Genomic DNA, 72,089 nt, shown 5'->3' on the forward strand with positions numbered 1-72,089 from the left:
TGTCTTTAGCCAACCGACCCAGTGCAACACTCTCTGGAAATATTACTCTGGTGAGATGATCTTCAGAGCACGGGATATTCCAGTGAGGTCACTACATTCTCCTATTTTTCAATAATGCTCCGATGCTTGTCTTTGGTTTGTTTAAATCAATCACCGGACTATTCGATGGGGTCTTCTGCTTCTTCTTCCTCTTTGCACTATTCATTTTCCAATGTGTGCCCTTCTATAGCATCAGACCATCCGACGTAGCACTTGTGTCCATTTTGCACACGTGTCACTAAGAAATACTCCGGTGTTTAGCAAACACTTAGCACCGGACCTTCCGGAGGTCAAATGCCTCTAGACACAATACTCCTGTGTGTTCATCTATGTGAACATCGGACCATCCGATGATTTCATTTCTCTTGGGACTTTTTCCAATTCAACCAAACTTTGTCCTGCCTTCGGTGGCTTCTTCATGTATTGCATCCATGAGACCTACTAACATATATTCTTGAAAAACATGTTAGTCCCATTGTCTATATTGTCACTAATCACCAACATCACAAATATGGCCTAATAGGATCATTTTCCCTACAACACATAGGGGTTTTTAGACAGGTTCGGACCTCCCTAAGGATAATAACACTAGTCATGTTTGCCTTGTATTGATCTAAGCCTATTACAAGGGAGTGTAGCTAGCCTAGATGGATCTAAACATAGTCGGTGACTTCCTCTTGGCTTATGTTGGCTTGTCTTGCTTGTGGAGCTCTCTAATCACTTGTATTGCTCCCCCTTCCACATGGCCCTAGCTCCGTATTATATGGGGGTGTCGTACATCCTTTGGAGCCCTCCTTTCCGTTCTTGAAGATAAACCTTTCTTTTTACGGGATGCCTTGGGTACCTACAGGTGGTTTCCTTTCAACTAAGGATCCCCTTCTCGAAGATAGAGATATGCCTCGAGAATTATGAAAAACCCTGAGATGTCCGGATATGGTAATTATCCAGTATTTATTGTTAATTATGATGAGGAGTCATCATCTCATTGTCAGAGGATGACGACCCATCATTAAAGAAGTGGAAGCTAGCATATATTGGCGTCATAGCTAAGGTATATATAACTAGGTTTATTATTTAGTCTTTTAGTGCAATTCGGATGTACATGTTGGTTTTTGTGTAATCTGGACCTTCTTTTGTAATCTACTTATATATTAAAATAAGATCTTACACTTCCAAACTTAATTATTCTAAAATTTGAAATTCAAAGTTTGGCCAACACGTCCTCTCTAAAGGCATGTATCATGTCATTGTCGGTTTGTCTAATCAACCGGCAATGATAAAGGATGTATTATTGCTGGTTCATACCACCAACCAGCATTGATACATCACTCTGGTTAGTTGTAACAACACAAATCCTAAATATAAAACAAATGCAAATGTTTTATAAAAAAAATAAAAGTTTTTGCAATTTTTTATGGACATAAGTGTATATATATCATATGTATGTGTATATGCAATATGAGTATATACGTATGGACATGTATATGTATATATGGAAAGGGCTATTTTCTTTAAACAACTATATATACATATGGTTGGTTGTTTGAATTATTGCTTGTATAAGTATGCACCACGTGAAAAAAGGTCATAAGTGAAGGGTGATAATCGTCATGGGTGATGGGTTCTGCACCCGTCACCCCGAATACGTCACTGATGACTAGTCATAAGTGATGGGTAAGAATACGTCACTAATGAAGGTTATAAGTGACGGGTCATTCCTGTGACCCATGACTTATAAAAATTCATAGTTGACGGGTTACAGTTATAACCCGTTACTTATGCCTGATGAACGTTTTTCATGTTTTTCGGACACAAAAAAGTCAAAAAATATTTTTTTCACTGAGCTATCCCAATAGGGATCATCATCACTTGCCAAGTGTCACTTGTTATTTTTCACATTGTTTTTATACTCTGCGTTCCATAGGAATCGAACTTGTGACCTCCTCTTGCGTGTGTTGCCCCTTACCACCTCACCTCACGTGTGTTCTGAAGGAAGCCAGATATTTTATCCTTTTAACATTTTTTTGCCGAATGTCATAAGTGACGGGTATGACCCATCACTTATGACTTATCAGTTATGGTCTATCACTTATGTTGGTTTTTTGCCAAATTGTAATTTGATAGGTGATGCATAGTGATCTTCGATAAAATAGATATAACTTTTGCATACATACTCCAATTTCGATGTTTTTTTTTTACTCTATGGGCATCAACAAAAAAAGTTACATTCATTTCTCCCCCACTTTGTCAAGTTCAGCGAATTTTTTGAGGCCAAAAACAGCTTGGAAGATAGAGTTCTCACCCCCTAAAGTTTCTACACCGTTTTCGAAACGTGCGTATGTGTCCTTAGCCACCACTCCTTACATCAAAATTGAGAAAAAATATACAATGATTCCTATTCTAGTGGTGCTGAGGTGAGAAAAAAATAAGAGAAAAATAAAATAAAAATAATTTTTTTTAGCATCATATACATATATTACCAAGATTGTTTTGTATATATATACCCCTGATAATTAGAGAAAAATAACATAGAATAACTGGAGTATATGGATATACCACTATATATGTGTATATGCATATATATATATATATATAAGTATATGTTTGTACTACTATACATATATACACACACATGGTGTTAACCAGAGTACATGCACTTCTGCACCACATGAAATGATAGCTTTATGTATCGATCATGTACATATATAAAAACAACCATAAATGTTGTGTATATATATCTACATAAACCTAAGTATATCAATACCTAGGGGTATATATATATAATACAGCCTCGGGAAAATGTATATGTGTATATGTTTAATTATAGCATCATATACTGAGCCATGTATTTGTGAATACCGTCATTAGTAACGTGTCATAAGCTTGACACATCACTAATGACTACTTAGGATGACCCGTCATTGATGAGTAAGTCATTAGTGACGAATCACAACTTGACCCGTCACTAATGACTGGCTAGGATGACTCGTCACTGATAAGTTAGTCATAGGTGACGTATCATAACTACGACCCGTCATGTTATGACCCATCACTCATTTTGTGTCTTCTTTGTCTGTTTTTCACGTAGTGATCTGAGCAGTATAAATATAAATATACAATAGGGGTACATGTCATATAAGTACATGTATGTATGCATAGAAATATAAATATAATAGAAAGGAAATGGAAAAGTAAAATGGAGAAAGGAACTCAGGCTGACACCTCGGACTAGCCCACCTCCTCACCTCTCCCCTCAGCCCGCTTGGAGAAACCGGACCGGCCATCTCCTCCTTTCCCCTCTATCTCTTTTCTTCTTTGGGTCATGCGTCGATTTCCTCTTCCAGCCCATGTGTGCTCGAGGAGCAGCCCATTCTAGCCGATGTTGACCTCCTACCGATCCCCTCCCTCCTTCCTGTTCATCATCTGAAATCAAGGAGAGACCGATTCAAATTCAAGAAGAATCGTGTGATGTAAAGCATCTAAAAGCTCAGGTATGGATTGGAGACCAAACACGTGACCAAACTAAACTCTATCTCTATTCCAACCGAATTCAAACGAAGGAAATCAAAGATGTGTAATTGTCGGACTCCATCCAAACCCTAACCGAATCGAACCAACCTTTATCCTCCCTCTGGGTATAAATATGCGACCCTACATGTTCGTTAGAGCTTCCGCAACTTTTTCCCCAACTTGCCAGGGTGAATCTGACCCCAGGGATACCCATTGTTGAGCCCCGACCAGCACCGCCGCCAACCCACTCTGCTCATTGCTGTCGCAAACCTATAGATAAAATGGGTTCGTGGTGATCTGTAGATCATGTTCCACTACTCGTCGTTGAGAATCTCACAGCGGAGCTCAATTCTGGCCATGCTTTGACAACATAGCACCGTAGGAAGAAGGGCACCACTGTCCTTGTCCGTCAGAGAAGAGGCTGAGAGAAGCCAACGAAGGTGAGTCGTTCGATCTAAAGCAAACAACCACGATTAGATTAGTCATACCCCTTCTGGATAGATTGATCTTAGCCACCGGATTTGAAACGGACGAGTGGATTTAATGAATCCCTAATGCCATCAGTTGTTGCGTTAGTGGGCCACGTGTGCATGCCACATCACAGTTTATCGACGTGTCGCGCCACGCCAGCACTAGATGCTAAGTCAACAACCTATTCAGTGTTTCCTTTGCCTTTTGATTTGTTTTGGCTATGCTAACGTCATAAAGGTCGATGATGATGCAATATATTTTTCTTACTAATCGGTATAATTATGGTAATGCTTTAAATATTTTTTTGGTTTAGTAAAATAATTTTGGAAAATAGGGATACATTATAAAATAATTTCAATAATGTTTAATAATGTCATTTAATTATGTATAATGTTTTATTTAGTCTTCTAGTTCAAATAAATGCTAATAAATTCTTCAAAAATCCTAAAAAATCATAGATGACTTCCGAAAATTCTAGAAAAATTCCTAATAACATAATTTTATCTATAGTTAATCTTTTTGTCCTGTTTTAATCTTTAGTAAGTTGTAACTTGTTAACCTTAGCTCTGATTTGACCCGTTCTTTATCGGAATATCCAAAAAAGTGTGATCTTGTGTATGATGATGTTTGTTGTGTGATATTTGGTTCTTTTTGAATCTCGGTGCTATATGTTGCTTGTTATCTTATGTTTGTGAGTAGACGCCAACATTCTAGAGGAAGTAAAAGGACTTCAAGACCAAGACTTTGAAGATCCAACTGAGTATCGTGAAGTCAAGCTATATTTTTGAACATATTTATAGCAGTTTTTAAAATGTTTTGTTTTACAAACTTGCATTCTAATAATTTTGTTAGAAATCCTAAGAGTTATGCTTTACCCTAGTTTCCCTTATCATCCTTGTTGTGGTTATGATTTTGGTTATGGAATGGTAGATGATGCTTAGCCTTGCTTTGTAATGGTGATCATGATAATGCCTCTATGAAATATGATAATTGTCAGACCCATCCAAATCACACTCAACTAATCGACAAGGCCGACTGTCTATAAAAGATAAGAGTTAACACACATCTATCATTTGACATGTCGAGTGCTAACACTTATCTAAAAACATCCATCGTAGCCACTATTCGATTAAAATGAGAGTAATTCTGGCGGTCCCGAATATGCTCAACAAAGCTCAAGATCACGACATATATCATTTACAACATGGTTTCATCACAAGATATGAAAAGAGTACAAATATTTAACTTATATTACATACGTTGTTCACCATACCAGTTTCTACTTAATATCAGAGTTTTCATGCACAGCGAAAATATATTACTAAAACAAAAGGCCAGTGGCGCCATTGCCCATAAGACACCACCAGGATTAGCACATACATTCCTTCTCTACTCCTGCCCATCACCGGCATCAATAGTGTAGAAATATCCATACATTAGTTTGTCGTTACCTGGATCAACTTAAAGGCAGCACCCTGAGTACGAAGGTACTCGCAAGACTTATATAATATGAATATATATATATATATATATATATATATATATATATATATATATATATTCGCGACTCTAATGATAATGCATTTGGATAAATATCAAGAAATGGGCGCAAGGTGAAGTTGATTCAGTGAAAAGAACTTTGATCAATACAATGACATGAACAACTAATATTATCAACAATAATCAAAACCTCCAAAAAGTGTATTTTCTCAACTCAAATAAGCATCAGCAGATGCTTCTCCCAAAATCGCACATACTTTCCTTTTTCCCCAACTAAACGAAACTCTACAATGATGTCCAACGAACATTAAGCATGCTCCTTGACCACGAGCATGGCAATTCAAATTGATTTTACACCCTACAGGCGAGTACTTCTTTACCCACATGACAAGAGACCATTTGGCTTGTGCAACCTGCTGGCTTCACAAGGGGGTAACCATGATAACCTTTCCCAAATAGACTCTAACCGTATGGAGCATGCGTCTCTCGGTGCAGAGGTCAACTAGGTCCACTCCCAGAACAACGTAGATACCTCTACAAGCCCCCTAGCCCACAACACCATAGATGTTCAAGTCAAAGGGTCACAACTACATAAGGTATTCAACTCATCTTTACCATATTCGGATATGTGGTAGTACGAAAAAGTTCTTAAGCCAAATGACATTACATACGATGCTTAAACGATGCAAGCGGTCTATGACATCTACGTATCCTTTGCCGAATTGCCCCTAACACCACACACATCTCGTCTCAATCTCACCAACTCATAATCATGTAAGCTGTCCATGCTACCCAGGTCTCCTCTCCAGAACTGCCCTTGAAATTGCCCACATCTCCTCTCAAACTCATCAACTTATCATCCTAACTTGTCATTCTTTTTGAAATAGTAATTGGGAGTCATGTAGCTCGCGAACGACGATGACATCCATCGCTTGACTTCTACCGAGAACCTATGCAAAGGCTAAGCAAGAACCGCATCACTTTTAAATTAGACCATGACACATTATACCTAGACTACAAGAATCAGGATTAACAACTTTGTTAAGGTAGGTACTATGCAACAAATAGGATCTACCCATATTCCTAACATCAACTAGCTAAACATGCATATACGACATATAGCAATATCAAACAGATTGACCAACAATTCACCAAAACATAGCAGAAATATGATAGATGCTTGTTTGCTGCTTCCCGTTCTTCACTAACGAATTCCACTGGTTCGTCTTCAGGTTCAAGCAATTCCACTGGTTCGTCTTCAGGTTCAAGCATGCGACTCTCCGAAGCATCGGTTTCTAAGTAGTCGAACGATGCGTCGTTCGTAATGAGTATAGATGATATGCGATAAAAGATGCTTCACAAAGGATGACAAATGTGAAGATGCAAGGCATCATGTCATGAGCCTATAGCACCAATGATTTTTCTTAATTTGGATTATTGTTAATTGTTTAACAATTTTCAGGATTAATTAAGCTTAAACTAACGCTTAATCCTAAACATAACATTTATTAAGTACAACATGAGGATGAGTATTTTTAATGAACATGGCATAATAAAAAAATATTAAAAAATTGGTTTCACTGATTTTGGACTTAGCTACAATTAAATATGAATTATTTAAGCTTAAATCCATTTCATTAACTAAACAAATTCCAGTACATTTTTCATGGATGCTAGCATATTTAACATGTAGAGCATGATCATACAAAGCTAACAAAATTGGTTTCACTATTTTTGGATATATATTTAATTTCCTATGCATTTCCAAGCTTTTAGCCAATTTATTAGTGCAACAACAATCTATTTTGCAATTTCCGAACTAATTGGAATAAAAAAAACTAAAAGCCCAAAAACCTTTTTACACCTGGGGGCGGGCTAGCCACAGTCATAACTGGTGGGGCCAAGGGCTCGGCTTGTTCTGATCCCGGTCAAATGGCCTTGAGGCCATGGCCAGCACCTCACTGGCGGCACACCATTTCATCGGCGAACGGTGGACCGGCTTGACTGACCGAAGGCACCAGGAGCAAGGGCATGATGAGGTAAACCTATCAGAGGCACTCGTGGCCGACGGTGATGACGAAAGGGGGCCGGCGATGGCACATGGTGGTGACCATATCACGACAGCTCAAGCCTGACATGCTGGCAGCGAATGATGGTTCAATAGGCCCGTCCGAGGGCACCTAAAGCATCTATGCGGGCGTGCGAACTTGAAGGCATGCCTCTTGGCTGCTGGGCCCAATCAGAAGATAGCCGACGACAAGCACGGACAGGCAGCGACACTCGGCTCCGGTCGAGAATTGCACCGGAGTCGGGCTAAAGAAGAACCAACACGTGCATAAGGAAGAGATGGGCTCAAGGAAGCTGTAGAGGATCCATGATGTCCTAAGAGAGGATGAATTAGGATACTTAAAACTAACCAGCTCTAAAAATTCACAAGATAAACCTATATTAATTTATATATAAATATACTCTAGCTTTATCTAGTATGTCTACTCTATTATTCAAAAAGTTTGCAACCTATAGCCAATCATAACAAACTACTCTAGAAATGTAAATACACAAAGGTAAGTTACAAGTATGTAAATGAGGAAAAAGAAATATAGTAGAGAGAGCAAAATCGACAAAAAGGATTTTTATCCCATAGTATCAATGGCATAAACACAACCTCTAGTCCACATTGGAGTAGCCACATAAGCTATTGCTCCCGGACGGCACCCGGTCATGACCCTTGAGCCACTTAGGCATCAAGTAAGTTGAGCCACCAAGGCAAGGTCTCACCACAAGCCTCTCTTCCGGTCACTTGCTGATGTCTTCACTTTGAAGCTTAAGCTACCAAGGCAAGGGTCTCCGCATCCCCGTACAAGAGTCTTGTTGCCACTCCACACCAAGTCGGAGGATCAATAAGTATGAGCCACCAAGGCTCATGGTGCCGACGAGTCAACAAGATTCCATGGTGTCAACGTACCACTTGGTATAACGTAGGATCACTTCTTGATCCGCTCTCTAGGCAGCAACACATAGCAACAACTCTCTCTAGGCCTAATAACACTAATCACTCTCTAATATTATGCTTAATTGACTTGGATGATCACTTTAAGAACTTTGGTGGTTTGGATATTTTCTTAAGTGTCTATGAGATTCTCTGATCTCCAGCACACTCAGATGACCGAGTGGGGGGTATTTATAGTCTTAACCCCGTGAACTAGCCATTGCTCCGATGGCTAAAATTTTCTGTATACACCGGATAATCAGGTGTAAATAGATTATACTCATCGGACCATCTGACGTGTACATCATCCACGAACTAGCCGTTGGAACCCCATTCAAACTCATTGTGAACATTGGATGTTCCGGTGTAACCTTAAATTTCATCACTGGACTATTCAATGTGTAGATTCCTTCTACCACCGAAAAACCACTCTTGGAAAATGCTCAGGTGTAGTCAATCTTCATCACCGGACCATTCGGTGTGTACAGTCTCTAAACCTCTATCTGAGAATACTCTGACGTGTACAAGCCTCTGAGTGCTAGACTATCTTGCAATCAAACTTCTTCTGCCACCGAGAAACAGCTCCTGAAAAATGCTCTAGTGTGCACATCTTGCTGAACACCAGACCATCCGATGTAATCTTCATTTTCTCCTCTTAGCTGAAAAACACTCCAGTGCGTATAACTCTCTGAGCGTAGGACCATCCGGCATTAACAATTTTTCTAGGACTTGTCCAATTAAATCCAACTTTGTCCTACTTCGGTGGCTTCTTTATGTATTACAACCATTGGACCTATTAAAGCATATACTTGACAAACATATTAGTTCCATTGACTATATTGTCATTAATCATCAAAATCACGTACATGCCTTAAAATGGTCGTTACAATCTCCCCAAGGGCATGCTTTCTATAGAAGCTCACCATGGTGCATATTTGGGAGATGGATCAGTGACACGGCGGTTCGACGGCAATGTGACAGAGACTTGGCTAGAGTTAGGGAAGAACATGCCCGGACACTTAAATTAGCGAGGATTCGATGGGGGTTCAACCTTGGGGAGCTCATACGACCTTCCTAAGGGTTCCTTGGTGGTTGGTGGGGGTGGTTCAGAGTTTTGGCACATCAGAGCTGAGGGCAGTGGTGGCTGTGCGGTGGCGCTTTGCTTTGCTCTCTGTGCAGTCCGGTAGGGAAGGAGAGAGAAAGAAGAAGGTGAGAGAGAGAAAGAGAGAGAGCCATGAGGGGGGGGGGTAAGTGGCGTCCGAACTCTCTGGAAGTGGCTTGATGGCCGGAGACGTGGCTCGGTGGCTGGCTCGCTCGTCAACAAAGACAACGGCCAACATTGAGGCAGAGAGAGGGAGAGGATGATAGTGAGCCTGATGAACAGCGACCGACCAAATGAAAATATCCCCTTTTCTTCTCTAATTCAAAAGAAAGCCTTCCAAAGCTCCAAAGATTCTAGGACAAATTTTGTTGGATACTATAATTCATGTGCAACTCATTTTATTTGGTTTGACCAAAAAGCTCGAGCCAAATTTAAATTAAAATTATTCAAGGTTGCATCCTTTTCTAAATTACTTCAATTTTTAAGGCTTAAAATTCAATCCCAAAATTTGAAAAATTCCCTAATATGCTTCATATACCAAGGATTAATTTTTAAAATTATTTCGAGCCCTTGGTTGCATAGCAAATTTGTGAGTTCCTCCACAAATCATCAATTCTCATTAAACTTAACAATTTAAATTTAATTTCAATTGTATTAATTACTTGCTCAAAACTTCAATTATGATGCTAATGATGCTCATGAATGATGAATGATATGTTTAAGAATTTTAGGATGTTACAATGATGATCCTATATAACAACGATAAAGATGATGTCATAATTTTAGTAGAAATATGGTATAAGAGTTCGAGAAATGGTATGATGAGACTAGGTTGAGTTGTGGTAGTCTTGCTCAAATCTAAGAATTGGTTTGTGAACTGATCTTTCTGAGTAAATAGTAGAACCATAGGCTTGGAATAGGATGGGTATAGCCAATTAATTTGCATACTCTTAATATTGTGTAGATCATTCGGTTGTGTAGAATAGAAGGGTGTATTTCCACAGTTCCATTGGCGCAAGAGGAGGCTTCAGTTGATGAGGTGTATTCACGCGGTGATAAAATCTTAGCGGGTATGCACGTGCTGAGAGTAACACTGCAAAGGTTGTGTAGTGGTCAACTCGACGCACGCCTCAAAAATGTATAAGGTACTGGCAAGTGCCAACAATAGAGTATGATCATAACTTATGGGTAAAGTGTACACTCTCTGTATAGCCGTACTCACCGTTACGAGTAGCAAGAAAAACCTCAATGATTAGAACTTCATAGTGGTGGAAACAATGATTAAGGTGTTCTTCAACCTTAGTGGTGGGAACCTTGGTTGATGTATTGAAAAGTTCGTTAAGTCAAGATAGTTGGAATCTTGATGTTGTTGTTTATTTATAGTTATTCATATAATTATTACTGTTTTTCAAATATTTTATTTAAATGTTGTTTTATGCAACATATTCATATTGCCATATTATCGTCAAACATTCATATACATATTATTTTCCTCACAACTTACTGAATATGATATGTGCTCACTCTTGCTTTCACCAAATACTCAATTGGAGAAGCTATTGAAGAGGTAACCGAAGATGGATCATTCTAAGATACTTTTTACATCGATTTAGCCTGTAGAGTTGTCATGAAGGATTAGAGTCTACGTAGTTTTGCTGCAGTTTTATTTGGATCTTAGCCCTCAAATGTCATTTTGTAAGATGTTTAATGACGATTAAGTGTGATATTGTAATGATATTCATCTGTGAAGTTACTATATATTGGATTGATTTCTATGCATAGCACATAGATAATATTGGTCTTTTTCTGGAATCGGTCTCGACAGAGATGGTTGCAACCGGTAGTAATACATCACTTATCATTGCTAGTTGATGATATGAGCTGACAATAACAAGTGATATCACTACTGGTTCCAATGGATTCATCCTTTTTTTGCCCTGTGTGGTTAGAAACCGGCAGTGATACTTTATCACTGTCGATGTGCCAAACTGGTATTGATAGGCGGTTGTGGATTTAGGTTTTTGTACTAGTGACATAGATAAAAAAATATAATGTGGATATTCTTATAGGATAGCTAGCATAAATTATTAGAGGCGCCTAAAAATGAGTTATTAAATCGATGCACCACATCAATTTATACTTAGATTGGAAAAAAATTAACAAAATAGAAGGAATATCCTTTGGATTCTATTATAATCTCCTACTTGTTATAGGGGGGCTAATTACTATCAGGTTTCGTAGTTACAATATAGATATATACAAAATATTTGAATCTTAATTTAATTGCACGCATTAACCAGTGCCACGTAACGAAGACAAATATAATTGAATTTTACCCCTGCGATTGCGCGTGCTATTCGGCTTGTGTAATAGTAACGGTATCCCTGCCATCATGTATAAAAAATGCATTGGTGGAAATGCCAATATGGTGCCCACCGGTCATGAATAACTGAATTTAGGAAGGAGAATGCCCACCTTTGGAAGGTTAGGGTTCAGATTAGAGATCGAGGGTAGGTTAATAGAGTCCAATAGACTTAGAGGAAGCTCGTGGTGGCAGACCGACTCAGCAGTGATGGTGATGGGACATTAATCGTGGTGAGTGGCAGATTTTGAATAAAAATGATTGTCCTAATTATTAGGTTAGAGGTCCAGATGTCACATTTATTAAGTTAGAAGGTGTCGTATGGACCTGACGAATATAATAGATCAATAGAAAATGAAAAATTACTTAGTGTCCTGTGCACCTCTGAATTTTAACGTAAGTTCGTTCTTAACTGTGATGGCACATGACCGATGATAGGTAAAATTAGAATATGGGTGTTGTTAATCAGAGTAGAAGTCATTGAAAATGAGGAAGAGAGGGTTAAGGTAGGGTGAGTGTGGAGAAGCCAGCTAAAGTTGTGAAAAGAGAAGGCGACAATACACATGAGGGCTTGGGTTTGTTAGAGACTAGCAGCTGACTTTTAATGTATAAAAAACTAAAATTTATTATAAAAATTAACAATCAAAATTTAATAGATATAACTGATTTTTAAACTTAAACAGAAACTCTAAAGCCACAATTTATCTAAATTTTAGCTATTACAACGAGAAGCGCATCCTATTCAAACGAGACTTAAGACCATGTCCAACTGTTTTCCTTCGGGAACAAAAATCCCGTTGTGAAGGAATTTTCGTTCCTTTCAATACTCTAACGGTTTTTCTTCACGGTTTCCGTCACGAAGGGATTTCTAAAGTCATTCCCTCTAGAACGAAATTTTTTCTTCTTTTTCTTTCCGATTTCTCTCGAAAAATTGTTGAAGATAAAAGAAAATAAAATGAATCGGAACGAGAAAAGAAATAAAAAAAATGGAATGATAAGAATATGGTTGAAGATGTTCTAAGACTGTGTTCAACGGTTTCCCTTTAGGGGCCAAAATCCCTTCACGACAGAATTTTCGTTCCCTTCAGCGCTCCAACGGATTCCCTTCATGGTTCCGTCGCGAAAGGATTTTCTGGGTCATTTTCTCCAGTCCGGGATTCTCTCTCCTTTCTCTTTGTGATTCCTTTTGAAGGGAAACTATTGGATATGAGAGGAAATAAAAGGAATGAAAATGAGGAAGAAAATCGAGAAAGGAACAAAATGAAGGGAATATGATTGGGTAGACTAGTCTAAGAACGGACGCCGCAGCCTCTCCTCCCCGTTCTCCGCCTCCGCGTCTTGCTATCCCCTCCCCATGTTCGCCCACCCGTCCTCCAAACCCTAGCCCTAGTTCTTTTGCCCCAACGCATTGAGAACCCTCGGCGCCGGCCGATGGGGAGGAGGAAGGAGCGCCGCCTGGCTGCCAAGGCCGCGGCGGGCCGCAGGGTGAAGCTCGACCTCTTCATTGACCCCTCCCCCGGTACGTTCCGTCTCCGCCCTGTTTGGTTCGATCTGGTTGTGGTCGATCGCAGTGTGTTCCAGCTAGCTTCGACATGGTTTGAGAGTTGAGATCGATCGATGGAGGTATCTCGGATTGCTTGCCCTAATTGTCTACCATCTTATGGTCTGGTCATAGTGTCGTACGATTAGGGTTCGTTTGGTCGTCTGGACCTGCCGATCCTAAACCAGTGGATGCAGCTCGAATCACGAACTCATCCGGTACAGCTGGATTTTGGCTAAGTTGTTTGATTCACTGTATGGTGGGTTAGGACGTGATGATGCGTCTTTTGGTTGGTCTTATCAGTAGAAGCTTCAGGCGACGAGCATCAATGTGAATGTAAAACAAACAAAAAAAAGATGGCAATATGGCCGACCTAACGCATCAGTTCTGTTGTTCACTGGGCATGGTGGTGGCCTTGTCACTTTTGTGTGTCCCTGTAGTGTCTTAATGCCACTTTTACCTCCGATATGTCAACATGCACCAAGCCAGTTGCCATTTCACTATTTCAGAGATATAGCGAGAAATACTGTAGTCACAGTATCGGCCTGTTTTACTGTGAATCTGTTACAAATCATAATTAAATTGCCTACTATACGAGGAAGCAGAGTTGTCAGGTGAATGATTATAGAAAGATACAGACTCGAGCACATATCAAACTGGAGTACTCGAATATTCCACCTTGAAGCACTCTTGTTCTCATCTCTTACAAAAGATCGAAACATTGAAACCATAGATTTAATGCAAGAAGTAACTTGTCTCAAACAAGAAAAGATAGATTAGTTTGTTGCTCATGTGACTAGGATGATGGATATGATCCAGCATGCATGCCGAGGCGTTCCTCCCTATTCCCGAATGCTAGAGTAGAAGAGGGCCATGGTTCTGTTTAGAATGATGGCATCGATCCTTGTAGGCTCAGCAACACACTACAACATTGACGGATAGATGAAAGCTGAGATGTCGAGAATATTGCTGGATAATGAAATATAGTGAGTGAGAGGAATTAGTGGTGAGGGAGGTGACTTGGGGGGGGGGGGGGGTTAGGGGCCAGAAGGCAGGAGTTGGGGGCAGTGGCGGCGGCTAGGTAGATCTAATGGTGCACAATAGGTTACTGATTAGGTTCCTCAATGAACAAAAGAATAAAAATGGAAGCAAATTAATCCCAGATACCAGTTAGGGTAACCAAAAATCGAGGTTGGATTTTGTTAAAGGATGGCCATTGCGATTATTTGCACCAATTGTTTATAATACTAGAGATCTAATGGTTGGATATATTTTCTTCGTATTGGCTGATTTCATGGGTGACAAGAATAATAAACATTCTTGTAATAGTATAGATACTGAGCATTGGTAAGATTCGGTAAATAAGGCATACCATGGCACAGAACTGTTAGCATTCCAATAGATTGTGATATATCTTTACACATAAGCTGACTCCTAATTCTGTAACTTGCAGTGGAGGCATCGCTGAAAGAGGGAATAGGAGGTGAAAACCGTGACCAACAGACCGTGGTTCCCACTTCACCATCTTCTTCAGGTGGGTTTCATCAATTTCCTTCCAAGGGATATGTAAAGAAGGCATGCCTATGGAACATAAATATGGTGGAAATTTGGATTTGTTGTGCAAGCATGTATATGCCCCGCATATCTGCTTCTGAGGTACATGTAGGGTTGCCAGCCTGCAAGGAACATTGAGTAAATTCTTCAGACCGAGCTGCCACTATCAAAATTGCCTACGGGTAATTTCTCATTTGGCAGCATTTAAGCGTGGGGATTGCAGGATGTGATTGTTGCCTCGGTTCGTATGTCTCTTTCTTTATATATAGCTCCTAGCCTGGTCTTTTTATTTACAGCCAGGCTTCTATACTTCACATTAAAGATTTTAACCAACTTCCAGAACATGTTTTAATTTTGCACCACTGTTGATACTGTCATGTATACTTCAGAAAAGAGTTCAAATGTATATTGCCACATAAAACCTTTTTATTTTCTAATTTACACATGCATTTGTATTTTTCAGATAAGAAGGAGAATCCTATAGCATTGCTTGGGCAGTATAGTGATGATGAAGAAGAGGATGAGGAAGCAGCAGATCTACCCACTGGTGAAACTAAGGGGAGTCCAAGAGATGCAAGTGCTCAGGTAATTCACCTTTCCATTCTGTCTTGTCTTGTACCCTTCTATTCAAGCTGAAGGTTGGTCAAACAGGTTGAACGTTTTTGGTTTAACATAGAAACCTAGTCTAGGTTTGTACTGTAGGTCCCAAATAAGCCGAAACCAGTGAAAAAGGCTTATAGAAGGAAGCCTCCAATAAGCTGGCCTTAGATGCCCTGAGCTTATTCTTGTTATTTTATTTTCTTCTGATTGCAATGGTGCTTCATGCCATGCTTTTTGTCTAGCTTCTTGGTCGACTTCATCTCTTTTTTCTTAGAGAGGAGATTTTTGTAGCTAAGATAAGAAGTATAAACTTACTTCTTTGCTAATCTTGTAATAATACATGTTTGCTTGTTTCAGGTAACCCACAAGCATGGTGACACAACTGCTGGTAAAGGTGATGCAAATGCTGAACTGTCAGTTTCTGTTGATCAGCAAGAAGCACCTCAAGCTGGTGACATTAAGAACTACACCCAAAGTGTTGCTGAAGAAAATATTATTGCTCCTGAGACAACTCTGGAAAACGAGAGTGCAAGAGCAGCTGAACCTATTCCTGATTCATCCAGCATGCAAATTGTTGGTGACATTGGCGGGAATTGGAAAGCAGTAATGCATGAACAGAGTAATCAGTGTTATTACTGGAACACAGTTACTGGAGAAACTTCTTGGGAGATACCTATTGGATTTACTTCGGGAGTTGCATCTGGAGTCGCATCTACATCTGTTACTACACATATGGACTATTCAATAGAATCTCAAGCACATGTCCTTCCCCACAACACTTTAGAAGCATATCCAATTGATGCATCTATTGGGAATGGCACAACAACTTATGCTCATTTTGGAATGGAATGTGGAAGTGCACAGATTACTCAAGATGCTTATGCGTATACAGAACCTGTCGCGAGTCATGAGTCTATGGACATCGATCCCTTGCTTCTTGCAAAATATGGTGAGGATTTGCTGCAGAGATTGAAGCTGCTGGAAAGGTGCTTTTTATTTTTCTTTATCCATATCTTTTGTTTCTTTGCAAGCATTTTTGTTCTAGAGTCTAGAAAACTAATTGAGTTATTGTCATTGTAGGCCCCATGGCTCCAATGAAGGTCTTGAATTGATAAGGAGAGAAATTGGGATACGAATCTCAGACTGCAATGCACTCTCGTCATATGGATCTTCTTTGCTCCCGTTGTGGTTACATGCTGAAGTTCACCTTAAGCAACTAGACTCTTCCATTTCCAAGTTGGAAACTAGCTATTGTACAGATACAGAACCTAGACATTCGAAGACAGAGGTTGTTGAAGACAAGACACCTAATGAAGCTGACATGATTGCACCCTCCAATGGTGAGGATTTGAACTCTGAGGTTAGCGCTGGGGTTACTATTGATGAAAATGTTAAGATTGAGGAGCCAGCTTCAACATCATCTGCTCAAAATTCACAAGATAGGGATACTGCAGCAGTTCCTTCAAAAGTTGAATCTGACAATGAAGATATGGATGTCGAAATGCAAGTTGATGATGACAATGTTGAAGAGCAGGTGCATTCAAATTCCGTACCTATTAAGGAACATCCTCCATCAGAACAAGTAAATTCACCAAATTTGCCATCATTGGAAGGTCCAGCTCCTCCTGAGGATAATGATGTTCCTCCGCCACCACCAGAAGAAGAATGGATTCCACCTCCACCACCAGATAATGAACCAGCTCCTCCACCTCCTCCAGAAGAGCCAGTTGCATCATATGTTCTAGCTGATACAATTCCTCAGCCATATATAGGTCAAGCAAATGTGGGCTATACACTTTCAGGAATGGAATACTGTTCTGCTGGAGGTACAGAGGATACAAATGCCAATTACTATATGCAAATGAGTGAGCCTCATGTCCTTCAAGTGCAGCAGCATTCTTATTATGCACCAGTATCTGTAAGCAGCATATCTGTTCCTGTTGATGGAACATCTATTGCCCCACAATCTTACTATACCTATCCATCAATCACTATGGCTGCTAGTGGAGTAGCACCTGAACATTCTGGATATTGTGCTTCATCATTCTCTGCCATTTCTAGCAGTGCAGTAGATATCAAAACAAGCTCAGCCTCGCTTGTTTCAGCAAATAGTAATTCAGATCCCACCGGGTCTGATAAAGTTATATCCAAGGATGCAAGTGTTACGCCTTTGAGCCAAGCTGTAGTAGCAACATCAGCTGTAGGAACATCATCCATGCCCGGAAGCTCTACACAGGCTTCTACTAGTACCACAAATCAGACCAAAGGTAATTTTTATAATTTTTTTATTGCAACAATTCATCTTGCTCTATTGGCTATGATTACTACATGGGCAAACATTGATTGACCTTTTGCACTGTATCGTAGTTATTTGTAGCAAGAAGCGACCTGTTGCTGTTACATCATCTCTGAGGTCTAATAAGAAGGTTTCAAGTCTGGTGGATAAGGTAGCTCTCTACAACAAACCACCCAATGCTGTTATCACACATGGGTGCAAATAATGACTATTTATGCCCCTAACTTAACTACACTAGCACTGCCACGTGTATGCAGACACGCACACACCATGGTTCCCAAAATTTGGTGCCTGAAATTTACAACGAAATTTTAAATGTCTTCCTGTCTGTTCACGGAACCAATAAGTGCTACTTGTATATACTTGGCTGATTTAGATAGATATGTTCTCAGCTATCTCTTTTGATTTATAAGTAGAGAGCATCTCTTAAACTAGTTTCTTTTCTTGTTTGTTATATATACAATGTCAGGCAGAAAGAAACATTTCTTGGAAGCTGTATTTTAACCTTATGTTTCCTGATTTTTTGGTTTCGTGGTTACCTCTTTTAGTCGAAAGGCAGACCAATCTGCTTTCATGGTAAGGCTTAAACTGAGGTGAGTAGTGATGTACAGATAATTGATGCTTTGTTGACTTCACTTAGCTAAAGTAGCTTCTTTTGGTTTTTGTTATAACAGTGGAAAGCAGCAAAAGAGGAGCTTCGTGATGAAGAGGAAGAACCTGAAAGTGCTTTGGAGGCACTAGAAAGGAAGCGTCAGAAGGAAATAAAGGTAACTTCCTCTTTATCTATTTCTCTTTGAAGTGCACATGCACAGAATGTCTGCAAAGTTTCTACAATTTAAATTATGTTCCATTTGATCCAGGAATGGCGGAAACAACAGATAGCTAGTGGAGAAGCTCAAGAAAATGCCAATTTTGTTCCCATCCGTGGTGACTGGTACTGTTTCTTTACCATATGATGGTTGACTCTAATAGCTTGATACTTTTAATTAATTTACCACATGGTTCTTCTGTTCGTTGTTACGGTCATTATTTAGTTTACTGCTTTCACCATTTTACCGTTTTTATGCCCTATTTGTTTAAAATATACAATTCATTTTTTAGGACAATATAAAATTCAGTATTATACTTCAGTGCCCAAAAGAACATTTTTAGAATCTGAGATCACCTTTCTGCATCTTATTGTGTTCAAAGAAATGTTCATACTATTCCTTTTTCCTACCATTTTCTTCAATGTAGGTTGTTGGTCCGATCTCTGCCTAGTGCCTACCAATTTCTTGATTGTTGGATTTTCCATTGCATGAGTGATTTGCATTTGTCTGTGAGCATAAAAAACTGAAGCAACATTTTAGTTCTTTATGTCTAGCATAGTTATTAAGGCATCGCTGTATCGCCGTCGTGTCATGATGGTGAACTGGAGGTCGTCACGGCTCGGTGTGGCAAGCTGTTACCTGGGATGTCTACCTTCATGTGCTCATAGACGGGGGTGTAGATCTCTATCCACCGCCGAGCCACCCGCCTGCCTCCCTGCGCTGCCCGCAGCCAAGCCTCCTCATGCCCTCCCTGCAGATCCGATGGTTGAGAGTGGCAGATCTGGCGGCTGTCCGCTGTCGTGCGTAGGGTATCTTCCATGAGGTGGAGGCCGAATCACACTGTTGCCCATCGTGCTGTTCACCCTGGCTGGCAGACAGATCTGGGTGCACTTGCCCAAGGATGGCTGCAGAAGGGCGAAGGTGGAGCACAAACCAGTGTTGTCGGAGCTTCTCTAAGGCCACACCCTTTTCCTTTGGTCCGGATTTGGGGAGACAAGCAACAGTGAGAGTAGAGGACGACATAAAAGAGTGAGGAGAGGAAAAAACTTGTCGACCATGACGGAAAGAACAACACACTGTATGCAGTATGCCTGGTAGGCTTATGTTCTTTGTGGGCCACTTGAAAAGAAATTGGACTGCAGCAGACATGATATTTCAGGCCCCCCAAGTGCCACCACACGATATTGCCAATATAATTTTCTAATAACCTAGACTATGATTTGTGTATGGCGTTGCCACATCGCATGCAAAGCGATATAAAGGTGTGAAGGTGGATAGTCGCTGCGCCTCGCTGCACTACTGTAATAACTATGATGTCCAGTTTCTCTGCCTGGTACTGGTGGTAACTGGTTTGAGTCCAGCCAAAGCACATTGGTGATAACTTTTAGGTTGCCGACACTACCAGAAACCACATGAAAGACCGATCAGTTTAGGCCCTGCCTGGTTTTTGAAACTTGATGGAATATGTTAATCTAGAATTTTCCTCCTATGGTACACCCCTAAGGGCTTGTTTGGATTGTAGGCATTTTCATTTGAATGTTTTGGGATTAGTTCAAATTTAACTAGAACCCAAAACTTCCCAAAGAAATATCCCTCATCCAAACACCCCCAGTGTTCTGATTTCATGAGAGAATATTGTCAACACAGGGATTAGTGTATGTTTTTCAGGTTACATGCAAGAATCTCCCTTCATCGCTCCTGTTTAATAATAGACTCTGGGGACCCATAACGGCCGGTTATCACAGGGTGGTTGCTATTGTCTTGACTCTTGAATCATTTTTGCAGGCGTGACCGCGTGAAACGCAGAAGAGCAGAAGCAAATAAAGAGTCAAAAAATGAGTTTATTGCTGCATCACGAAGTAGTGCCGAACAGCATAAAGGGCCGCCTGATCTTGCAGAGCTCTCCAAGGGTCTTCCTTCTGGTTGGCAGGTTAGTAATTTACATTGTGCCATCAATATATTACTGAGGCTGTGTTTAATGTTGACGCATCCCATGAAATAGTAACTTGCACTGCAGCTTGCAAGAATTGTTTCTCTTGCAACTGTTCCAAATAAGCGAACATCAAGAAACATTGGTCATTAGTGTATTCTGTGCTCCAGCGTACTGTAAACCCCCTGTTAATATACCACTTGTGTTACTAAGAAGGTGCTGAGTGTCGACTTTCCTTATTTTTGCTGTGCAGGCATACTTGGATGAGTCTACCAAGCAGGTCTACTACGGGAACAGCCTCACGTCGGAGACAGCCTGGGAGCGGCCAACCAAATGAAGATAGGACTGGTTGGATCATGTGGCGGCTGCTGTTCGATTGACCACCCAGTTTTTATTGTAGATATCCTTTTGTTGAATGAATCTTCAAAGAGGAACAAAAGCGCCAAGCATGTTCCGAGAAGCATTATGGAAAGTAGAGTTTTAGTTATGATGCACACTCCCCTTTCTCTTTCATTGGGAGATAGCACCAATGCTTGCCTGGAGAACCTGTTTGGATGCGTCGTTTTTTAGTCTACATACATTTCTGTTCGAGTTGGTCAGAGCTGCTAGTGTCGCCGAGTGCAACCACAATTAATATGTTAAAAAATAAGCACGTTGGAACTCTTGGCCTGTGCCAAATACACACTTAGAATTCACCAAATAAAATAGACAATTTTCACTGACGATAATATTTCACGGTTGGCTGTCACAACAGAAGAGAAAATAATGCCCAAGAGGAAGCAAAAGGTTCATCAATGGCAAGATGTGAAAAAGTCGACCTTCAGAGACTTTATTCAGATACATCCCCCAAAACTACTCAAGCCACCTAGAGCATAAAAATTCTGACCAATAGTGAAGCTGAAACAAGCTAGCTGGATGTTTCCGGGATTTGCCTACATGAACAAATCAATGGTAAACAACAACGCCGACCTACATCATGCAATTTAAGCAAGAGTTCCTTGTGTAATACAGAGCTCACTTATGGTAATTTACAAGTTTCAAAGTCATGTCCGTATCTGCGGGATAACACGGATTGCTGTCCAGGAAAAAGCTTAGCTGCTCGCGTTGACAACCACACAAGCTTTTCTTGATCACAGCAGAGCAAAATGTTGCCGCCCGCCAGCACGTGCAAGCAAAAGAAAGCATGGTTCTTCACCTCAAGAAGCTCCACAACACATTCACGTTCGAGGCACAAAGAACAAATTGTTATAATAACACGAGATAAGCATACTAAGCTACGGTATGCGAGCAAGAACCCAAATACATTTAAGAAACATGAAAAACAAATAACATTCCTATCATATGATCTGACTATCCTCTTCACTTTTCACTGCTCAAGGACTGGAGAAGGTTATCCCTCTATCAACAATTAATATTTGGCCGTACATATTCCACAACTTGCACATGTAAAGTTCATATCCACCAGTTGCTAACATATAATACTACAAGAGCACTCAAATAATGCATTGCCATATACTAGAACAATTTTAGTAAGCACGGGTTATTATCTACAAGCTACCATATTTAAGACATTACAGCACATGTAAATCACAACAATCAGATTCCCCAAGGAAAGGTTATCAATTAAAGAACACAGCATAATAAGACTAACAGTTCAGTCATGGAACCAGGGCTGGAAGCATCAAACCTTTTATAGCGTTTCTTCGAACTGCAAGGGCAGGAGCATTCCTAGTTATCTGACCACTCTTTGCCAGATTAGATTTGCTAATATCCAGTGGTGTAGAACCCATTAGATTCTGCACCTATAAACAAGGTATGATTCAAAAATCAAATTATTCAGCATAATTGCAAGAAATGAACTCTAAATGGCAAATTTATGTCATGCAAGACAAAATGATTACAAGGAGACTGAAATTTAATGCTAATAGAGAAAACGAGCATCTTATATCATGAAATTGGACACTTTTCCCAACCCGAATGAGTTACATAGACTGCTATACAAAATTTGTTAAATATTATCCAAAAGTGTTTACAATGAAGAAAACACTAATGGTAGCATTTGCTAAGAGGAGCATGTCAGGAGTCAGATATATCAAACATGGCCACACAAAAAAGAAAAAAATAAAAATGAGAAAGAATACCAAATGCGTAACCAATCTGTAGTGACCGAATTATTATTTTGACACCTTGAAATACCAGCTGATCAAGATGTTCAATGATTCACATCAAAATGGAACAACTAGGCTATAGCATTTCCTTTCCTATATATCCACAATGCCACATCTCACTTTCCTTTTGATGCAATGTTCTTTATCCAGTTGAATGCGTGTTTACAATTTTACGTTACTCAAAACATGCTATGCGCTTCATTGGTGTCTTTTGTTTTTGCTCCTCTCCCTTTATAGGAGTATGTCTTTATTTGTTCCTTCATTATACACAATGTGCATCCCCCCTCTTCAATGCATAGTAATATATAGTAGTAATATAGACTACAAATCAAATCAAAAGGATTAACACTCTCCAATACCCGTCAAAAACGTGTTTTGCCTCATCCCACTAGCTTGATAACACAAGGCTCGGTATCCTTGTCAGTCTTCCTAGAATTACCTCATTTAATGACTTAGGCAAGGGCTTTCCTTCTTCCTTGAGCTTTTCAATCTTCTTCTGAGCCTCTTTAGCCCATGTGTACTTGGCAAGTATGTGCTCCACATCAGCAATCCTGCAGTTTGCAGTGCTTGGTCGCGTTAATCTTGTCGCTGTTTTGGAGTTTCTGCAGAACAAAAGCCACCACACACAATCAAATAGCCTCTAAACCTCAATGCCAAGCACCCTAGTCAAGTAAAGAAACATCGAAGCGACCACTTCAAGATCAGCCGGTACCTCGCCAGTGGGTCGATGGAGCCGAGATAGCGGAGCACGGCGGAGTGCTTCTCGAAGGCGTTGACGACGGTGGCCTCGCTGGACCGCCCGGCCACGAAGTTCTTGAACGTCCCCACCTTCCACGCCTTCTCCATCGTGTCCGCGAACTCTGCGAAAACCAATCACCGACACAGGTCTGGCCGCCTCGCCGCCACTAACCTACCGAGAGAGGAACCGGGGCGGTCGGGCACATCGGGGACTTACGGATGAGGGTGAAGGAGGCGGCCTCGGAGGCCACGTCGGGCTTCTTGCCGGTAAATCTTGTCGAACCAGCCGAGGGAGGCAAGGTGCGGGGTGGAAGAGATGCCGCGGGAGGGCGTGAGGAGTTGGAGCGCCCGGCGGGAGGCCATGGGTGCGGTCTCCGGTGAGCCGCCGACAGCGCGGCGTGGTGGGGTTTCTTGCTGGCGTTTATTTGGCGGCGACGAGGAGGAGGAATGGAAGATGCGTAAGATGGGCTATCAAGAGACCGTAAACAGAGTTTTTTTTAAATATTTTTTCGATTAAAAAATTAAATAAATAGATTTCTGATAAAAAATTGCTAAAAATAATTGTAGAAATTATCTCATCACATAAGAAGAATATTAGTGAATTTTACTAGTTTTTTAGAAATTTATTTGAGGTACTAACAATTGTTAGAAGTTATAAAAGTAGTCTTTTTTTGAAAAATTTTATTTTAAATTCTACACAGGATGTTTTGGTGAATTCAATTAAAATGAGTTACACATGAATTATGAAACACGTCAGAGTACGGTTCATCGCGGATTACTGTTCACGTACTGCGCTAGACTGTTATAGAGACCGTGGGATTGCTTACCGTCCTCTTAAGAGGTGGTAAGATCTTTACCGCTCTCGGAGGGTGGTAGGTGTTTAGTTTTGTAATTTAATTTATTTATTTAATTTTTTAATAAAAAAATAAAAAAATAAAAAACGTATACGCGGGCCTTCTGATGGGTGATGGCCCATCTGACGGTTAAGATGAGTTGTCGAGAGAAACAGTGGCAACTTACTCGTGTTAGTGTATTTTCACGCCGACGTGCGAGTGATTCCGCGTCGGCTGATTCCTGCACCAAAGAATTGGAAAGTCCACGGATTGGTGAGGTACGCTGGAGCTCAATCCAAACAGGCCTGCCAGCTTCAGTTACTTCCCGGTGTCTTGCCTGGCCTTTGCCCAGCGAGGACAGGTGTTTGAGAAAATCTAACTGTATACCATTTAAGTCTCAAATTTAGTAGTATCACTGCATTCCATAAGAATTTGAAATCTTCCACTACATGGGCATTTTCGAAGAAATTAAAAAAAAAAACCTGCATGGCCTGACGGCTGATAAGCTTCAGGCTTTGGAACTCATCACTCTTGTCGTCGTAGTACCCAGAGCTGTAGGATCGTAGGGACTGCAGGCCATTGATGTCGATAGATCCAAATCAGATTGAAGTATCAGTATCGGTTTCAGTCAAGAACCGATATTGATAGCGCCTATCAATATGGGTTCTTGGTACCTTAATCATAGTTCGTGTATAAGAGTTTAAGAACTATCACTGATACGTCAGCAGTACCGGTTACACTCGAACCGACACAGATAAGATGCTACTTATGACCTGTTCTGTAATAGTGCGATGCCGACATGATTGATGTTGATGTCTTGAACTCGACGCTTTGGATGGTGTCGAGTTCGACGGTGAAGATGTGGTTGCTCGCGTTGCCATTGTTCTGGACGTTGGTGAGGGCCAGATACTTGGCCGGCAGAGCTGCAGAGAAGTCCTTGCCTGGGGGCAATGAAGAAGGCCATGCGTATGCGCTGAAGTCGGGGTATACGGAGATAATGCTGAACATGAAGGTGACTGAGAAGGATCGGACCGTGCCGTTAGTTGAATGGCGGAGGCGCAATGGAGTCGGGTGGAAAGCATGGCCTTTGAGGTAGGCCGTGCCGTTGGTTAGCCGGAGGAGGCCATCCGACGTGACGGTGACGGTGCTGTCCACGGTGAGGTTCGACCCAGAGAAGCCGGAGTAGATGAATTGGTCGGCGTCGGCAATGGCGATCGACGCTTCATGGTTTAGGCCAAGGGAGAGGATTAGGAGGAAGGCGTACAAGGAAACACATTTGTTTTTTTGCGAATTCGAAGCTGGTCTTCGAAAAGAAAAAGATCATGGTATGTTAAGGTTTGTCAGTTGCTCTCCGGCTCTCTGCAATTTATGCTCCATAGTATAATTGCAGGAATGGAGGATCACTGAATCACGTAAGGCACGCGTCTTGGTCGCCTTTCTTTGTTTTCTGGTGTCCTTATCAGTTCAAAATGTTGAAAAAATAGTTGGCGCGTTTCAGTCGTCATTTTTGAAGGGAATTTTCTAAATCTCACCTGAGTGTATTAAAGCGCCATAACACCTCAATTTTGGTTAAAATAGATTTGTGCTTAGGACGGCGGGAATATGAGGTAAGAGAAATTCATGTGTTTTAAGACCCTCTAACACCTAAATTTTTGTTTATACCTTGGTTACCCTTACAGTACTCACTTTTTGGTGCATTTTTGAATAATAATGGTGTAAGAAATTTTTGTGAAGGGAAGGTATTTAGGGTTTGTTTGTTTCAACTAGGGATTTTAAAAAATAGTTTGTATATTGTGGATTGTAAAAAGTTAAATTTTAAAAAATTAGATTTTGAAAAGTTTTTAGACTGTGAATTTAAAAAGCTTTGATGAACAGTTCAGTAAATTTGATTTTCATAATCTGTGAAAAGCTGAAAGAAATCAACCTCTTAATTCTCACAATTCAAAAAACAGATTGTAAAAAGTTATAAAAAACAATCTATCTATTTTAACTTTAAATTATAAAAGCTGAAAAAGTACACTCTAGAACTGAAACTACGCAGACTCTAACAACATTGTGAAATAGAGGAAACATCGCGATGAGACACAGGAAAGGCGCAAGTCGTCAAAGTTGTGCGCCGTCAATTTGAGAATGCGACCAAAAGATAAGGACTTCACTGGAGACTAGTCAACGCAAGCAGGTCAAGCACGGCGTTTCCTTACATTAATTCGTACAGGACATGTTCAGATCACAATTGAGTGTAAGTCACGCGTCACAGAAGAAAAGATTATTGGCTGTGCCTGGTGTCCGGTGATGAAGGTTTATCTGTTGATGTTGGTTGGTTCACATCTCTTTCTATTAGATAAGATAACAATGAACGATTTACGAGTACGTATATCAGAAATGAACGGAAGATAATCTTCTATAACATTTTTTGTCCCTCTAGAAATTTGATTGGTTAGTGTTGGAACAAGAGTTCATCTTGCTTGAGCAAGTACGACGAGAGTTTTTTATAAGGAGAAAACTTAAGTTTAGAGACAAAGTTTAAGAGAAAGAAACATCACGAATGTATTGATGGTAGTTAAATTGATCGATTTGGGGGAGTATCACATGTTCGCTGTGATACATGTTCTGTGTCCGCCCCCTACCTAGTGGAACATAGCCTCCTATTTATAGGGTCATACGTAGCTTGACGTACAAGTTATCATAATGTACAAATATCCGAGATCCGGCTAAATTATCGAGTCTTATCCCGGATGACTACTTTCTATCATGTCAGGAGATAAATATCCATCATGGTAATTATTATGGTGCATGCCCCCTGAAGGGGGCGAGCCGGTCGCCAATTGCGGCCCGGCGCCGCATTGCCAGAGGTGTCAGGATAGATACAATCGTGCTGGAGTATTAGAGCGGCGTCCACTAGCCTAGACATTTAATACCGGTCACTTCCTTCAGGCGAAGTACGACTGGTTTTTCCCTTCTGACAGATTTTTTCTGAGGCCTGATGACTCGCCCAGTAACCTCCGGGAAGCCGACCCGGGCAGCGGGAGGCCGAAGCCTTGGGGATCGGGCCTTCAGGAGGCTGAGTTTCGGAAGACCGGGGTTTCGGAAGGGGAGGCTTCGGTGAAGCCTTGGAGACCAAACCTTCAGGAGGCGGGGTTCCGGAAGGCCGAGGCTTCGGAAGGCGGAAACAGGCTCAGCCTTTGGGAGGCTGAGCTAACTTAGCCAAGGGGCCGTTGGAGGTCCTTTATAACGACCCCCAACAGTAGCCCCTTGTGAGGGCGGCCAGCGGAGTGGTCGGGTCCGTGGTTCCTTTGGAGTAGGGCCCCCAACGGTCCCTGGCTTGTGGCTGATGGCTCATGTTTCTAGAATCGCTTGGCTTACCCGGGATGATTTGACCTGGGTGACGGAACGACATGTTGGATGGCGTTGGCGACAGGGGGCATTGAATGTGTCTTGGGGGGAGGTGTAGTCCTTCCCTATCTGGCGGAGCGTGCGACGCGTGTCATCTTGTCATTGGGGGGGGGGGGGGGCAAGGGAGTCGGTTTCGCTCCCCCATGATTTCGGCCTGGCAGGCGAAAGGACGGTGTGTGCGCCTGCCACCTGGAGGGGGCAAGTTGCTCCCTATTTGTAGCAGGAGGGGGATTGCCCAGAGCAACCCTTTTGTCGTCTCCTCATTTTCATCTGCCTTTGTCTTCGGCGCCTCTTGCCTTGCGTGAGTTGTTTCTTGATCTCTACTCCCCTCTGTCTCGTAGTTCAGCGCCTTTCGCCATCCTCTTGCGGTTCATATGGCTGACCTGAGTACCCCGAGTGAAGCTGAAACTCGGGTGGTGGGGGAGATGGATGGAGTAGCAGTGACAGGGGACCCTCAAGTGTCATCGGCTTCCCTGTTGCTGATGGGGTCGCCGCCGTGAGTGGAGCTCTGGCGTGCCAGCAAAAGCCACTCCTGGCAAACCACCGCGCTGGGATTGTCTATCATCGGTGATGAGGACCTCAACTAGATGGTTAGGGAGGGTAAGATCCCCTCCCGAGCCGTCGCTCGGCCTTCGCTTGGTGAGGAGGTACCGAAGCCTCTGGCCCATGAGGTCGTGGTGTTTGATGCCTTCTTCGAGGCGGTCCTGGGTTTTCCTTCGGTGTCGTTGCTTCAAGAGGTGCTCCGCCACTTCTACGTGGAGCTCCCGCAACTCCACGCCAACGTCATTGCCTGCCTGGCCACCTTTGAGTGGGCCATGCGGGCGGAGGGGTGTGAAGGGAGGGTGGATTTCTTCGTGGCCCTCGACTTTGCCAGGTGCCAGCCGAAGTTGATCAAGGTCGAGGGGACAAAGTTGCCCCTCAGTTTTAGGAGTATCAACTTCCAGATACGGCCGTAGTATCACGATGCCTTCCCGGCGAAGGCCATCAACGACCGGTGGTATACCGGCTGGTTGCAGTGGTGGTTTTACTACAATGTCGGCCCGACATCGCCCCTCCGCTCCATGAACTGGGATATCGCGTATGTTCCGGAGCTGGAGACGGGGATTACGGACGACCAGTTCGCCTCACGGCTAGCCCTTCTCCGGAGGGTGGCCGAGAAGATGAGCATGCGTGACCTCGTGGAGGAGTTCACCATGTTGCGTGTCCGGCCCCTCCAAATGGGCTGGAACTGCGTTTTTGAGCAAGGTGCGGAAGAGTGGCCAAAGGTGTATTTCGGTCCGCCCGTCAGTGGTGGTGAGTTCCGTTTGTAGTTGGGTTCTCGATATGCCGATGTGAGCTGTCTTTTTTCTTTCAGAGAGCTGCCTCCCGCTGGAGCGCGCGGCAGAGATCGTGGAGGTGATCCTGGGCCCACCTACTATTACAGAGCGGGAGCGGTACAATCGTGTCTGCTTTTACCTTGGCATGGGGCTCTGGCATGGCGGGATCCTCCAGAGCCTAGGGCTGCTGATAAACGAACGTGTGCGGGCCCCCCATCTGTACGAGGACACTCCAGGCCCGGCGGCCTTTAGCATCCAGAGGCTGGCATACTGGTTCGATGTCCGAGTCATCGGAGGCGCCCCTAGTTCACAAGAAGCGCCTGTGGCGGGTTGGGAGTGTGACCGATCAGTCTGGAGGCGAGGGCCAGGGTGGCGGCGATGACCGGGGGAAGGACCGGGCCTCCCCGGATATTGTGGGTCATGTCCAGAGCCAATGGCGAGGCATGACCTCCGTGGATTTTGACTTCCGTCTTGTTGACTCAGATGCTGAGGATGCTACGGTCCTCTTGTAAGAGGTTCGGGGGAACCATGTGTGTTTTGCTTTGTTAGTCATACCCTTTTGATCGTGCGCTGGGATCTTAATTTGTATTTCCTTTTTTGTAGCGACCTTTGAGGTGGATGCGACCTTGACAACACCCCTCGGGGCCTCGGAGGCCCAGCGGAGATCACAGACTCCTCCAGAGGGTTCTCTGAGGGCCGTCTTGGGGGACTGGCTTCGTTCTTGCAGGGCCTGGAGTCAGCTGGTGTTCCACCCACTGCGGCTGGTGCCCAAGGCGCCGTGCCCTCCGTCGAGAGTCCCTTCGAAGCGGTTGAGGGGGGCCTTGGCCTTGGGATCCTGACCCTAGAGGACTTCGTGTTGCGCCCGAAGGCGTCAAGGGCTTTCGCTGTGGCCTCCTCTCTGCTTCGAAGTGGGGAGGTCAAGCGAGCGTTAGCCCAGCGTCCCCTGGAGAAGTTGGAGGCACGATTGGCGGCGGTAGCCCTTCAGGTTGGTAGTGTTAGTTATGATCACTGGGTCCGGTGTTGGGTCCTGGGTAGCTTTTCTTGTCTTTATCCATCTTTTTGTGGTGCTTTGTAGCAAGTAATTTTGATGAGGGCACTGGGAGATGGCGGACGCCAGGCTTTGGAAGAGGCCTGAAAACGGGCGGTGTCCACGGAGGGCCGTCTTCATGAGAAGATGGTGCTTTGTGAGCGTGCGGAGGATGAGGTGCGAAAGGCTGCCGAAGACCTCCGAGAGGCGAAGGGGGTTGCCGATGCGGTCAACGCAACCCATGTGTCCGTCGAGAGTGACGTTGACACCCTTCGAGAGGTGGTGGTAAATATGCGGCGAGAGCTGGAGGAGGTTCGGCATCGGAGGGGGCACTGCATTCGGAGTGCCAGCAGTTAACGGCCCTAGCGTCGGAGGTGTCCAGGATTACCTCTCATTCCTTGAGCGGCCTAGGGGTTCCGTGCCCACCACTACCCTTTGACTCGGAGGCGTCGGTCATGCCGCTCTTTTGGCTTCGGTTTGCCGCGAAGGTTATGGTTAGGGCCGCAGAGGCCTATGCGAGGTCCAATGCTCGTGTGGCTGCTGCACTTTAGCTGACCCTGCTGCACCAGACGGGGGTTGGTCCTTTCGAAGCACTTGAGCGGCAGGTGCCGAACTCCATGGTTGAGGCCTTCCAGCCAGAGGCACCTCCGGTGGAGATTGGCGCAGCCTTGGAGAGCTTCCATTGTAGCGTATGGGTGAAGCATGGCCGGAGCGTGACGTTGCGCTTTATGGCCGGTCAGGGGACTCCGGGTGCCTCGGGGGGCCTTCGCCCGAGTTCTTCGTTGGGAGGCCTGGTGCTTCACTCGGAGTCTACGAGCGCTTCGCGGCCCTTTGGGGGAGCTTTGTCTGGCGTTGTTGCCCCTCCGGTGGCAAGCGTGGATGCCCCAGAGGTGTAGCTCTATTGCGGCTATCTTTGTTTTCCTTTCTTTCCCAGGGAGGGGGGCTGAGTTCTAGTATGTTGACCGCCTCCTTCTGCTTTATGTATATAATCTCTCCTTTGTTTGATGGAAACCGCGCCTGTCTTCCTGTGTTTTACCTGTGTTGTTTCTAGGACGTTTGAGCCTTTGAGTTTTAACCGGAGTCTGCTCTGTGTGTATAGGTACGGCGGCCCGAGGCTGCAGGAGGCCTCATCTGTACCTTGGATAGTGCCTCTAGGGAGGGATCAAGTGCGTCTGGTGCGTTGGGGGCTACTCCGTTCGTTCATCAATGGAGTTGCTTTGTTATGCCCCGTGATTCTGATGGGCGTGTTGACCCACAGGTGGCTGCCAACGTTTTGGTTAAGGTCGAGCCAGAGGATCCCCCAGTGTCCTCTCCAGATGTATGCTTTACCGCAAGAGATGACTGGTGTGTGGCCCGAACAGCCCGGAAGGTTGCCGACTCACCCTTCTTATGGCACTTCGTCCTTCCCTGGGGTTCTGACGGAAGGGTGCCTTCGGAAATTCTCGAGTCTATCTTGGGTGAGGTGAAGGTGGAGGAGGCACAGGCCGCAAAGGCCTCGTCGGCGGGGCAGGGGGGAAGAGCTGGACTTCTCAGCCTTTGACTCGTGTCCGGGAGGCGTGACGGTTGGTCACCCTCGTCTTCCCGTAGTGGTACAAGGGGGCGTAGTAGGCTAGCTAGTTTGCTGGGCATAGATTTGATGTACAACGGTTAACTGTATGAAAAGACTTTTGTATGTTCTTTTGCCTCTCCCTTTTTTTATGATTGATCGCGCCGACGTTTCACCTGTACCCCTTGTCCCAGCCCCTTTGCATCATGTGGTTGTCTGGCAGCCATGGGGTGAGAGACTTCGAGGGGCATCAGAAGGGTCGGGTGAGAGACTGAGCTTTCTTGGGGTTTTATCCCCTCGCCATGCCTAGGGCGACCTGGCCTTAGAAATGACCGGGGGGGGGGGGGGGTGTTATGCCTGTCCTGTATGAAGGCACTTTGCTGGAGCGGTCTTTGCCTTTCTGACATTTTAGGTTTGCTAGGCCCAAATGATGACAGACGGAATGCCTGCCCAGCATGGAGACTTTTGTCTTCAAGATGCTGGAGCAGTCTTTGCCTATCCGTCACGTAGGTTAGCTACACCTTAAAATGGCGGATGGAATGCCTGTCCAGCATGGAGGCTTATGTCTTCAAGGTGTTGGAGCGGTCTTTGCCTATCTGCCATATAGGTTAGCGAGACCTTAAAGATGGCGGATGGAATGCCTGTCCAGCGCGGGGGCTTATGCCTTCAAGATGCTGGAGCGGTATTTGCCTATCTGCCATGTAGGTTAGCGAGACCTTAAAGATGGCGAACGGAATGCCTGTCCAGCACGGAAGCTTATGTCTTCAAGATGCTGGAGCGGTCTTTACCTATCCACCACGTAGGTTGGCGAGACCTTAAAGATGGCGGATGGAATGCCTGTCCAGCACGGAGGCTTATGCCTTTAAGATGCTGGGTTTTTTTTTTGGTATTAAGGTTGAGGTTCTTTATACATAATGCTTGTGGAGGGTCTCTGCGTTCCAACTGTGTTCGAGGGGGGGTCCCCTCTGTATTGGCTAGTCAGTAGGAGCTGGGTCTGTTAGACTTGAGGACCAGGTATGGACCTTCGAAATTGTTGCGTAGCTTTCCCGGGGCTAGGGCGCATTGAAGCACGAGTTCGCCGGGTTTGAAGTTTCGCGGCGCAACCCTTGGATCGTACCAAAAGCCTTAGTTTTCTTAATGTAGTGATCTAGGTTCTGAATGGCGTGGAGCCGCATGCCTTCGGTAAGGTCGAGGGAGAGATCCCTTTCTCCGTCAGTTTGTGGGAGTTGTACCCTGAGTGAGTAGGCCTTGACCTCGGTGGGGGTCATGGCTTCATCTCCGTATATGAGGCGGAAGGGCGTGACTCGGTGGCCCGCGTGACAGTGGTGCAGAGGGACCATAAAACCTTGGGTAATTCGTCGACCCATAAGCCTTGAGCTAAGCCGATGAGGCATCGATTTAGATCAGAGAGGATGTTGCCGTTGGCCCTTTCGACAGCTCCGTTGGATTGAGGGTGTCAAACTGCTGTGAAGCATAATTTGATGCCGAGGTCGTCGGTGAACTATCTAAAAGGCCCGTTGTCGAATTGTGTGCCGTTGTCCAGCGTGAGCTATCGTGGGACACTGAGTGGCAGATTATGTTCTTACAGAAGAATTTCTGGACAATTTTTGATGTGATCACAGTGAGGGGTTCCACCTCGACCCATTTGGAAAAATATTCCATTACGACCACTGCGTACTGGAGGTTTCCTTTGGCGTGGGGAAATGGACCGATGAGGTCCATACCCCAACGAGCCAGGGGCCAGACAGGGGCGATTGGTTGCAAAGGAGTTGGAGGTCAGTGGCTTCGTCGTCCCATCCATTGGCATCCTTGGAAGGTACGGACGAGTTCTTCCGTGTAGGACATGATCGTAGGCCAATGGAGCCCCTGGCGAAGTGCCTTACTGGGTAGAGCACGAGGCGCCAGATGACCGCCACATAGGCCTTCGTGTATTTCCTTGAGGAGGGTGGCTCCTTGTTTAGTAATGCATCGAAGGAAGGGAGCGCAGACACCTGTCTTGTAAAGGGCGTTATTTAGAGGTGGCAGCCCCTGGCACGATGTTGGGTGCGGTGGAGTGCAATTGGGTCGTTCGGTTCTACTGTTCTCTCAGGAACGATAGGAGGGGGCCCTCCAGTCCACAGTTTGGATGGGGAGGATGGTGACGGCTGTCTCGTCAAGGGTTCTGGTAGTTGGCTGGTGCAGGGTCTCGAGGAAGGTGCATATTGGTGGGTTTTTGCCCGTGGTTGCAGCTTTTGCTAAGGCGTCTGCCTGATTGTTGTCCGCCCGTGGTATGCTTCGTATGGATACACCGTGGAAGTGTGCCTTGACTAAGCAAATGGCCTCGAGGTACGTTACAATGTCTAGATGGCGGACTTGGAAGTCCTTGTTGACGTGATCGGCGACGATCTGAGAGTCGGTTCGGATGATGACTTTAGCTGCTCCTAAGGCTCAAGCCTTTCAGAGGCCTAGGAGGATGGCTTCGTATTCGGCTATGTTGTTGGTCATCTTGAAATCTAGGCAAGCGGCGTATTGGACCTGCTGGCCTGTGGGGGAGATGAGGACCGTGCCAGCTTCGGTGCCCGTGGAGGAGTATGCTCCATCGGTGTAGATGGTCCAGATGTCTTGGGTGGGCGTAGTGTTGGGTTCGGTTGTTGCCGGGGTCCATTCGGCGATGAAGTCTGCCAAGATTTGGGATTTTATGGTGGTGTGGGCTACAAACCTTATGACGAAGGGGGATAACTCTACCACTCACTTGCCGATGCGTCCCGTTGCCTCCCAGTTGTGAAACATGTCTCCTAGCGGGTACGAGGTTGGGACAGTGATGTCGTAGGCAAGGAAGTAGTGCCAGAGCTTGCGCGAGGCCATTAGCAGGGCGTAGGCTATTTTTTTTGAGCTCAGTGTAACGTGTATTGGCCCCGGCTAAGGCCTCCGAGATGTAGTATACAACCCTTTGAGTAGGGCGACCGCCACTTTTTTTCTCTCGTACCAGGGCAACGCTGATGGCGGATGCGAAGACGGATAGGTACACGAGTAGTCCCTCACCTGGGAGGGGCATCGTGAGTGTTTTGAGTTGGGAAAGGTGCGCTTTTAGAACCTTGAATGCTGCTTGGCAGTTCGGTGTCCAGCTAAACGGCTCAAAGCCCCTTAGCGTTGTAAAGAAAGGGAGGTTGTGCTCAACGGATTTTGCGAGGAAGCGATTGAGGGCTGTGAGGTGGCCGGCCAGTTGCTGTACTTCTTTAGGATTGGCGGGAGGCGACATTTTTGCGATAGCACGAATCTTGCCCGGGTTGGCCTCGATGCCTCTTCGGGAGACAATATACCCTAGCATTTTTCCACCTCTAGCGCCAAATACGCATTTTTCTGGGTTTAGCTGTATGCCAGTGGCTCGGAGTCTCTTGAATGTTTCTTGTAGGTTGACAACGTGGGTGGCTTCTAGTTGGCTTTTTACCATGATATCATCTACGTAGGCCTCAACGTTGCAGCCCAACTGCTGTTGCGGCACATTGTGTACTAGGTGGGAGAACGTGGCCCCGGAGTTTTGAAGACCAAAGGGCATCCGGACATAGCAGTATACTCCGAAGGGGGTAATAAAGCTGGTCTTGTTTTCATCCTCCGTTGCCATCCACACTTGGTGGTATCCGGAGTAGGCGTCGAGGAAGCTTAGCATTTTGCAGCCGGTGGTAGAATCCACCAGCTAGTTGATGCGGGGGAGAGGGTATGGATCCCGGGGGTATACTTTGTTTAATGACGTGAATCGATGCACATACGCCATTTTCCGCTATGTTTTTTTGACTAGGACGGTGTTGGCGAGCCAATCGGAGTGGATAACCTCTCGGATAACACCAGCTTTTAGTAGCTTCTGGACTTCTTCTTTTACGGTTTCTGCCAGCTCTGGGGAGAGCTTGTGAAGCCCCTGGCGTATGGGCCTTGCCTTCGGGTCGACCAGGAGTGAGAGCTCGATAATGCTGCGGTCGACTTCTGGGACGTCCTGTGAGGACCATGCGAAGATGTCGAGGTTACTCCGTAAGACGGCAATATGTTGGGTTTGTTTGCCTGGAGGCGAGGTCTGCTCCTATTTGGAAGGTCCAGTCGGATTGGTCTTGGTGTATGGGACTAGTTTTATGTCCCCTTCTGGTTGTGGCCTCGGAGGGCAGCGGTGCCCGTGGTGCGCCGATGGAGGATCTTTTGAGTCCTCCCATGTCATAGTGTGGATATGGCGATAGGGGAGCAGACCAGGGTGCCCATACTCGATGCATCTAGCTAGGTCCTGGTCGCCGTGGATGGTTATTAGCCTCTGGGATCAGGGTATTTTTAGGCAGAGGTAATTGTGATGGGGTACATCTCAGAATCTGTTCAGGGTCCCCCATCCTAGGATGGCATTGTAGGCGTATGGCACGTCCACGATGTCGAAGGTGATAATCTCGGATTGTGATGCAGAGCCCTCGTTGAAGATGATCAGGAGTTCTATATGTCCTAGGGCATTGAGGGGGGCTCCATTGAATCCCTGGAGGGGTCTGCTGCTTGGTGAGAGCCGGCTTCGCGGAATTTGGAGCTAGTCGAAGGCCTGCATGAATAGGAGGTCTGCTGAGCTGCCTCCGCCGACCAGTATTCTTTGGACCTCGACTATGGTGATATTGGCTGAGAGGACTAGGGCATCGAAGTGGAAAATTTTACCCCTTTGGAGTCGTCGACGGTGAATGTTACGGGGGCGTCGGTCCAGTTGGGGGCTTGTCGGTGGATGCTAGTTGCTCCGATGTGGTGCACCCCGCGAGCGTAGTCTCGCCGCTGTCATTTTGAAGTGCCTCCGGAGCTCCCTTCGCCAGTAATGGCGAGGACGATCTGTTTGCCCCATGCTCCTTTGTTTGAAATTCCATAATCACGTGATTAAGCTTAATCATGCATCATTAGTGTCATAATTATTTTTTAGGTAAATTATTTTAGCGTACTAGAGCACTTTGTTTGAAATCAATTAGATGAGAGAAAGAAATTCGGGAGAGAAAAGAATTAAATTCACAGTTAAAATAGACCTCTTTCTCTCTAACATGTGGGACCCACCCGGCCCCACCATCTCTCCCTCCACTTGGGCAGCAGCCCCACCTGCTCCCTCACTCCCACTCTCGTGCCTCTCTCCTCTCCCAACCAGCCAAAGCAAGGGTGTGAGGAACCGTCCAAATAGTATTCTAATTAATCATCAGGAGGATCATTATTCATAATCACAACCTTGACGATTAACCAGAATACCATCCGGTAGTCCCGGCACGTGTTTTGTGCCCAGGATCGGAACACATGCCTTCCAACTCAAATATCACAACATAGTTTAATAGAGAGCAAATAATTAAACTGGATTACCATTATTAAACATGCAACTGCTTCCACAATTTACAACAAAAGAGGAACAACAACAACTATGCAGCGGAAGAAAAACCTATACAACAAAAGAGTATGGAGCCGTATGCCCTTAGGCTCCATACCAAAAGCGCCGGAGTTCGGAGTAGAAGGTGCTACTCCTACCCGCCACCCTGATCGGCAGGCACAAAGTAGCCGAACACAGCCTCTTCCTCGCTAACCTGCGAACCTGAAAGCAACTTAAGGGCAGCACCCCTTAGTACGAAGGTACTAGCAAGTCTTACACAGTATGAGTATATATATTCTCGACTCCAAGGATCATGCATTTAAAGCTGTAGCAAGGATTAAGACATGTTTAAGTTCATTAAGCGGTAAGCAACCTAGACTCTAGGTGTAAGCAACTGACTTAACCAACCACCGACTCAAACCCTGCCAACCAACTGATTAGAACAGATATATGAACAACAAGTGTATAAAAGCAAACCATTCCCACCAAAACACCAACCACATACCGACCAAACCACCCCAATCCAACCATGCCACAACCTACATCGAAACTCTACGACCAAAACATGGTCGCTCGGTGGAGATAAGCGATAGCGATGCTCATGACCGAGAGCGCGGCAGTTCGAACTGATTATACACCCTGCAGGGGGATACTCCTGGACCCACACGACACAGGGACCATACGGCTTGTGCCACCCGCTAAGATGCGCATAAGGGGGTACCCGTGACAACCTTTCCCAACCAGACCCAACCATGTGGATCAACCATAGCTCGGCACGGCGGTATTAGAACTACTCCCCGAGCAAACTAATACCGCTAAAAGCCCGGACTCAAAACAGACTCACACCGTCTATGACGAGGCCCACATGACCACGTCTGCGAAGGTAATCGGCTCGCCTACCATTATATTAGCATGTGGTGAGTAAGGTAAGTGCTAAAGCCGACTACACCGATGATCGGTGCTTAACCGGTGCAAGCGGTCTACGGTGTCCGGGTTCCCTTCCCGAACTGCCTGAGGACTCCTCGTGAGCAGATGACACCCCTAACACTGCCCACACCTCGTCTCAACTCACCACTCAACAACCGACACATCATCAACATAACCACAAATGTGAACAGGTAAAAAGCCCTAGGCTCACGACAACGGTGGATGCCGTCGTCGACTTCTACCGGAAAGCCTAAGTACCACTAAGCATAGCGAACTAAAATTAGACCGCAACGACACCACTAGGCTCCAATGGAATAACACATGACACGTGACCGAAATGGAAGAATGCATAGGCATAGGTTCTACCCAACTCGGAACCCGACACATGCAATGTATACATAAGCGTAGATAACATATTAGATTTTCAAGTAGACACGGTGCAATATGATAGATGCTTGCCTTGCTGCCCTAGCTGCTGCTCACAGCTACCCGAGTCACGATCACCACTGCGGGAACCTCCGGGGACAGACTCGTTCGCCTTGCTCGCCGGGTCGAAGTTCCCTGAGAGAATAACGCGTGCAATGCAATGAATGTTATGCAAAGAATGACGTTCATAGTCTGTGACAACAGTGCAAATCTTCAGGGCACGAGTTCTAAAGCACCGAAGATTTTCTTAAATGGGATTACTGTTAAACTTTTGAACACTTCTAGGATTAATTAAGCTTAACCCTATATAGAATTGTAACAACATCTAACATGTGGGTGATTACTTTTGCTCAACAGGGGGCATTAAAACAAGAATAACAAAATTGGATTCATCAATTTTGGAAATACCAAACTTTAACTATGAATTAGCAAAGCCTAGACATATTTCATAAATTCAATAATTCACAGCACACATTTCATGGCCACTGGTATTTTTAATGGACAGATCATGTTATAACAAAACCAACAAAATTGGTTTCATGAATTTTGGAGCTCTACACAATTTCCTATGCATTTTCAAGTTTTCAGCCGATTTATCAACTCAACAGATATTCATTTCGCAATTTCCGATTTTCTCTAATATTCAAATGGGCCCACACCTTTTTCTACCGGCACCGTCCCAGCCCCAGTTACTGACCGGTGGGGCCGGCTCCCTTGACCGAAGTCAAAATCGGCCATGGCAGCTGCGCGCGCGCAATTGGAGGACGGCCGGTGGCCCTTGCGGTGGCTGCCGGCGGCGAGCGGCAGCCTGCACGGCTCGGCCGAGGGCGAAAACGGCACTAGCGCGAGCACGCGGTCACGGTGGGGGCACACGTCGACGCCGGCGACGGCCGGAGCACGGCGAGCGGCGGCGAGGGGCAAAACAATACGTTCTACGGCGACGCAATAAGCCCGGCCGAGCACACCAATACGTTCTATGTGAGCGCGTAGAGCTAACGGCGCGCTTTCTGACCGACGAGCTCGATGGCGGCCCGACCGGCGGCGTGCGTGGGGAGGCGGCGGCGACTCAACCACCGCGAAACACCGCGCCGGCGACGGGATAGAAAGAAGACGGCGCGCGCATAAGGCGTACAGGAGTATGGGGAAGCTCATCGTGCAGCGGTTTAGGCTGGTGAGGCTGTAGAATAGCGGGGCGACGGAGGACGACGGAGCTCGGCTGCCGCCGTTGGGGAAGAAGGCGCGGGCTGCTCCAACCCGTGCGGGAAACGACCGGGGAAGGAGGGGAAACGGCGGAGGAGGGCCTTGGCGATCCCCCTCTGTGCTCTACCTTACTCGGGCTCGGCGGAAAACGCCGGCGGCGCGGTGATTTGGCCGGCGGCCAGTGCGTGTGCAACGCTGCTCTGCTCTGCGATGTGCTGGGCGACAGGAAGAGCAAGGGAGGGAGAGAGAGATATAAAGCAGAGGGCGAAGGAGGGGGATAAGGCCTGGGGCTGATCTTTTGGCCGACAATGTGGAGATGGCCACCGAAGTCAAGGATGACGGCGCCGCATTGCTCTGTGAGAGCGGAAGAAGGGGGAGCAGAGGCGGTGCCTGAACGAAAAGGATGACAGGTGAGGCCGTGAACAATGCTGGCAATGCAAAATATCCCCACCACTTTAGCCATCCATTTGAATGCCTTCCCAAAGTACAAATTTCTCTTGAAACTAAAACTCATAAGGAACCCATTTGAACTTGTTTGACTCAAAAAGCTTGCACCAATTTCAAATGAAAATTCTCCAAAGAGGCAAGCTTTTCTAACTTGTGTTGATTTTTATGCCTTGAAAACAATCCCCAAAAATTTGGGAAAATTCATTTATATTCTCCTCCTAGCATCTACTAATTTCTAAAATTGTCACCGGCCCTATGTTCCATAGAATTTTTAGGAGATGCTTCACAACGCATCAGTTAAACCCAGTTTAATTAAATTCGGTTTAATCCACACTGCAAGTCTATATGGCTCAAAACAAAAACAAATGATGCTCATTAGCACTTAATTACGTGTTTAGAAACTCTGGGCCGTGACAAAGGGAGCAAGAGCTCATTCTCCCTCTCACTCCCTCTCTCCTTTCTCCCTCAAATCCGCGCTCTAGGAGCCGAATCAAGGTATGCATGTGGTACCATTGCGATCACAAGCTCACAAGCATTCCATTTCTCCAATTTGTTTGCTCATTCCCGAAGGATTTGAGCCGATTTGGATGTCTTTTGGTGTTAGGGTTGAAAAGTGAAGAACACCGGAGTTCTTCAATTTCCCACCGTTTTCTCCTTCTCTCGGCAGTCCCCAACCTCAGCAAAGCACCTTGGGTAAGTCTTCTAGGCTTCCCATGGCTTGGATACGCATTTGGTTGGTTGAAATCCGAATTTGGAGTTAGGTGGTGAAGTTTGGGCATTTTTGGATGTTTTAGACCTAATTTGAGAAATTAGATGAATTTGAGTTAGGAATGGAGTTTCCAGGTTGTTAAATGAGTTCTAGAACCCTCGAACTAGCTCAAATATGTTCCCTTTTGGTTTGGAGAAGATCGCAATTCGTTTCGGGCATTTTTCCCCTCAAAACATTCCAGTTCTGGAGCTTCCCCGGAGTATCCGGCCTTCCTCGGAGTCTTCAGGTGAGGCCCAGCCGAAAATAACAGAGAGGGTGCTGCTGGAGAGTGTCCCGGAGTCTCCGGTATCCCGGAGTATCCAGCCTTTACCGGAGTATACGGGTGCACTGTTCATCAACATCTGCTGATAACTTGTAAAATCCATAATTAATTCATATGAATTCAAAAAATTATGAAACAAATTTTTTTGGTTTTAGAATAAACTACTATATCTATTAAAAATATCCCCAGCCATTAAATGCCTAATTAAAGTTTTGAGGCTAATTAATTAGGCTTAAGCTTCATTAATTCACTATTAATTCTTTACAAGTCCAAAATGGATGAAACCAATTTTGCTAGTCTTCGTATGACTTGTTCTAGCTAGAAAAAATGTTTTCCTACATTTTAAAGCATATTTTCATGGCATTTCATCATTTACACCTTGTGGCTTAGATTGTTGCATTTCATTTATGATTATCTTTGCACGCGTTATGTTTCTTAGAACATGCCGATCCATTGATCCCGGAGACCGAGGTCGATCCTGAGGCGCCACACCTTTGTGAACCAGTGCATCAAGGCAAGCAACTAACATATTTCACCCATGTCAAATTTGGAAGTATCAATTGATGAATATGCTTATGTATGTATGCATGTGTCGGGTACCCTTGGGTAGAACCTATGCCGATTGCATCTTTCTACCTTGGTCAATTGTTTAAGTAATTTCCTTATAGCCTAGAGATGGTGTTATGTCTAGGTACGAGTACGATATACATGCTTAGCAATGCTTAGATCTTTCGGTAGAAGTCGAATGACGGTGTTTTCTGTTGTTTGCGAGTATAGGGATTACTATTGATTACAAATACATGCTGTTGGTGAGGTGGTTGGTGAGTGATGAGTATGAGATGAGATGTGGGCGGTGTTAGGAGTGTCGTTTGCCTCAGTGGAAAATCCAGGGGGTAGGTCGGGAGAGCAAACCCGAGCACCATAGATTGCTTGCAATGTTTAAGGTCGTCCGTCGGTACCGCTAGCTTTACCACTTACCTCACTCACCACATGCCGATCTAATGGTAAGGCGAGTCAAATACTTCGCAGCTGTGGCTTTGTGGGTGTGAACATCGACGGTGTGAGCGGGCGGGCTTGTAAGCGGTACTAGTTTGCTCTGGGAGTAGTTCTAGTATCGCCGCGCCGAGCGATGCATGCCCCACACGATTGGGGCTGGTTGGGAAAGGTTGTCATGGGTACCCCCTTGTGTGCACTTTAGCGGGTGGCACAAGTCGTATGGTCCTCGTGTCTTCTGGGTTCAGGAGTATCCCCCTGCAGGGTGTATAAATAGTTCGAAGTGCCGCACTCTCGGTCATGAGCATGCTATTGTTTCATCCGTATCGGTCGTAGAGGTTCGTTGTGGATTTGTGGTTGTGGTATGGGCATGGTGGTTATGTGGGAGTGGTCAGAGTTGGTACTTGTTATACTGTTGATACACATGTTGATTACAATTACTTATGTTCAGTTGGTGATGCAGGGTAGTTTCATATATGTTGGTCAAGTTAGTTGCACACACATATGTCTAGGTTGCTTACCGCTTTAATTCACATAACCGCAATGTTTAATCCTTGCTACTAGCTAATGCATGATCTTGGAGTCGAGCTATGTATATGTGCTCTATATTGTGTAAGACTTGCGAGTACCTTCGTACTCAGGGTGCTGCCCTTAAGTTAATGCAGGTTCGCAGGTCGGCGAGAAAGAGGCGGTGTTCGGCTACTTTGTGCCTGCCGATCAGGGTGGCGGGCAGGAGTAGCACACTCTACTCCGAACTCAGTGTTTTGGTATGGAGCCTAAGGGCATGTGGCTCCATATCCTTTTGTTGTATAGTTTTCTTCCGCTGCGTAGATCTTTGGGTAGTTAGGAGTTGAGGGGTTTTTGTCTCCTCCTAGCTCGTTTTTGTTATAAATTGTTGGAATCAGTTGCATGCTTAATATTTGTAATATAAATGTTTATTACTTACTCTTTATTAAGATATGTTGTGATGTACTATGTTGGAGGTATGTGTTCCAATCCTTGGGCACAAAACACATGCCGGGACTACCAGAATGGTATTCGGGTTAATCGTCGAGGTTGGATTATGAATAATGATTCTCTTGATGATTAATTCAAATACTGTTTGGACGGTTACTCACAGCGTGGTATCAGAGCTTGGTTTAATTAAGTAGCCTAAACACAATTAGAACGTTGTTTAGTAAGTGTGTCAAATCCACTAAGCAACCAACTAAAGTTTACTTATACATTTTCCTGTCAATATGTATGAATCTGCTATATTATGCCCCTAAGTATAACTGCTTGTGAGTTTCGATGTTTGTTGCGGAGAGAAGTGCATGAGAAAGAAACGGAATCTAGGATCGAGCATAGCATCATTCTCATACTGCATTCATGCACGCATGATCCATATACATGTATTATGGGGGGGGGGGGGGCTAGTAAATGATATTCGACGAATGCTTTTAGGCTATGTTGGAATTTGACGTTTCCCTTTTTGTTTTGTCGGTACAGTATGGTGAGAACTCGTCGCGAGTCGGATGACCCCAAGGGCTCAAATGAGAATAACCCTCCCCCACCGCCAACAATGATGGAAGTGCTCATGCAGATTGAGTAGAACCGCCAGACTAATCAGGCACTTCTGGAGGCTCTCGTGCGCAACACGGCTCCTCATGGAGGGAGTGGAGCCAGGCGCTGAGATGATTTCTCAGATTTCCTGAGGACTCAGCCGCCAGTTTTCTCATAGGTTGAGGATCCTCTAGATGCGGACCACTGGCTCTGGATGATGGAGCAGAAGCTTGCTCTCCTCAGATGTGAGGACCATGAGAAGGCGCTCTTTGCCACCCATCAGCTTCAAGGCCCGTCAGGCGCGTGGTGGTCCAACTACTTGGCCATGCACCCTGCCAACCACCGGGTGTCTTGGGCGGAGTTCCGCCAGGCATTCCAGGATTTCCACATTTCGAAGGGCCTCATGGAGATCAAGAGGCGAGAGTTCATGGACCTCAAGCAAGGAGGCCGATCGGTGATGGAATACGTGAAGGTGTTCAATCACCTTGCACAGTACGCTCCTGATGAGGTCAACACTGATGAGCGGAAGCAATACCGCTTTGTCAATGGCCTCAACTCGAAGATGAAGGACCGGCTACCTGCACATGAGTTCACCGACTTCAACAAGTTGGTGAGCACGTCCCTCACGGTGGCGTTCAAGCTTAAGAACCACCAGGAGGAGAAGAAGTGCAAGAGGGGTTCCTCGCCTTCTGTGGGCGGGAGCTCGCAGTGCGCCTGCACAGAGAGTCTACCTCCACCATCTCGCATGCCAGCATCGGGTGCTCCGCGTCTGATGTGGCTCGTGTAGTGGCCGGCTTTCTCCGCTCCACAAGGACAGCCTCCACGACCAGCCGGTTCACAGAGAAGTGTGATCGGTGGCCCCGACGGCCCTTGTTACAACTGCGGCCGTGTCGGCCACCACACGAGGGATTGCCCGTATCCGAGGCCGGGAGCCGCGGTGATTGCTCCACGGCCACCACCAGCTCAGTCGGTGCCTCAGTCTTCTCAGGTGACCCACGCCCCCAAGTGTGGTCGAGCATGCCAGACCACCACCGAGGACGTTCAGGAGTCGGTACCCTAAAGGGGGCGAGCCGATCGCCAATTGCGGCCTGGCGTCGCACCGCCAGGGGTGTCAGGATAGGTACATCATGCTGGGGTGTCAGAGTGGCGTCCACTAGCCTAGGCATTTAATGCTGGTCACTTCCCTGCAGGCCAAGTACGACTGGTTCTTCCCTTCTGACAGATTTTTCCTGAAGCATGATGACTCACCCAGTAACCTCCGGGAAGCTGGCCCGGGCAGCGGGAGGCCGAAGCCTCGGGGACCAGGCCTTCAGGAGGCTGAGCTCTGGAACATCGGGGCTTCGGAAGGGGGAGGATTCTGGAGGCCAAAGCCTCAGAGACCGAACCTTCAGGAGGCGGGGCTCCGGAAGGCTGGGGCTTCGGAAGGCGGAAACAGGCTTAGCCTTTGGGAGGCTGAGCTAACTTAGCCAAGGGGCTGTCGGGAGTCCTTTATAACAACCCCTAACAGTTAGTATATCTGTGATATTTCATTTGGTTCAAATGCCACTACTACAAAAACCCTTGCTGGATCCAAAACACTTTTCACCATCAGATTTGGAGCCAACAGTAGGCAACAGACAGTGATAGTCCTCAACTATCATTGTCGGTCCCGGAAACCGATGGTGAAGTGGGTTATCACTGCCAGCCTAAGGCTTGAGCTGGGAGTGATATCTCGGTATCACTATCGACTGGTGGTTCCAACTGGTAGTGTTTTGCTCCTCTTCTCTCTCCTACATCTCTCTCCTCTCCATCCTCTCCTCTCTCTGTCTCTCTCCATCTCAATACATGCATACAATGAGACATATTTAATATAAATCAATAATAAAGACACCTTTATAAATACATAGTAATTCATGTCCTTCATTAATAAATAGTAATTCATGTTTTTCATTAATATGCAAATAAAGCTACTTAATCTGGCTTATATACGTTGTTAAGCCCCTTGGTAGACTTTCTTCTTATCGCATATTCTGTACTAGAAGGTATGGTGTTATCTAAAGGTTTGTTATGGATCGACGGCACAATAAGTTTATGAAACTCACCATTTGGGTTGATAACATGTTCGGTGAAGAGACTGACGATCTATTCTTGAATGACAAGTATTTTCGTAGGGAGTATCGCACTTGTGCGTTGTTTGAAGCGCTATGTTTGAAGAATTGAAAGAATTAGTCCTTGAAAATGTATAGAATTGAAAAGAATACATTGATGTGTAATTTCATATCTCAACATCATTAAACATGACAGTGTTTCCGTCTTCGCTGAATATGTGTATGAAAGTAAAAACACAGAACCAACAGAGATTGTTACCGGGTGGCTATCTCATACACTTCAAGAGGAAAGGATTCATTTTTGAATGAATTCAACATTTTTATTTAGTAGGAAATGCAAGACATGAATATTTCTTGCATACTGAAAAGTCTATTTTTACATCATACTGCTTCTTGTATGGACGATAGATAATACCATTTTTGCAGTATCTTGTGTACGTCCTATACGTGAATATGACTACCAATTAAACTTAGATGCAATCGATGAGAAGATTAAATGATCGAGTTTACATGTTTATCATGTTGACGAGGTCTTGGTATGTCTTCTTATCTCTCTTTTGTGAGTCCAAGACAATGATCTTACTCAAGTCTAGGTGGATGACAAGGAGGATCTAATGAAATTGCAGGAATATATCACTGCAGCAAATTAGTACTAGAATCAAGTTATCCATAAAAGGAGAACGCCTTGGCACGCAAAGACGTACTCAAAGCTATAGAGTAAGAGTACGAATGTCTTGTATTGGTGGTGAAGTAGATACTTCAATAAGTAGTCTTTAGTGAAGTATGGACTATCCCTTATAAGTTCCTCGTTGACAAGCCCAGGATCGTTGAATCCTAGTTTATTATCTAATTCTTATCTGCATACGCATATCTCCATTCTATGAAAGAGAGTCTACCTATTTGAAGGTACAAGATTATATAACATGAATTATATACATAAGTCACTTATAGAGTCAACGCTCTGACTATGACCACATCGAGGGTATCTTCCTTGTACATTTCATACAAGCACTCAAATGTCACCCAGAAATAGTTATCCCCATTGAGGAAATATTCATCTCTGTATCTTACAGGGAACGCCTCAAAGCCTTGCCTGAACCGCTCTAAGTACCATAGATATAATCGATGCATTTGAGTTGTAAGGATTGACAAAAGGTTTGCCCAACTCAAAAGACCATACAACATCCAACTTTGGGATTTTCGCTCCCACAACAAGTTATGCTAGTTCCTCCGCTGTTAATCTAAAAGTAGTCAGGAAGTCCCCAATACTTGAAGTATACTTAATGATTGGACTTAATTTGCTCTTGGCCTGCTTCTTGTTGAAGCATTCATAGTCAGTTAGTGGCTTACTTGAAGCCACCCTATCTGTTTAACTTTGGCTATATTCATGAAATTTTTTTTGCTATCTTCAGGAACAACATGCTTTGGTGGAGGTGCTGGAGGATGGAAATGAGCCGTTACACTGGCGTCCACAATCTTTTTGGTTTCCTCATGATTAAGTAAATAAACATCTTTGGGTTCCGCCAACTTCTTAGATGACACAGACTTCTTAGATGATGTCGTATTCTTGGATGCTGCGAAACTTGATCATGTTTTTTGAGATGATGGCTGGCTTCTTGATGGTACTGGCTTCTTGAGCGGTGGACTTCTTCGAGGCAATGGTTGAGAAGGTGGACTTCTTCTCGGAGATGGCTGAGGAGAGGGAGATCTACAAGGCGACGATGACCTGGTGTGTAGCAGAGAGTAGAGGTTCTCGGGAGCTATCGCTGGTGGAAACACTATGTAGGCCTTCTCCCACGTGATGAATGTGTGCGCATTCTCTCATATAGTGTTCGCTCCCTCCTCTGCTGGGTAGTCCACCTGAACATGACGGTAATGGTCAACTGTCTCATCTACTTTGACCACGGCGTAGCCCTCTAGTATTGAACGTTCATGCAAAAGTTCATGGGCGCTGTGGGGATAAGCCACACCAGATGCCACCTTGATGGTAATGTTCTTAGCATCAATGTGTAGTTCACATGGTGTCCATGTTGTGATGTGGTACATATGATAAGTGATGGAGTCAGCGCCCGCCACTCGGAACTCCCGTGGACGCATAACTACTCTGACAACCACTGGGGCTGGAGCACACAACATTAGGAGATGCTAACGGCTGTTCCTGTTCGTTCCCAATGGCACCCCGTTCATGCCTAATGGCTTCCTGTACCGCTTGTCTTATTTTTTCATCTGTCTGTTCTCACGTAGTAGTGCAAGTTCAAGCAATTCATCATCCTAGCTCGTTCTACCTCTCGTTCTGCATCTTGCTCTTCTTGGGATCTCTTTCTACTCTTGTAGTTGTCGATGACGGCTGAGAATCCATATTTACAACCCATCACACCAATGCCTTGTGTGCGACCACCGTGCTCATTGTTTCTCAGGGACAAGGTGGGCTCATCTCTATCCCTATCTAGCTTGAAAGATCCTTAAGTAGATTGCGCATGGGTGTTCGCAAGACTTTTTGTAAGAGTTTGTATCACTTCCTGGTCCTTAGAGGTTGTAAAGCATAAGCTTCCATCAGCCGAGTAAGAAGCACCCCTCCCACGAAGGAAGCTCGTTGATCATTCGCTCTAGCCCTTCATCTCAGACATGGTACCTCTCTCTTGCAATTCATCTAGCTCTTGTTGCCATTGCCGTTCTTTCCTCACGTACCAACGACTGCCAACTTTGTGGGTGTAAAGGTTCTTCTTCGAGTTAGCTTTGTTCACCTCACTCAACTTTTGTGCTTCTTTGATAACTTATACTCCTCAAAGGCTTGTCAATGATCTTCTAGTTACGACCATTTGCTGAAATCTGGTGTTGTACCTTTCTGCACATAGGTTCTATTCTATGTGCCATTCCAATTCTTAAATGAAAGGCCCATGATCATTAGCACCTTATGTTTAACTACTTTCATACCTATCTCTTTAGGGAACTCGAACTTCTGTAATATGACGGACCACAAGATGTCATTCTTGATTGAATCAGGGACCACGTGCGGATCATCTCATTCACCAGTCTACAATCTATAGCTGATGGGCACGTGATCCTTAACAGCTATCCCACAAACTGACTTGTACAGTCCTAGAACTTTCTCTGGTGTAGTTGGCTCCCCTGCTGGTGAGACATGTGTGATCACAAATCATCCCATAGGCATATTCGAGGGACCTCAGATACAATGCTGCTCTTGAGATTGCTCATTGTCTTGACCCTCCAGAGCATCAGACATATACACATAAGTGAAAAAAGTTTTGAAAATCTATACGATAATATGTACAACAGATGCATTCATGTACTTTTGAATTACCTCCTCGCCTCCACATGCATCTGTTTGGTCCAGATTGAGGTATTTGCTCAGACTACCTTCTTCAATGTTTGATGGTGGCACATCTCCTTCTGGCACCTGGGCCAGATCGGTGGTTGGTGGTGCCATCCTTTTCTGAGAGTTTTTGCATACGATGATGATGAGCGGTTGAGTATTCTACAGATAGAGAGCTGATGAAGAGGGAGATATACTTATTGCAAATGTAAGCAATACATCAGAATGCCAGAATACAATATTTGAGCAATAAAAATGGAAAGTTCAGGTTGAAATAAAAGAAGATATTCACTAAGACTATATCTCAGAATGCCAAAATACAATACTTGAACAACTTGAATAAAATATTCACTAAGACTATACCGCATCAGGTTATGAAGATAATTATATACGACTGCAAGCTTAATTTGGATAGTGAAAAGACGTACAAGGTGCATGTGTAATACCCATACCAGTCGAGCTCTGCATCCATATGCATGGTAAATAGTTATCTCCTTTCATCATTTGCTCATCTAACTTCTATAGGGGAAGGAATCACATACATGACCAAATTGATTTTCATTGCGACCATGAAAAGTGTCTCATGTCACTCCAGTTAACACACAAGTTCAATAATATCCCCATTTACATGAAAAATACTTGTGATCATCTTAAAATACAATAGGATCGGTGCATTTCATTTGCATATGCACCCTACATTGTAATGTTGTTCTTCTAGTTAAGAGCGAAACAAACACCAGAACTTTTGTAGTGATAAAATGTTTAGTAGAAAGGTAGATCAGATAGAAAATATGCCTCAAAAGTTAAGCTCATAGGGTGTCTTCGCACATTAATTGATTCATCATTCCTGCCAACCAACCTTGCAGTCAAAGCACAAGTATACAAGAATTGGGAAAAAACCACAAAATACCTAAAATAGCCGGTAGTGGTAACATTCAACAAATAGGCACTGGAACCAAGTATTTTAATAGAATAACAGAGAACCTGTGCAGAGTAAAAGACTACTCAAATGAAAATATGACTTGAGTTTAGGCACTCCCGGTAAGTGCCAACAGACAATGATACCACTCGCAAGTGAAATCCACTTGCTGGTTTGACACATAAGGTTACTTCATGGTTTATGAATCTAGCTTTTCTACCACTCGTGCCAAGTGCCAATAGAAAAATATAACACTCACAAGCTTATAAGTTAATCAACGGATTGGCAGGTCAGACAAAAATTGATGCCTTAAAAATTAAGCTCATAAGGTGTTCGCACATCTAATTGATTCATCACTCCTGCCAACCCACTAAAGAGAAATATAACAAAAATTGTGAAATTTAATATTAGATGCAATGGAATGCTCCACCCGTGAAAATCAATTGCTGGAGTGGATGAGGCTCATGACAAAGTATAGATGGGTGTCTATCTCTGGACTCGTAGAGAAACCCAATGCCACGCATAAGTCATAGAGTTATGAACCATTTGACAATGGACAACCATTTGAAAAAAAAGATACACTGCAACTGCATATTGACAATGGACAACCACTTGAAAAAAAAGATACAACAATAGACACTGAGACAAAGAACACAAATATATCAGAAGAGATATAATTTATTACAACCGCTGCTGAAATTAAACATGGAAACAAGACTCACGAATAATACAGATATATCTGTGTAACAAATTAAATATGAAAACTTGACCCACGAATAGTACGGATATGTATTTATTCAGTGCAGCATCAACAGGAACAAAACTATCCGTGAATTGATAAAACAGTGACATAGGTGTTCTTTTTAAACATTTGCTCTCAGTTTTGATTACAATAGTTTGCCCGGGCTCACTTTTGCCTTGCTCCCTAACTGTTCAATAGCACATCATAAACCAGGTATAGCAACAAATTTCAGCTAGCTAAGACCTTGATGACAGCCCCTAATACATACACATAAGTGCGGCTGCTTTCCTTCAGTAAACAAAATAACAATGTTCAGAACTAAACTAAACCAATGATCAATCTACCATAGAGCTAGAACCAATTCCAGTGGAAAGACATAAATCAATTACAACCTATGAATTGATACTCGCATCAATATTGATAGCAGCAGCTAGTGCAAGTGTACTGGAGGAGCAGAAAGCTCCCTGCCAAAGATTGTAATTCACTGAACTAAATTAGACTTGGCCAAACAAAATACAGGAGAGCTACCATAGAATAGAGGTAAAACCAAGCCTCACTCAATAATCCCAGAGTTAACATCACCAAGGTCTAAGCTAGTGTACTAAAGCACAACCTAGTTTCAGTACGTGGTAAACATCATCGAGAATTTAACAAAATCAAAGCCACCAAGCTATCCAGATCACATCAGTAAGCATGTCAGACTGAAGCAAACCCTAGCTCACATCAGACCAAAGCAAAGCCACCTGCCAGACACTAAGACGGAGGGGGAGGAGATGGCGGCTTACCTCTATCTTATACATGAATCTATTGGGAAACGGGTAGGCTAGCTAACTTAAAACAAAATTTTTCTACTGCATTCACCCAGGAAATCATGCTAGTAGGAGATCATAGATCGGTACTGCTCGACGGGCAGTGCAGCGGAATAAGAGTTGGAGTAGACCGATCCAATGTCGTGCGTATCAAACTCCTCGAGTAGCTTCTCTATCAGATCCGCGACTAGCCCCGCGCGGGTGGGGCTGGTCACGTTATTCAACCAACTCGGAGCAGGTGGTCGTGCTCCTCGACCAACTCGTCACGGTTGGAACCCAGTCCCGAACACGTCGCGTTCAACTCATCGAGTAGATCAGTGCCACAATAGCAGTAGCGCCTTTATGGTCTCCACACGTACTGGGCAGAAACGTCGAGCCCCGATATGCTAGCACTGCACGCGCGGCTAGGGTTTTGGGAGATCGTGTGGAAGGCTGTGGCTAGGGTTTCGGAGTGGCTCAACCCAGCACGCCCTACCCACGCCTCTCCTTATATAGAGCTTGCTAATGGACTCCCACATTGGAAGCCCTTTAGGACTCCAACTTCTCATGGATCACAATCCAATCAAAACCCATATACAAATCCAATTCGCATGTTTTGTTCCAACCTATTAAGTTTGTGACCCGTTAGGTTCATGTACAAATGACTACGACTCGGAAACCCTTTCCAAACCGAAATCAATAGCAGTCCTTAGTAGGACATGTTGACTCCTGAGTGTACATAAAAGATCATATCGACCGAAACTTGATATACACATGCATTGATCCCTTTGACTCATGATACCAGTCAAGCTCAAGGCGAGATACGTGCCACCCTTGTGATAACTCGACCATTCACTCGATCAAGTAGTGGATTCATCATGATTAACTTTTTAATCATATTGGCATGGCCATACACTTTCTCAATCTAACTACCTCGAGGGGCCCAAAGATATCTCTCCTGTTATCAAGGAGGGGCAAATTCTATCTTGATTTCTCATACCCCACGACATGTTTCATGACAAACACGAAAGCTACCTTTGTGACTATCCAGTTATGGAATAGCGTTTGGCAGCCTCAAAGTATGCCACTACACATTCTGGGAATCAATGACGATCTCAGGTCTAAGGATCCTGCAGGTACACCATTTGAGATAACAAATAATGGCACATCATAAATAACAAGCCCAGCATTTTCTCAAGGTGGGTCTATCTAACATCATGTTCTCTAACTTAAATGTCCAGATTATTGACCTGGTATCTCTATACCTATGATACATGAAACGTGATCATCCATCAACACATGTGCTGGTCTTATGTATCATCACAATGATATGCAACCAGGGATTGACTAAGAATAACATCATGATATAAACAAAGAGTTCCATGAACAAGTCACATACTTGCCAATCAATGTAAACGATAGTTATTCTTGGAATAGCACATTATTCGGTAGTACATGAACATAAATGTGTGATAAAATCATCTCTATGATTGCCTCTAGGGCATATCATCTTTAATCTCCCACTTGCACTAGAGTCAATCATGTAAGTATCTAATACCCATAGTTCTGATGTGCACCTCATGCTTGGGCCACGGGAGTGGCTTTGTCAATAGATCAAAAATATTCAAATCTATGTGCACCTTGCATATCTTTGCATCACCTCAATCTAAAATCTCTCTAATAAGGTGATAGCACCGCAGTATGTGCTTGGACTTCTGATGCGATCTAGGTTCTTTGGCTTGCGCAATGGCTCTACTATTATCACAATAGAGATCCATTGGACTAGAAGCACTCGGCACCACACCTAACTTTTCCAACTCACTGCTCCGCCATTCAGGCAAAACACAAAACCAGATTGCGATCCTAAATCGTCCTTGTCAGTTTGGAAGCTAGCATCAGTGTAACCATTTAGAACGAGCTCTTCCTCACCTCCATAGACTAGGAACATATCCATAGTTCTTCTCAAGTACTTGAGGATATTCTTTACTGTTACCCAGTGAGCTTCACCCGGTTTAATTGGTATCTACTCATCAGTTAGAGCATAGGAGACATCTGGGTGTGTACAAAGCATGGCATACATGATGGACCCGATAGCAGAAGCATACAGGATCGCAGTCATCCTCTCGAGGTCATCAGTGGTCGAAGGACACAGACTCTTGCTGAGAGTGATACCATGTGACATTGGCAAGAAACCTTTTCAATACCTTATCGACATATGTACTCTGGTGTAATTCGATCAACCTTCTCGACCTATCTCTATAGATCTTTATGTCCAATATGTATGCTGCCTCTCCTAGTTCTTTCATTGAAAAACTCTTTTACAACGAAGATTTGACAGCATCAAGCATCAGAATATCATTTCCAATCAATAATATGTCATCTACAAGTGCGCTCCGACTAGCCTTTTTTAAACATAAGGCTCTTGTTCATTCTTGATGAAACCAAACCCTTTGACTACTTCATCAAAACGAAGATTCCAACTCTGAGAAGCTTGCTTCAGCCCATAAATGGACTTTTGCAGCTTGCATATCTTCCTAGCTTTTTTTGGATCGACAAAACCTTCAGGCTGTGTCATGTACACATCCTCACTTAGGTTTCCATGAAGGAAAGCCATTTTGACATCCATCTACTGTATCTTATAGTCATAATATGCGGCAATTACTAGGATGATCCGAATAGACTTTAGCATTGCGATGGGGGAAAATATTTCATCATAATCAACATCTTGAATCTACCTGAAACCTTTTGCCACCGATCGTGCCTTATAAATGTGAACATTTCCATCAATGTCTATCTTTTTCTTAAAAACCCATTTGCGCTCAACTGCTTTGACACCATCAGGTGGATCAACCAAGTTCCAAACTTGATTATCATGCATGGATTCTATCTTGGATCTCATGGCTCCAAGCCATCTCTCAGAGTCCAGTCCCACCACCGCTTCCGAGTAGTCTTAGGTTCATCATTGTCTAACAATAATATATCGCGCTGCTTTGTTGTTAGGAACATAAACCTCTCAGGTGCATGACTGATCCTTTCCGACCATCGTGGGGCTGGTGTCTCTATAATATGTTCTGTAACATCCAATTGTGGTTCAGTAGGATCTGAAACACTTTCTGATGGTTCTCGAATCTCTTCGATTTGCACTGTGCTCCCACTGATATTCCTTGAGAGAAACTCTTTCTCCAGAAAAACACCATTTTGGGCGACAAACACTTTGCCTTCTTCCTGATTATAAAAGTAATATCCTTTGGTTTCCCTAGGATACCCCACAAAGAAGCATTTATCTGATTTTGGAGTGAGCTTATCTGAGGTCAAACGTTTTACATAGGCCTCACAACCCCAGATCTTGAGGAAAGACAACCCGGGATGCTTCCCTGTCCATATCTCGTATGGTGTCTTCTCTACAGCTTTAGATGAAATCCTATTTAAAGTGAACGCAATAGTTTCTAGAGCGTATCCCCAGAAGAATAATGGAAGATCAGATTGGCTCATCATGGACCGTGTCTAACAAAGTCCGATTCCTTCATTCAACACTCCATTCCATTGAGGCGTCCCTGGTGGAGTAAGCTGTGGAACAATTCCAAATTACTTTAGATGATCATCAAACTCATGGCTCAAATATTCACCTCCATGATCGGATCGCAAAAATTTAATTGTCTTGCCAAATTGATTTTGTGCTTCATTCTGAAACTCCTTGAACTTTTCAAAGGACTCAGACTTGTACCTCATTAGGTAGATGTAACCATATCTACTAAAGTCACTGGTAAAAGTAATGAAGTATTGAAAACCACCTCTAGCGATATAGATCATTGGTCCATATACATCAGTATGTACAAGGGCCAATAATTCACTCGACCTCTCTCCTTGACGGGTGAAAGGCGCCTTAGTCATCTTTCCAAGTAAACAAAATTTGCATGTATCAAATGATTCAAAATCAAATGAATCAAGAAGACCATCTTTATGGAGCCTCTGCATGCGTTTCTCATTTATATGACCTAAGCGACAATGCCAAATAAAAGTGGGATTCAAATAATTAAGCCTTGGCTTCTTCGTCTTAATGTTATAGACAGGGACATCCTCAAGATCTAGAATATAAAATCCATTCACCAATGGACAATTACCATAGAGCATACCATTCAAATAAATCGAACAACACTTGTTCTTTATTATGAAATCATATCCATCTTCTTCCAAACATGAAGAAGAGATAATGTTTTTGCCCAAGGTAGAAATCTAATAACAATTATTTAATTCCAAAATTAATCCTGAGGGTAGCGATAAGGAATAAACACCGATGGCCAACGCAGCAACTTTCGCACCATTGCCAACACAACAATCCATCTCGCCGCTCGCACACTTCCTAGTCCTTTTTAGTCCCTGCAATGATTTGCAAGTATGAATCATCGATCCAGTAATGAATACCCATGAATCTTTAGGACGAGTAGCAAGATTAATTTCAATAACATTTATACCTGAAGTGGAAGTCTTACTTCCCTTCTTCTTGAGTTATTCCAAGTATAGCTTGTAGTTCCTCCGCCAATGGCCAGGCTTATGGCAGTGGTGGCAAGCATCAAAAGCAGCAGGGCCAGCCTTGGACTTTCCAACAGGTTTAGGCTTTGAGCTCAGATCTTATCTGATGGTTTTGCCTTGTCCTTGCGCTTTCTCTTCTTGCTATCCTTCTGAACCATTAGCACATGACTAGAGCTTTTCTTAATGCTTTCCTCAGCAGTCTTAAGCATCCCATGCAATTCAGCCATGCTCTTCTCCATGCTATTCATATGAAAATTCAAAATGAACGGCTCAGAGCTCACAGGGAGCGACTGGAGAATCACATCCGTAGCCAACTCAGGACTAAGAGGAAAACCAAGTTTTTCTAGGTTCTCAATGTAACCAATCATCTTGATCACATGAGGACTAACTGGACCATCTTCTGTCAACCTGCACGCAAACAAGGACTTGGAGATGTTGAACCTCTCGGCCCTAGCTTGGTTCTCAAACATTCCTTGAAGTCCCACAATTATATCGTGAGCATCTGCGTTCTCATATTGCTTCTGAAGCTCAGAGGACATAGTGGCAAGCATGAGACAGCTAACATCGAGTGAATCGTTGGTATGCTTCTCGTAAGCCCTCCAATCAGTGGCAGATGCATTGTCAGCTGGTTCTTCAGGATAGAGAACCTATAGAACATACTTCGTTTTCTCTTGTTTGATAACAATTCTGAGATTTCTATACCAATCAATAAAGTTTGTTCTACATAGTTTTTCTTTTTCAAGAATTGAACGCAAACTAAAACTGGAATTGGCGTTAACAATAGGTGCCATGATCTACAACAGAAATAAATATGCAAAGTTTAGCACTATGTTTATGTAATCTTTCATTAAACAATTTAACAAAGGATACTCCCACTATATGTTTTGAAACCGTTTCTCTCTAACGACATATTGTGGAACAAAATCCATATTCAACTAGGTTCAACTGAGCTTTGGCATCACTGTTAGAAACTTAGGTGACATAGGTAAGCGACATCTTGCTAATCACATCCCTATGTGACTCTCGTTTGTTGGGTGGCATCGAATGCCCCGGCCCTAACACTATGCCCCAAAGCCCAAAACCGTTTTGATAGCTTTGTTAAGTAAACCAACACTATGCATATGGATGTCTGACATCCACCCTAATTGGTTAAGATAAAAGATGACACCCTACTTTGGCAGACCTGCCAAACAATGACCAAAACCTAAGTAGGTGCAGCTATTGGAAAGGCATCAATTATTCTTAATTTTTTTGAGCGAAGCTATTCTATCATGTAAACATATCCATCTCATAGAAAATATGAATAAAACAACATGACAGGAACATAAATAAGTATCACAGGCAATCATATTAACCGTGACATACTATGGCCCTTTCACATGGTGATCTCTATCGCCATGGTCCCTGTCCTCCGATTCAACATGCTTCGAGTCTTCATGGTTATGTATTAGTATATTACATCTAATAGCACTAGACAAATTACATGAGAATATGAAGCATCACATATCAGCATGCAAGCTGTTATACAATAATATGACAGCCTTGGGCTGCAATTAACCATGACACGCAGGTCATGATAATTAGAAACATGCATCACATACATGGTAAGGTCATACTAGTCACTACATTCTCTACAAAAATGAGTTAAGCGTGGAATCAAATTCTATTATCACAACATCGATATGTTATCTTTATAAGCCCTAGCACGGTGGTCCTGCTAGCCCAGTTAGCGGGTGGGGGGTCGAGGGGGAAGCCACCCCCAGCGGGTTTCAGGCAGTGCCCTAAAAACCTCTCAAAAATGTATAGATCGTATCTATGAAATTGCTATGAAAATCTCATCGGATTGATCATATTAAGCCAATTCTGAGTCACTCACAATGCCTCAATTTTTATTGGATCAATCATATTGATCATCACGTGAGGTTTTTTAGAAACGACGACAACACGTACAACCTCAATCTGTTGTTCTCCCGACCACTAAGCGGCATGCGCTTGTCAGCCTCGATGGTGATTCCAGCCGGTAGGGACAAGTCGCATGCACGGCTAGGTGGGAGATCGAGCTAATCTTTTTTGTTGTATGGTTCCATCGACTCGCACCTCATCCAATCCCAATTACACAAAACCGTGTAGCGACTGATTCATCACATGAACCGATCACTAAAATAGTAGATCCAATCTATTACTACTGCATATCACATATATGTGATCGATCCAGATAAAAAACTACACAAGATGGCTCTGATACCACTGTTGGGAAACGGGCACTACGCTAGCCTAAAACAAAATTTTTCTACCGCATTCACCCAGGAAATCATGCTAGTAGGAGATCACAAATTGTTACTGCTCGATGCATAGTGTAGCGGAAGAAGAGTTGGAGTAGACTGATTAAACATTGTGCGTGTCAAACTCCATGAGTAGCTTTTCGATCAGATCCACGACCAGCCCCGTGCAGGTGGTCACGCTCTTTGACCAACTCCGAGTAGGTGGTCGTGCTCCTCGACCAACTCCAAGCAGGTGGTCATGCTCCTCGACCAACTCCAAGCAGGTGGTCGTGCTTCTCGACCAAGCCCGAGCAGGTGGTCATGCTCCTCGACCAAGCCCGAGCAGGTGGTCATGCTCCTTGACCAACTCGTCACAGTTGACGACCAATCCTGAACACGTAGCGTTCAACTTATCGAGAAGATTAGTACCACAATAGCAGCAGCATCTCTATGGTATCCACACGTATTGGAGAGAAACACCAAGCGGCAATGTGCTAGCACCACACACGCGGCTAGGGTTTTGGGAGATCGGGTGGAAGGCTGCGGCTAGGGTTTCGGAGTAGCTCAACCCGGCACGCCCTACCCACGCCTATCCTTATATAGAGATTGCTAATGGGCTCTGACATTGGAATCCCTTTAGGACTCCAACTTCTCATGGATCATAATCCAATCAAAACCCATATACGAATCCAATTTGCATGTTTTGTTCCAACCCATTAAGTGTGTGACCTGTTAGGTTCATATACAAATGGCTATGACTTGGAAACCCTTTTCAAACCAAAATCAATAGCGGTCCCTAGCAGGACATGTTGACTCCCGAGTATACATAAAAGATCATATCGGCTGAACCTTGATATACACATGCACCGATCCCTTCACCTCACGATACCAGTCAAGCTCAAGGCTAGATACGTGCCACTCTTGTGATAGCTCGACCATTCACTCAATCAAGTCGTGGATTCATCATGATTCACTCTTTAATCATATTGGCATGGCCATGCACTTTCTCAATCCAATTACCTCGAGGGGCCCAGAGATATCTTTCCTGTTATCAAGGAGGGGCAAATTCCATCTTGATCGCTCATACCCCACGACATGTTTCATGATAAACCCAAAAACTACCTTTATGACTACCCAGTTACGGAATAGCATTTGGTAGCCTCAAAGTATGCCACTACACATTCTGGAAATCAATAACGATCTCAGGTCTAAGGATCCTGCAGGTACACCATTTGAGATAACAAATAATGGCACATCATAAATAACAAGCATAGCATTTTCTCAAGGTGGGTCTATCTAATATCATGTTCTCTAACTTAAATATCCACATTATTGACATGGTCTAAGGATACTGCAGGTACACCATTTGAGATAACAACCGATGACACATCATAAATAACAATCCCAGCAGCATCTCAAGGTGGGTCTATCCAACATCATGTTCTCTATCATAAATGTCAACATTATTGACCTGGTGTCTCTATACCTATGATCCATTAAACGTGACCATCAATCAACAATGTGCTGGTCTTATGTATCATCAGAATGATATGCGACCAGGAATCGACTAAGAATAACATCATGATATAAACAAAGAGTTTCATGAACAAGTCACATACTTACCAATCAATGTAAACGATAGTCATTCTTAGAATAAAATATTATTCGGTAGTACATGAATATAGACATGCGATACAATCATCTCTATGATTGCCTATAGGGCATATCACCTTCAGAATCTATTATAGGGAGGAAGGAGGGCCAGGAATTTACCTGTGCTCTATCGGTCAGCATGGAAGGAAGGAGGAGACACCAGGTAGGGTGAGGAGGATGGCAGCTTCCTCTTGGAACTTCTCCTCCGCTGGGCGGGCGAGGATGACAGTGGCGTGGGTGGGCGAGGACAATGGTGGCATGGGCATCCTCAGGGATGAGGACAGTGGGACGATAAGGTCGGCGGTGTGGGCGGGCGAGGAGGATGACGGCACCCTCCTACTCCTTCGTCGAGTGGGCGAGGATGACGGTGGGGACGACAGGGTCAGTCGGCGCTCCAGGGAGGGTGCGACCCTCCAAGTGGCAGGGACAATAGAGGTTGATGATGGGACTGAGGTGGCGCATGCTCCTAGAATGAGGATGGTGGCGTCGGGACGCTCTGGGGTGCAAGAAGGGGCGAGGAAAATTTTCTATGTGTTGGCTGGCCAATCAGCCGTGTAGAGCTTTTATAGTGATGGAGCTTTAGTACTGGTTCAACATTTGAGTCGAAAGTGAAAGGGAGCCTTCACTGCCAGCACATGAATTCCACCGGCAGTGAAACACCTTTCATTGCCGGCCTAAGATGTCCACCGATAGTGAAACCTCCTTCAATGTAGGCATCAATGGAGCAAAAAAATTGTGCGCACTTCATGTATGCCGAGCATCGAATCGATGACCTACCCCTAAATAGAACCAAACAGACCGAAAAACCGTTGCAATACTAAAGTGTTTGTTGTTTAGTTGGTAATGAATATGTTTATTAACATTTTGTTAAGCTCCAATTAATCAGTAAGCCCCAACATTCATATTAATTTTAATTTCAAAACATATTTGTTTTAATTTCAACTTGCTATATACCTAAATATCATTCCTAAAGTTTGCTATATACCTAAATTTCATGGATAGATTTTTTAATTCATTAAAAATAGAAAATAAATATGCTCATACCAAAAATGAAAAACAAATTCATATATTAATTCATTTCATTAGGTAAACAAATCAAATTAGTCCTTCATTAATACATAGTAATTCATATCCTTCATTAATATGCAAATAAAGCTACTTAATCTAGCTTAACAATTAGCCCTTCATTATGATCATAGTGTACATAGGGAGGTTCGTCGGTGTCTTCCCTGTGTCACACCCGGTTTTAACGGCCAAAACCAGATGCGGCTTATGTGTGCCCAGGATATTCAAATACACATAAGGACGTCACAGGTGAAGTAACAAAAGCAATACTTTTATTAAATAAATGTTAAACTCTTACAGCAATTGACATATATTGTCTTCTATGAAGATATCTGCAGCGGAACAGAAGCACTGGTGCCCAACAACACTGCAAGCAACTGACCGAGAGACATGCGCTTAGAACTTCACAAACTCGTCTTGATAGTCTTCAACATCTTCACTCACTGAGCAACAGCACACATGTCACATGGCATAGGGAAAATAACAAGTGTGAGCACATGATGCGCTCAGCAAGTGTGGGAAAGATAATGATATGCAGGCTTATATAAAAAACAGGCTAACACATTGTATATTTGCGTAAATGTGAGTAATGAAAACATATTTGGACTAAAAAAGTATTAAACAATTATTAAGTGAATGTAACACGTACGGTTCAACATCCAGCATACAAGGCTCCCCACCTTGCATACAATAACCGTCTAGTACTCCCTGTACTATAACTAAAACCACAACCAAAACCACAACCACAACCCATAATCACAACTCATAATCAAAACCCACTAATCATGTGAGGATCCAAGTCAGCATGACTGTTATAACAGTTTTTATACTCTGCAGAGGTTGTCCAGCTTTCCCCACAAGTCGTGATTTCCATGTTGCCGTGTTAGCTAGACACTTAACACACTCCAGTGGTGTGTCACCCGGAAAGTCACTTTAAAGCCGTTACAAAGTTTAATCCAGTATGTGCATGTCAGCTAGGTTTCACCACCGTCAAAGTGACATTCACACCACTAGAAGCCCCTTTTGTGCCTTGTAGCTCCGGAAAGTTTTCACCCTTCCCTTCCACTACACATATCATACCACTAACCAAATGGTTCTAGCCTTTGCCGTCCCCACACAACCACCCTTCTGTTTGGCATGCCCTTCCATTAGGCCGGTCCCATACCAGGTCTCGTGGTTGGTACGGTATTTCTTGGGTTATCGTTCCACGAACTGGCCTTACTTAGGTTACTTGAGCAAACACTAAACCAACATCATAACCATGATCACTATCACCAACATCCCTATGCTCAAGGCCTAAGGTTCCATGTTGCTAGACCACTAACAATTTAACCACCATTGTTGCATATGTTTATTAGTCAATCTTATGACACTTCCTAGTATCCCAAAGCATGGCTAAGTAATCTAACCAACAAAAATACCTAACCATAAACCATATAGGTTCCAAGGGATGATAAGGGAAAATCTAGGGAAAACCCTAACATTGGTGAATACCCATCATATTGATAGACAATGCATGCAATTTTGTAAAATAAAACATTTAAAAACATAGATTCAAAATGATTAAGGACACTTTCCTTTTACCTAATGCTGCTCAGTGTTGTCGAAATCTTGGTCTTTAAGTCCCTCGAACTGCTCCAGAACGTTATTGACTAATCACGAGAACTACTGACAAATAACACAAAGGAAAACACTAAGAACAACATACTAAACATCATTAAAACACTTTAAAAACACTATGGTTGTATAGGGATGATTTTAGACACATTTATACGGAAGAATTGTCTACATCGGAGTTAAGATGAAAAGAGAATAGCTTTCGAGAGATGGATTAGACTGAAAAGGAAATGCTGATTTTCCGGAACTATCTTCCTATGGGAAAGGCTTTATTGAACAATCACTGTGTTAGGCTTGACAACATTATTGTGCAAGATTCAAGAAGTGTAGGGCAGACGTCACTTTGCTAACTAGGTTAAGGAGAATGATGTGGTGCTGACTTGGCATGCTATGCAAGTACCATCTTGGATTAAAGAAGGGATACGCGGAGATCTAGTCTCGACCACCTATGATGGATCAAAAAGGACAAATGTTGCGCTTCAAGGTTAAGGATACTACTGGTGACTCTATGTAGCGATTATGGTTCGAGTTTCGTCGGAGAGAGCGATCTAGCATGTGACCACACACATCGATGTCGGGCTTCAGTGGTCTTTCAGTGAAACGAGGGAAGCATAGAGTAGAACACGGAAACACTAACTCAGCGGTATGGTTAGTTTTGGAAGGGGTCATCCAAGGTAGCGGCAAAACAACGATGACTGCTTCTAGGTTTGGTGGTGACCGCGAATAGATGCAGGAACGAAGACGCTCGCGTTCCCAGAGATTGGCTAGGAAATTTGAGAAATCGTTTGAACAAAGATGTTCATATATCTAGGGAACACAATGCTACAATATAGTTTTGGGTAGATCATCCACTGATAGGAAGAACGATCAGTAGAGATGAGACGGGTGATGGCTGTGATGTGCTGTGGTTGGCAATGGTGTCCTGGTCGTGCGCTGCACAAATAGGGATGGGGCTCCTAGGGTCACGTAGAAGACTCGATGGGATACTCTGTGACACAATTGGTTCATCCATACGGCTTTCGGATTGACGGGGAACGCGAATGCAAATCTGGTGTGCGTGCAGAATGCGTCCAGAAACTGGACAGCGGGTATGTCGACCTTGATTACGGTGGTTTGGCTACTCTAGTGGCTGACCTGGTTGGTGAGGGCGTGGGGAACATCATGGGACATGCACTGGTGAAAGGGCTTGGCGATTTGACCTCTGGTCGTTCGGGAACGTAGATGCCAATCCGCTACAGCGTGACTATCCGCTATGGCGACGACCGTGGTGGTATAAATCGGGCTTTGGTCGAGGCTAGGGCTTGGCTAGGGACTTAGTATGATGCTAAAACAGTTGTAATAGAGGAGAAGAAGTGGTCCTCATCATGCTTTGATGGTCAAGGAAGGAGGATTCGCGGAGAAGACGACGAGGTAGCACATCACGGGCGGTGGCTCCGGCGAACGGTGGCGCACGGACAGGGCAGCAGCGACTTCTAGGGTTTGGTAGCATGGAATAGGGTAGGAGAGGGCGTGCAACTAATATTTATAGGCCTAGGGGCAGGTGGTTGAGGTGGAGTCCAAGCCGAACATGAATCGGATTCGAGTTCGAGTCGGTTACGATTTCCTTTTTCGCAGCTATCTATTCTAAGGATGATATCTCCATCGTTCGAACTCCAAATTATACATTTCATGACTCTAAATTGTAGTACTCTAAAATATCTACAACTTTAGTATTCATTGGAACTTCTGAAAACGCCATATTGATTTCTAAAAATGCACCACAAGATAAACTGTTTGCACTCGGACTTATCTGCATAGCACTGATTTCGGGGGCCATAACTCCTAGCTCCATTATCCAAGAGGAGACTTACATAGGTTCAAATCGAATCTCTCGACGATACCTACAACTTTGGTATTGTCAAGATTTGCATGTGAGGCCGTTTGAAATTTCAAAAGTTCATGAGAAGATGAGGCTGTCTAAGACTTCGCGAAAATTTACAGATTTCGTGGATCCTTTGTTGGGCCATTTAGATGACTTGGCTAAGGGTTTAGACTTGAGGAAGATTGAGCCCAAAGACACTTTAGGTACCTCTAGGGTTTAGAAAAGAAACTTTTGCAGAGAAATTTGAATAGGTTTTGAATTTGAATTGAGTTTAGAGTGAATTTAAGAGAAACAAAAAATGAGGTTAAACAAGAATAGGAGTAGATAAGGAATTTGAATTTGGATTTGGGTAGAATTTGAGAAAAAGGAGAGATTCACTTTAAACAAGGATTTGGATAAGATTTGAATTGAACTAGAGAAGGACCAGGTATGATCAAGGACTGAATAGATGATAAATTCAAAGATTTTGAATTCCAACCATTAAGATCCTTAACTTTTGAATAGATGAGTTTTGTAAAAACCTTTTGAAAACCTTTTCACTCAAAACACTAAAGAGAAAGGAAAAGAAAAAGAACTCTAATGTATTTACCTAGCTCCTAGCAAAACTCAGTATGCAATGCACATAAAATAATAACGTATATTGATTGATTGATTAACAAAATATGTTTTAAACCTATTCTACTGGTGAAGCTATTAAATAATCTCAGAAAATTTTAGAAATTTGAGAAATCTAGAAATCAGGGTGTTACACCAGAGACCTAGGTTGACGTCCCCTCCGAAAGGAGGCAGCACATCAAATTGATTGTAGTTTTTGTCATCGACGACATTCTCCACTCCAACAATCCTTCTTTTTCCTTGAAGAACTACGTGATGCTCCTCTTTGTTAGCCAGATCGAGGTCCTTTACATAAAAGACTTGCATAACATCTTTCGCAAGTACGAATGGTTCTTTTTTGTATCTGACAAGTTTTTGGTCCACTGTAGTCATACCGCACTTGTTGACCTTCATGCCTTCTCGGAGTCTGACCCATTACACTGGAAAAGAGGAACCTTTAACTGATGAGCCCATGGCTCCTTCAGATACAATCGATACTATTAATATTCCTCAAATCATACAAGGTCCAATTACAAGAGCACGTGTGTGACTATTAAACCACCAGGTGAACTCGTTCCTTGTTGTTCATGCTTCCTTGGATGGATTACTACTAAATTATTGTGATGTTTTATTGCTTAGGAATGTAGGATAAGCACTACAACCTTACTCGAACGTCACCCCTTGAAGGCCAAGTCTACTCGAACTCGAGACTGAGCTCTAGTCGTGGTCATGGTCGAAGTCGTGGTCGTCACTAAAACGGGCATAATTCTCTCATACGAAGTCCATTTTAGGAAATCTTGACATTCTAAAAATCTTACGATGAGCCCCTTGCAATGGATATGAGATTGACCAAATATTCCTTATAGTTTAGTCAGAGTTAAAGAAATAAGGTGCTACACCACCGTTTTTGACCTAGTTGGGTCTTGTAATCGTGTCGGGGTCGGAGTCCAGGTTGTGCATGCCTCTTTCTATGATGGCACAACCCTAGGTCTACCTCCTCACACCCCCCCTATATATACACAATAGCTGTTGTAGTTTAGGCTTGGGTTTTGGTTTGATTATTCTATTTTATACAGTTTCACCGCTTGTTCAGTTTGTGGAACCCCAACTCGAGTACTTCATTGGTAATTAGTAATATTCAGATTGCATCCACCTGTTCTTGCTTGTGTTCTCAATTCTCTTGTAGAAAAAACCTTCTTGGCAAGGTCAATCGTGTCTTAGCACGGTTGATAACTATGGAGTATTGGTGTAGTGGTTGCGAGGGTTCTCGATCTATCTTGGTTAGAGCCTTTGGAGTATCAACGTCAAAACTCCACCAATCAACTTATCATATTACCTTTCGAAAATCAGACGAACGCGCATCAAGTGGTATCAGAGCCTTGGTTGCCCGCAAGGTAATCTCAGATCATATTATCTTTTGAAGATCGGGCGAATGCACATCAAATGGTATCAGAGCCTTGGTTGCCTGCAAGGAAATCTCAGTTATCCGTTTTGTTTCATCGAGTTTTATTACCTAGAGTCTAGAAAATTTCCCCACAAAAAAAGATTTAGATCTCAGTTTTCTGCTATCTGAATCACTTTGTGCCTTTACTCAATTTTGTTTCCAGTTTTCGCGATGTTGAGTTTGAGTCCATCATTGGTGTCTTTGTTGCTGGTCTTGCTCATCATGTTCTAGTTTCTAATGTCGAGTCTTCACTATTATAGTGGTCGGGTATCCCAGCCTAGCCTTGTTTGCTATAGCCGAGATTGTGTCTCTAGTCAAGTCGACCATCAACTCGTGTTCGACCACTAGTTGCTTTAACTATCTACTTGAGTTCGACCACTAGTCGAGTCGACCATCAAGTCATGTTCGACCACTAGTCACTTTAACCATATACTCGAGTTCGACCACTAGTCGAGTCGACCATCAAGTCATGTTCGACCACTAGTCGCTTCAACCATCTACTCGAGTTTGACCACTAGTTGAGTCAACCATCTACTCGGGTTTGACCACTAGTCGCTTCAACCGTCTACTCGTGTTCGATCACTAGTCGTTTCGACCACCACTCGGGGTTCGGATAGGCACTCCGACCACCCACTCGGGGTCCCGACCAGTCCCTCCGACCACCTGCTCGGGGTCCCGACCAGTCATTCCGACCACCCACTCGGGGTTCGACTAGGCACTCCGACCACCCTCTTGGGGTCCCAACCAGTCACTCTAACCACCCACTCGGGGTCTCGACTAGTCACTCTGACCACCTAGTCGGAATCGCCCACCTTCTCGGATCCAACCATCTTTTCAGGGATCGACCACCTAGTCAGATTCAACTATCCACTCATTTTTGTCTCCACAACCTAGTCAGAGTATATCTGTTTCTGGCTGCTCTCGGACACCCCCATACACCTTTCACATCGAGCATTTTCCGACAAAGTTCGAGTAGTAATTCATAGCGGAAATAGAGGTGGCCAAAGTTCTTTTTATTACTTTTATGCCTCTGCTCTCTGGAAGAAGTTTGTGACCCACGTACCTCACTGGTCTTCTAAAAGATAGTAGAAGAGGTTTTGAGTTTGTGTCACATTCACAAAAAAAAAGAAAAAAAGAAAAGAAAGGCAAGCAAGAAGCAAAGAGTGCCAAAAAAGAAGAAGAAAATAGTGCAAAAAAAGAAAGAAAGAAAAGAGTGCAGAGAGAGAGAGAGAGAGAGAGAGAGAGAGAGAGAGAGAGAGTTAAAAAAAGAGAATTAGTTTGCATTGTGAATTTTATTCCATTGTGCTTGTGTCTGTTATAGTTTTTGGTTTGTTTGAGCTAGTTCTAGGAACGTGTTCAGGGCAACAATTGTGACGAGTACTGTGGACATTAATTCAGCTTTGCTAATCTAATTTCAATTATTACCATTCCTTTATACTAAATATTGCCTATCCAAGCTACAACTTCTCTCGATCAGGGCAGTTTCTCCCCTTGCAAATACCTCACTCGCACCTGATAAGGAATCACGAACCAACCACCGGTTGTTCCAACTGCGGTGCTTGGTAAGAACACTTGCAAGAGCGTGGTAAGATGCTTGAGAGTGTGTGACTCCACCTCCACCACCTAGTAGTCGATAGGGATAATTTATCTTTCATTGTTTTCTATCTTCGACTAACCATGGCAGAAGAAGCATCGGATGCAAAAGAGTGTGTTTTGTGGGAAGAACTCACAATGTTGTTGGATGATCATCGATAAACAATTAATGACGACATTGACAAGGAGCTTGTGGAAACCAATACCGCATTGCAATGACTCAATGAAAGCATTGCAATGCTCAATACACGCTTTGATCGATTGGTTAATCCGCTACCGAACAATGGTCAAGTGGATCCTCATGGTGCAGCCTATGAATAAGAGGAGTCTGTCGCAGATGATGAAATTTTGAGACAAGAACATGATACCTTTAATGAATGAAAAAGGAACCGATTGAACTTTAACTGTCAAGGTATGAGAGGTAATAATTTTTAGCAACATAACCCATGTATTAATGATGATTCATTTGCCAAGGTTAAGTTTACTATACCATCTTTTGAAGGTGATTATGATGCTGAAAGGTATTTAGATTGTGAGATGATGGTAGAATGGAAATTTAATGCTCATTTAGTTCTCGAAGTGCATAGAGTTAGGCAATCATCTGGTGGAATAGGGTATGCATTGCTAGATTAGCTCCTAGTACTTGGAATGCTTTAAAGTTTGCTATGCATAATAGATTGTTGGAGCAAGAGTTCATCTTGCTCCAGCAAATACGGTGAGAATTTCTTCTAAGGAGGAGACTCAAGCTTGGAGACAAATTTTTAGAGGAAGAAACACCACGAGTATATTGATGGTAGAAAAATGGATCGATCTGGGGGGAGAATCACAAGTTTGCTGTGATTCGTGTTCTGTGTCTCTCCCCCTGCCCATAGGACCATGGCCTCCTATTTATAGGGCCATGCATAGCTTGGCGTACAAGTTATCATAATGTACAAATATCTGGGATCCGGCTAAATTACTGAGCCTTATCTCGAAAGACTACCTTCTATCCTACCGGGAGATAAATATCCACCGTGGTAATTATCATGGTGCCTGCCCTTGAAGGGGGCGAGCCGGTGGCCAATTGAGACCCGGCGTCACACCACCAGGGGTGTCAGGATAGGTACCATCATGCTGGGGTGTCAGAGCAGCGTCCACTAGCCTAGGCATTAAATGCCAGTCACTTCCTCGCAGGCAAAGTTGACTGGTCCATGCTTTTTGGCACATCTTTCCTAAGGACTGATGCGTCACCCAGTAACCTCTGGAAAGCCAGCCCGGGCAGCCCGAGGGCAAAGCCTCGGGGACCGAGCATTTGGAAGGCAGAGCTTTGGAAGGCTGGTGCTTCGGAAGGCGGAGGCTTCAAGAGGTAGAAGCCTCGGAGACTGAACCTTCGGGAGGCTGAGCACTAGAAGGCCGAGGCTTCGGGAGACGGGAATAGGCTCAACCTTTGGGAGGCTGAGCTAATTAAGCCAAGGGGTCGTCGGGAGTCCTTAATAACAACTCCCAACAGTAGTCCCTTGCGGGGGCGGCCAGCGGTGCGGTCAGACTTGTGGTTCCTTCGGTGCAGGGCCCCCCGGTGGTCCCTGGCTTGTGGTTGATGGCTCGTGGTTTGAGAATCACGTGGCATGCCCAGGACGATTTGACCCGGGTGACGGAACAGTGTGTTGGATGACGTTGGTGATAGGGGGCATTGAATGCACCTTGGGGAGAGGTGTAGTCCTACCCTATCTGGCTGAGCGTGGGACGCGTGTCATCTTATCTTTGGGGAGGCAGGACAGTCGGTTTCGCTCCCCCATGATTTTAGCCTGGCAGGTGAAAGGATGGCGCGTGCGCCTGCTGCCTGGAGGGGGCAAGTTGCCCCCTATTTGTAGCAGGAGGGGAATTGCCTAGAGCAACCCTTTTGCTGACTCCTCATCCTCATCTGCCTCTATCTTCAGTGCCTCTTGCCTTGCGTGAGTTGTTCCCCTCCCGAGCCGTCACTCAGCCTTCACTAGGTGAGGAGGTCCTGAAGCCTCTATCCATGAGGTCGTGGTGTTTGAGGTCTTCTTTGAGGTGGGCCTGGGTTTTCCTTCAGTGCCATTGCTTGTTGCTTGAAGAGGTGCTCCGCCACTTCTACGTGGAGCTCCCGCAGCTCCACACTATCGCCATTGCCCGCCTGGCCACCTTTGAGTGGGCCATGTGAGCGGAGGGGTGTGAAGGGAGGGTGGATTTCTTCATGGCCCTCCACTTTGCTAGCTGCCAGCCGAAGTTGATCAACATCAAGGGGACGAAGAGGCCCCTCAGTTTTGGGAGTATCAACTTTCAGATTCAGCCGCAGTATCACGATGCCTTCCTGGTGAAGGCCATCAACGGCTGGTGGTATACCGGTTGGTTGCAGCGGTGGTTCTACTATAGTGTCAGCCCTGCATCACCCCTTCGCTCCATGAATCGGGATACCGCGTATGTTCCAGAGCTGGAGACGGGGATTACGGATGATCAGTTTGCCTCGCGGTTGGCCCTTCTACAAACAGTGGCCGAGAAGATGAGCATGTGTGACCTCGTGGAGTTCACCATGTTGCGTGTCCGGCCCCTCCAAACGAACCGGAACTGCGTTTTTGAGCAAGGTGCAGAAGAGTGGCCGAAGGTGTATTCCGGTCCGCCCGTCAGCGCTGGTGAGTTCCCTTATAGTTGGGTTCTCGATCTGCCGATGTGAGCCATCTTTTTTCTTTCATAGAGCTGCCTCCTGCTAGAGTGCGCGGTGGAGATCGCGGAGGTAATCTTAGGCCCCCTACTACCGCAGAGCGAGAGCGGCGGGTGGCCCTGGCTTGGAGTTGGGAGCTGTACAATCGTGTCTGTTTTTACCATGGCGTGGGGGCTCCGGCATGGCGGGTTCCTCCAGAGCCTAGGGTTGCTGGAAAACAAGCCCGTGCGGCCCCCCTTCATACAAGGATGCTCCAGGCCTGGTGGCCCTCAGCATCCGAAGGCTCGCATACTGGTTTGATGTCCAAGTCATTGGAGGCACCCCTAGTTCGCAAGAAGCACCTGAGGCGGGTTGGGAGTGTGAGTGATCAGTTCGGAGGCAAGGGCCAGGGTGGCGGCGATGGCCAGGGCAAGGACCAGGATTCCCCGAATATTGTGGGTCATGGCCAGAGCCAACGGCGAGGCATGGACTCTGTGGACTTCTACTTTTGTCTTGTCAGCTCGAATGCTGAGGATGCTATGGATCCTCTTTTAAGAGGTTCGGGGGAACCAGGTGTGGTTTGATTTGTTAGTCATATCCTTTTGGTCATGCGCTGGGATCTTAATTCATATTTCTTTTTGTTGTAGCGACCTTTGTGGTGGATGCGACCTTGACTCCACCCATTGGGGCCTCGGAGGCCTAGCGAAGATCGCGGACTCCTCCGGAGGGGTCTCCAAGGGCCGTCTTGGGGGACGCGGCTTTGTTCCCACGGGGCCCGGAGTCTGCAGGAAGCCTACCCACGGCGGCTGTTGCCTGAGGCACTATGCCCTTCACCGAGAGTCCCTTCAGAGTGGTTGAGGGGGGCCCTGGCCTTGGGATCCTAACCCCGGATGACTTCACACTACGGTCGGAAGTGTCAAGGGCTTTCGCTATGGCCTCCTTTCTGCTTCGTAGTGGGGAGGTCGAGAGAGCATTGGCCTAGCGTCCCCTGGAGAAGCTAGAGGCGCGATGGCGGTAGCAGCCCTTCAGGTCGGTAGTGTTAGTTATGATCACCGGGTACGATGTTGGGTCCTGGGTAGCTTATCTTGTCTTTTTCTATCTTTTTGTGGTGCCTTGTAGCAAGTAATTTTGACGAGGGCGCTAGGAGGTGGCGGACACCAGGCTTTGGAAGAGGCCCAAAAACGGGCGGTGTCCACGAAGGGCCATCTTCATGAGGAGATGTTGCTTCGTGAGCGTGCGGAGGCTGAGGCTCGACAAGCTGCCGAAGACCTCCGGGAGGCAAAGGAGGTTGATGATGCGGCTAACACGGCCTGTGTGTCTACCGAGAGTGATGCTGATACCC

General features: G+C 44.4%; 1 protein-coding gene, 2 non-coding genes and 1 pseudogene across 6 annotated transcripts; 1 reads left to right on the forward strand and 3 right to left on the reverse strand.

The window, feature by feature from the left end:
• The first annotated feature begins 13,267 nt into the window (after positions 1–13,267).
• Positions 13,268–21,189, forward strand: LOC133926692 (uncharacterized). Of its 4 annotated transcripts, XM_062372717.1 has the most exons (10): positions 13,268–13,492; positions 14,967–15,047; positions 15,531–15,652; positions 16,025–16,653; positions 16,748–17,934; positions 18,035–18,114; positions 18,638–18,730; positions 18,824–18,897; positions 20,558–20,702; positions 20,956–21,189. In XM_062372717.1, the coding sequence occupies exons 1-10, from the start codon at positions 13,405–13,407 to the stop codon at positions 21,037–21,039; spliced, it is 2,583 nt and encodes an 860-aa protein (XP_062228701.1). In that variant the 5' UTR covers positions 13,268–13,404; the 3' UTR covers positions 21,040–21,189. The 4 variants fall into 4 exon arrangements, 1 of the variants encoding a protein (XP_062228701.1); XR_009911148.1 differs by lacking the exons at positions 20,558–20,702; positions 20,956–21,189 and adding an exon at positions 18,512–18,539 and having other exon boundaries at positions 18,824–18,900; XR_009911150.1 differs by lacking the exons at positions 20,558–20,702; positions 20,956–21,189 and adding an exon at positions 18,512–18,556 and having other exon boundaries at positions 18,824–18,874.
• Positions 21,190–21,393: 204 nt separating this feature from the next.
• Positions 21,394–24,082, reverse strand: LOC133926693 (uncharacterized; annotated as a pseudogene).
• A 25,728-nt stretch (positions 24,083–49,810) lies between these two features.
• On the reverse strand, positions 49,811–49,898 carry LOC133927887 (small nucleolar RNA Z266). Its single transcript, XR_009911382.1, has one exon. It is a non-coding gene; the product is annotated as a small nucleolar RNA Z266 (small nucleolar RNA).
• A 343-nt stretch (positions 49,899–50,241) lies between these two features.
• On the reverse strand, positions 50,242–50,329 carry LOC133927886 (small nucleolar RNA Z266). The gene has a single exon (XR_009911381.1). It is a non-coding gene; the product is annotated as a small nucleolar RNA Z266 (small nucleolar RNA).
• Between the last annotated feature and the right edge of the window lie 21,760 nt (positions 50,330–72,089).

The sequence above is a fragment of the Phragmites australis genome, chromosome 8 (genome assembly GCF_958298935.1).
Source record: "Phragmites australis chromosome 8, lpPhrAust1.1, whole genome shotgun sequence".
NCBI lineage: Eukaryota > Viridiplantae > Streptophyta > Magnoliopsida > Poales > Poaceae > Phragmites > Phragmites australis.

Coding starts and splice junctions, on each gene's coding strand:
- LOC133926692 (XM_062372717.1), top strand. CDS start 13,405: ATGGGGAGGAGGAAGGAGCGCCGCCTGGCTGCCAAGGCCGCGGCGGGC. Junction 15,048..15,530: donor CACTTCACCATCTTCTTCAG/GTGGGTTTCATC, acceptor TGTATTTTTCAG/ATAAGAAGGAGAATCCTATA. Junction 18,898..20,557: donor GTTCCCATCCGTGGTGACTG/GTACTGTTTCTT, acceptor TCATTTTTGCAG/GCGTGACCGCGTGAAACGCA.